Raw genomic sequence first — 72,089 nt, 5'->3', positions numbered from 1 at the left:
ACCGCCCAGAGGGTGACATACCAGTAGAAGAAACATGACATATTGACATGTGAAATCGCGTCTGAAGGGATGTTTGAAACACAGGTTGATATTATCTTGACTCAACTTGCTTAATATGGGCCATGTGAGATAGAACGTCTGGTTTTGATGTATATGAGATGACTCCTCAAGTCAGGTTTCCATAGAAACCTTGAAAGGAAAGACAGTAAATGTCAAAAGATGCAACTAAACATGGAGGGTAATATATTTTTCAAGTCTTTTTTGAATGTAGCAGGTATAGTTTGAAATATGATTGTATGTTGAAGGCATCAGAAAGTAGTCCAACACGTTCAGGATGATCATTTTCAAGGTTGATGTTGTTGTTGTGAATCCATCAGAGAGCCTCACCACTCATGCAGAATTTAACACCTTTCCACATGTATAAATGAAATTCACTTCAGTTAAAAATACATTTCCAAGGTCATTAAATATGCATTTTATGTTTAATTCCTCCTCAGATACAATGTGCTGCTGTTTGTGATGCTCTACTGCCTGCCAGTGACCTTTAACCTCACCATAGGCTTCCTAACCGGCAGACGACTTTGGGGAGGGAAGAAATCGACTTTCACCGATCTGGATCCTCGCAGCCATGCTCTTCATATCTCGCGCCTGAAAATGCGGCAGAAGATCGCCAAGATGGTGGTGTGCCTGGTGCTGCTGTTCGCAGTCTCGTGGCTGCCGTTCTACTTGGCCGACCTTTGGATCGATTGCGAGGAACGGCCGCCGTCTTGGCTCCTGCAGACGCGACCGTTCGCCCAATGGTTGGGCTTGACCAACTCCAGCCTCAACCCCATCTGCTACTGCTTCATAGGGGATCTGTACCGCTCGGCGAAGGTAATACGGACGCGATACTACCAGAAAGTCGCCGCGCTGTTTGGTACCTCCTCTTTTACCAGCTCCACGGCAGTGACAACTCCCGTGGCGATGATTACGGACGCTACGGCGTCGGCGGCTGAGCATCACCACCTCGCCGCAGCAGCCGCCGTGGCTGCGTCGGCCTCCATCGTGACGATCCCCAGGTTCTTAAAGTTGACCCGAGGACCAGGAATAGGGCAGAAGGTCGGGGACAGTTCGGACAGCCGGGCGGGATCCGACCACAGCATCTCAGACTGGTGTCGCTCCAGTCCAAGTGTGTGCGACAACTCGGTGTTCCCTTGCCAAGTCCACCCACTCCAGCGCCCCCCACATAGGGCGGAACTACTCCCCACGAGAAGACACTCTGTCGACGAGAACACCGAACCGTTCCCTTTACGAATCATGTCCGTGGAAATTGACACGCTGCCTTCGAGGAGGCATTCAGGGGACAGAATGTATGGTCTGTCAGCTGATAAGAGAGCCATTATTACCATCGGCAGAGACAGTCTGTGCTACGCCGGGCAGCACAGACAAAACCCATCACAAGCCTCCCTGGTGGGAGATACAGAGGGCGAGAGAATGGATATGACCAGTCTGTAAAACCTGCAGATAACCCGAATTACTGGGTAGAAATTTGACATAAAAAACCTCTCAATTCACAATTTAAGGACGGGCGTTTGCGAGTTAATCTCTCGGAAAAGCCTTTGTTTGTCTTGACCTGGTCTTCGCTATCTGCTTTTCTCTGTAATTATTCTCTGTTGTGATTGAAAGCGTGCGATCCAGGACCAACGGGTGAAAGGGTGAAAAAGAAAATCAGGCTTTCCGAGGCAGAAAGGAGGGAGCAGAGATGGAGCGAGTCCCTCAGGGTGGTGGTGGTGTTGGTGGTGGTGGGGGAAAGTGCTATTTAGCCGCGGGCTAGAAAGCCAGTTATCAGGAAGAGGTGCGGATTGCAGCAAAGAGCCTTCACCTGCAATTCATAATAGAAATAATTCGTTTGCGAGTGCATGAAAACCACGTAATGAAGATTCCCTAATGCTGAAACAGGGGTGCAGCGTTTTGCAAGTGTGTTTTGAACACTGGTGACATTACAGGGTTGGTGAATCGACTCGCACCGACGCAGCAGTCGTGCATGTGCGCGGTCACGTGAGTGATTCGCCGGGGAATGGAAGGTAAACTGTGTATGAAGCAGAAAATGAATAGTGTACAGAATCGCTCTGTGATGTTTCCATTAGGGGGAAAATTACTTTGTCAGGTCTGAAAGCTAGAAAACCAGGTCACCCGACCCTAAAGGAGCAGGGGGCACCTGGATCAAAGCGCCAGATGAATCATGGGATCTATGACGCCACCAACACGTATGCTCGGAGAATATAATTTCGTTTAGCGCGCTGGAAAGAATGTAATCATAATAATAATAATAAATTCTACTGCCAATGTTTTTTGCAACAGCTATTCTTTAGGAGTGACAGCAGCTATCCATCCTGCTATTGCTCTTCTGTTTGTAGAGGAGTACCTCATGTTTATAACGCTGATGGAAAAAAGAAAAAAGAAGCCAAATAACTTTTGGATTATCTTCCTTCGACGTCGCTCTTGTGTTGCAGCGCCGTGTTGATAGTGTTACTAACCTAAAGAGCGTCCTTGAAGCCTAACAAATGTGCATTCCTCTCCACAGGAAACATCTAGCGAGCCAATAGTTTTGAACTTTTTCTGTTACTTGATATCAGCCTTGAGCATTTCTGTCAGTATCAGGGGAATCGATGGCGTGTGTCACATGTGTGTGTGTGTGTGTGTGTGTGTGCGCACCGCTACCGCCCGAGCAGCAAGTCAATCATACCTAAAGAGCCTTTAAGAGCACCGATTCCACCCTAACGTCTCACGGAGGAAGACATTCCAATTCCTCACGCTCCACTTGGTAGCGTAAAAGAGCTGTTTGTGTCTAAAAGTTGTCTCAAATTTATCTTAACTTGTCAAGTGAAAATGAAATTAGATTGATACCAAGTGAGACAAATGAAGCCTCTAAAGGTCAGGGGGAAATACCGGTGATCTCCGGTGAGCTGATCTCACGGCCGAATCTCAAAATGATCGGATATCTGTGGGAGTTTTTGGGCTCTAGGTAAAGCGGTGCATCCTCGATGGCGCTAAGATGAATAAAGGTGAATAAAGAATGAAGTCAAAACACTCTCACTCGTGCACAGATGCTGAGAACAAACCCTGAAACGGCCCCGGGCCGCTTCCAGCTGTTTGCCAAAGCAGAGGTGATGGAGAGCAGGAACTGCTGTGACATCGAGCCGCTAATCACACACTCGCTCTTGCAAAAATGAAGCGGTGCAGCGTGCAAGGAATCAAACTGCGTCAAGACAGTCCTATTTATGTCACGGATAGAGTTGCTTTACAAAAGATCTCACCGCCGTTATGTCTCGATTTTGTTTTCCCCTTTTTATTTCATCCACTTCCTCCTCCTCGGTTTTTGCATTGTGCTGCTAAATAATGTGCATTTGGTGTTTCAATAAAGAAAGCAAAGACTCTGATTGTGTTGCCGTGTCTCAGAACCTCCACAGTTGCTCTTTTAAGGAACTCCAGATCGAGTATTTTTAAAGTTTGGGATGGAATGGGCGTTGGGAGGTCTGGAGCACAAAGATAAAATGTCTGCACAGTTCTGGGATCCTTTGTTTCAAACTCCTTTCCTCCCCTCAGGCGTGATTAAATGTTAATGAGATCTAAATTTAGTTATGAGTGGCTCTTGTTCCTTTTTTTAAGTGCGTCACAAGTGATGGAAGACAATCTCATCAAACTTCTGAGTCGGACATCCCAGCGCCACGAGTCTGATTAGTGACTGTAGAACAAGTCGGGAACGACAGTCCGTCTTCACGTCAGTTGTGCGTCGCTGCTTTTCTTCGCTCTTTACTTCGACCTTTTCGATCCGCGGTCGACAGTCCAGGAGGGTTTTGCGTCAGATTACCTGTGTTCTTAAAGCCAAACAGGAACCAGAGCATCTAATCCGTCGTGTAAGCAGAAGATTTACGAGGTACAAATTACAAACCGAACAAGGTGGACAAGACATTTTGTGTTGCTGCTCCCGTTCCATTATCACACACGGGGAAAGTCTGTAAATGCTAAGCGATTAGGGGTAAATTTGATTTTGCATCAGGTTGAAGATAGATATTGATTTTACAAGAGCGGCTGAGTTGTCCTCCAAATGAAAGACCAGAAGCTGAACGGGGTTTTGTGATTGGACGTCCCCGCTCTTCAGAGGGTGATGTCACGCGTCTGCGACTTTCACGACTGTGAGTCGTGAAAGCGGTGAGGATAAGGGCATTCGACCCCAAAAAACCCCCATAATTCCAATCATTTTTATGGTGTGTGTGTCGCCCTCTGCGCCGCTCTTACAATCATTAACTGATATTAGAGTGAGGTGGGATCATGTCATGCTTGTTGGTTCAAAATGTATTACACAACCTTGACACCGTCTGGGGAAGAGAATACAAATAAGCCTGGACGGTGGTTAAAAGTAAAGCGTCGTTAAAAAAAAAAAGCCTCGTTATGAAGATTGAATTAAAAGCTATAAAACTTTCTGAGGTCACGGAGAAAAAAAAAAAAGGAGTCAACAATGAATGAGAATATTTTGTTCGCTTCAACCTCCACCCTTGAATCTGAAAGTGCTGGCCTTAATTTGATTTTTAATGAAACTCGACAAAAACGTTGAATGGACTCATAAATTACATCACAATATTTGCTCTAATGATCTTTATTGAAGCCCTTGTGTAATATATTGGAGCTTTAATATATTGGTGAAGCTGCATTTTGACAGCTTCACCAATATACTTTGTACCTGAGTGGAACTTCCGTTTCAGGTCAAATCTATTCATGTATTTCATGAACGGGGTCTACCACGGCATCCTTCAAGGGCTTTGTCTTCCCGTTGTCTCCCACTGTCCCTTGTGGCGTCCAAACGGTGTGTTTTATACACATATAATGAAGTATTTTACTTTAAAAAATGATAGAATTGAATAATTAAAATGACAAATTCAATGAAATCTAATAGTTAATAACAATAATAATGGAAAAATAATACTAATCTATGAAGAAAACCATCACATGGACTGTGGCGTTCTTTAGCTTTGGGGCCTTATCGACGGCGGCGCCGCAGACGACCCTATTTCTGAATTGTTGTCTGGTTTCTCCAAGCATTCGGGCTGCGATGAGCGCGCAATATACGATACACACAATTTCATTTCACCATTTCAGATGTCCGCAGGTTTCCCGATGAGGCACTTCAGCCCCTGATTGCATTCATTCCTCCAGCCGTTTGGGTTTTCTGAGCTCTTTCCTCCCACATCTTCTCATCACTCTGTTTTTTCATTACACCTTCCATCCCTTCTCATCTCCACCCGCCCCCCCCCCCCAACTTTCATCTGCTTTCTCCTCGCGTCTTCACCGCCGCTGCGCCGGATTCAGAAACTTGTGCCGGCGTTTACCTGCGTCTCTCTTTCCTCCTCCTCCAGTAGCATCTTCTCATTTCCTTCTATGGCAACAAGACAAGGGTCATTTAACGGCGAAGAGCTTGACTGGAGGGGGGTCGATCGAGGCACGGAAAGAGGGGGCTGCAAATACTGTGAATTACTATCCACGATGGTGACGACTGAAAGACGCCACAGCCTTTTATAGACGAGGTTTGATTACAAGAAGGAACATTTTTTGCATAGAAACAACACAAAACAGCAGATTTGAGTTTTTTTAAACGCTGACTTCAAAAATCCAGACTAACCACCTCTTTTAAATTGCTTCGTTAGGAACGACTAAACGTCACGTCGCCGTTCATTTTAGAATCTCCTACAGCGTGAGGTGTCAAAATGTTCCAGCCAGCTGCAGATGTTCATCATCACCGCTGTCATGAAGGTGTGACTTGTTATTTGTCGCTCAGAGCGTTTTTGGAAAGGAAACAAGAGCGTGACGTCTAAAGGTGTCTCTCCTTCCTCATCCGAGGTGCTTCTTCTCTTCTAATTGGCTGGTTTCATGAGGTTGATTTGTTCCCACATGTCAACAGCTGATCCACGTGACGGTAACGGCGCTGATGGTCGTTGAGGAGGTTGAATACCTGATGCCTCTCAGAGGTAAGGAAACCTGAGGATGATTTTGACCCAGATGATCCAGAATCTGCACCACGATCCCCAAATTTTCTTTCAAATTACAGTTATTTTGAGTTGGGGATTGAACACTTTCAACAATTATGGGGGGAAAAAAAAGGTAAGGATGACGCTGGAATTTGATTTGATTTGTAATTCTTCTCTCAAATTACGCTGCTGACATCTTCATAAATCTTTTAGTCTAGCAAAAATCCTAAATTAAAGGGTTGTCGATGATTCCAGGTTCCAATTGATCACTTATGTGATTGTTTCCTCTCTGTACTTCATCATTGTATTAGGAAATGAGAGAATTCACGGATAATAAAGCATCAAATATTCATATATTTAAGTTTTGAACTAAAGCAGATGGATTTGCTTTCTAGAATCCAACTGTTTAAAACAAATCTTTCTTACTCAGGGTGCAGAATTCTGTTTGGTTCTGTTACTTTCAGGTTATTTCCTCATCAGTCTGACACAAGCGTTGACGTGATGTTGATGTATTTCAGTAAATCAAGCAAAATGGAAGCCGGCTGGACGGATACGACTGAAGCACCACATTTAAAAAAAATGCTTCAAGGCCAGAGGGGCTGAAAACTCTAAAGAGGTCATTTTAATACTTTCTCAAAAGCAAAAGAAAAACAAAGGATCCGGGATCTATCTTTATTGAATTACAGCATCTCTGCCTAATTCGATCAGACGCTGGAGATCCGAGGAGGGGGGCAGGAGGTTGCTGTTCCATCAAATGGAATTTGGTCGAACAAACAGCATCCTGCTAAATTTAGCACACAAACAGAGTGCCGCTCCGTCACAGATGAACTCACTTCCTTTTATTTAAAAAAAAAAAAAAGAAGATGCACAATATGTTTCATCAAGCTAATGTCGCTTCTTTTTCCCCCGACTGACAAACTGAATATTGGAAAAGCTGCAGTGGATTTGAAGTGAAAACAGGGATTCGTCTTGAGCTGTAATGAATCAGAAGCCGGCGCTTCAAGGTCGGTGGGAGTTGAGAGCAGGTATTTCATTGTAGCGTTTGAGTAAATCCGATGAGGAGACGCCACAATTCATCCCACGGTGATGTGAGAGCAAAGGACATCAGGATCCATCCTCTGGGTGTCACGATTAATTCAAGAGACGAGACCTCGAAAGCAAACGAGAAGACAAGATGAGGACAGAGAGGAGCCGCTCAGTGATTTAGTGACCAAAAACTAACAAGCCAAACCAATCGGACAAAATAAGACAGGAAGTAATCACACCATGCTTGTGTTAAGGAACACTAGAGCGAAGATAACCTTTACGAATCCATTAACACATCCTGTTAATCGATGAGACTCATTGACCCGTCTGAACACCTGACAGGGCTGACAGCGTTTCCTTTGCTTCGCTGAGTAAAATCATCCCAATTCTGCTTGAAAATGTGATGAGTCGCAACTTTTCCAGCCTCAATTCTCATTTACGTTTGGTTTGTCATGTTGTTGAACACGAGTAAGAGATGTGAACATTAAACGAACGACCCCTTCTCTCTGTTTCCCCCCTCTGGTCGATCTGTTCTTCGCTGCTCTTGTCTCACCACGAGTCGATTCGCTATCGAGCATTCCATGTCTTCACGTAAGCCTGAAGGTCTGAACCATTTCCAGGAAATCCAGAAGTTGTTTTGTGGGATTGGACAGACAGACTACATGTGTGTGAATGAGAGGGACCCAAGTGGAAGAGTGAGGTTACAGGGAGAAGAGATCAAGAAGGTGGAGGATTTTAAGTACTTAGGGTCAACAGTCCAGAGCAATGGAGAGTGTGGAAAAGAGGTGAAGAAGCGTGTCCAGGCAGGATGGAACGGGTGGAGGAAAGTGTCAGGTGTGATGTGTGATAGAAGAGTTTCAGCTAAAATGAAAGGAAAGGTGTACAAAACTATGGTGAGACCAGCGATGTTGTTTGGTCTAGAGACAGTGTCCCTGAAGAAAAGACAGGAGACAGAGCTGGAGGTAGCAGAGATGAAGATGCTGAGATTCTCTCTGGGAGTGACCAGGAAGGATAGGATCAGGAATGAGTACATCAGAGGGACAGCACATGTTAGAGGTTCTGGAGATAAAGTCAGAGAGGCCAGACTGAGATGGTTTGGACATGTCCAGAGGAGAGATAGTGAATATATTGGTAGAAGGATGCTGAGTTTTGAACTGCCAGGCAGGAGGCCTAGAGGAAGACCAGAGAGGAGGTTTATGGATGTAGTGAAAGAGGACATGAAGGTAGTTGGTGTGAGAGAAGAGGATGCAGAAGACAGGGTTAGCCTGATTTGCTGTGGCGACCCCTGAAGGGAAAAGCCGGAAAGGAAAAGAAGAAGTTTTGTGGGATTGGATGACATTGGCCCACCTACCCTCATTCCTTTACCCTTTGGCTGGTCCACTGGTTGCCGGTCCTCAGATTATTGGAAACACTCTCAGTCAAACGATTGTCATTGGCATCCGGTTTGTTGGCGCCTTTCTTGTCATCTGTCTCTTCCTCTGCTTGTTGGCAGGTGATGGACAACAAAAAGCAGATCAGACCTGCATTTGATCGGGTCCTCCGTCGCAATTCAACAGGTGTCAAACTCAATCAGATCCTGAGGTTTGACCATTTTTCCTGCGTGGGAGGAAAAATGGTCAAACCTCTACGCCTCAGTTGGCTGAAATTGGCTTTTGCAATGAAAAACAAGCTTTTTCTCAAGCTTTACTGACAAATGGTAAAAACCTGAGCCACAACAACCTGAAAGACTAAGAGTTTCTTTTTGAGCCGCGTTTGAAATCTGTGCCTTTTGGAGCGGGACAGAGTTTTATTCTGTGAATGTACTAACATGCATTAAAACAAGCCGCACTCTTCTGTCACGCTTTTCACACGTTTTACAAATCCGTCCGCTTTCCTTTCTCTCACTTCATTTTCTCTTCCACCCTTTGTTCCTCACACTGTCACACCTTCATCCGAAGCTGATATGAACGTCAGACGCTCACCACAGCCAGAAGTCGGTCTTCTCTTCTCGTGATCGAACCCTAACCCTTGACTCAACCTGTGTTTGACATCAGGTACTTCCTGCTGTCATTTGGAGGATAGTAGGTGGTCCTTTCATTAGACATCGATGACGGGAGTTCCTGCGCCTCCTTTCTTTAGCAGCTGCAATTAAAAAACCAGTCACGGCCATTAAAGACGCCCTGCTGTTTATTGACGGAGGCAGGAGTTGGATCTGCAGGAGGCAAACATGCACGCGTGAGCGTTGATGACGCAATGATGCAGTAATAAATTTCATTCAACCTTTTCATACTTGCTTAGACTTTTTTATCCTAAAAAAAGCGGTACAGGTTCCAGGAAACTTTTTTACTTGACTGGGACCTTTTTTTTTTTAAAAAAAAGGGGCGGCTCAGGTCGTTCGCTTTTAAGAAGGTTGACGGATCCATCGATTGCAGTCGGAGCATCCGTGAGCAAGATACTGAACCCCAAATTGACGTCTCTAGAAGGCCGCCCACCGCCTCGGCGATAGGTCATATGCAGAAAAGGAAGTTCTCCCATGAGGACGAGGAAATACTTCAAAAAAGGTTAAGAAGACTGTAGGACAGGGAGTAGACGTGGGGTTGTGTTTACGACCCACAACTGTTGGGAATCAATGCTAGCAGATCAAGACAAAATACAGATAAATTTTGGGAAACAGCGCAGGAATCCTGGCGCTCCGGCTGAGGGTGAAGTCAACCATCGTTTCACACCAAAGTGGTGCTCAACAAGTGGGACGGAAATTGCACCTTTGGTAGTTTTCATCTCTCTCCCAGTTAACTGACTCGCTGTAGCCTGACGTGAAGGGCATCGCCCCCTCGGTCACAACGCTGATGCTCCTTCAAAGATTTCTGTTACTACACAATCCAAAGTCAGGAAAGCAGAAAGTGATAGATTTTTCTGACTCGGCGCCAAAAGAAAGAGACGACCTGCTTTGATCGGTTCGGTCACAGGGCTGCAGACAATCCCCAGGATACAGTCATGGAGACAGATGAGCTCCCCAAACGGCTGTTTCCTGTTTTCCGGCTGAAAAGTGAATGAGGAACATTTTTCCTGCAACGGTGATTTCCTACCTGAGCAAAGATGTAAAGCAGGAAAAGCTAGAGATGCAGTTCACTGAGTTCATAGAGGTAAAATCCAAAAAAACAAGAAGTAGACGAGTCATCCAACAAATCCAAACTCAGAGGCTGAAGCGAAATCTGAAAGATGGGAAACAGTTGAAGCCAAAAAAGAGGAAAGTTTGAGAACTGCAGATATGAATATATCAGAAGAGAACTCCAAATGAAACAGGAAACGACAGACAAAAAGGACAAAAATGAAGTAAAGAACTTGATCCAATTGCGTTAGTGGACATAGTACATGTTGTCCACATTGGATTATCATTTATATACAAAGCACACGATGACTGGGATTATTAGCAAACAGCTTTTGTAAAATAAATACATTTAAATATCTTCCTGATTGTTCTAGGAGCTTTTGCTTCTCCCTTATCGCCGCTTTTGTGAAGGATGTACCAAAGACAACGTTAGACGACCTCTCATCGTTCCTGTCACCTTTCGCCTGCGTCATAGTGTCCATCAGCTCATTGTTTTGGTTTCTCAGGGAAATTATCTCATTGTTTTGACGAGATTAGGTTCATGTTTGGCCGAAAAGAATTTAAACTCAAGGAATAAATGTAAAATCTTGAGGTAACAATGTGTAAAAAGTGTTTTATGTGATTTAAAACCATTCTTCTTTCCTGCAGGCTATATAATATAGAGAATTAAAGTAGCAGTTTTTCAGTTTTACTGGCATAAATTAATTACAACTGATGTTCCCGGTGAGCCCTGAAAATGAATTATGGTGTGTCCGAGCAGCCATGCCGGGGTCTTTAACACAGTTTAACCCCACTCCAATCGATGCGGCTCGCAGATATGACATCATCGCTTCCAAATCATTCACCTCCATTTTTCAGCGGTGTCAGTTTGACCTCTGTTGAAGCCCTGGATGTCGGCACGCTAAAATAAAGAGCTTTCAGATGTCATTCAAGTTGACTTTGGGTCAAATAGAGATCCGATCCGATCATTTTTGGAAGTTTTTATGACCTTGAAAGCGACGGTAGAACACAAAGAGAAACTTTAAATGGATTTACGTGCAAAGTAAAAAATGTCGAAACGACACACCGTCGCGCGGGCGTGGGCGTGCTGCCGTCGGGGAGAAAATGAAACGCTGGTATAATTACTTCCTTCATCGTGACGCTTGTGAGGAAATCGACGGAAGTGATTGAAGATGGAACGCGACGACAACAAAGAGGAGGAAAGTTCAGCTCTTTTCACCTTGGACCTTTGTGTCCGGTGTCCTTTGTGCTGGGTTTTCAAAGGGCCGCTTTGTTACCAGCATTCAACTAAAAAGCGCCAAACACGATCCCGGAAATCAGATTTTAGCGATGCAGCAGCCGTGTTCCCTGCATGTATGCTGATAAAGGAAAGTAGTCAGCATATCAGCGCTGGTTCCCCGCGTCGCGCTAAAGATAAAGGATCCATATTGTGAGGAATATGTAAAAAAAAAGAATCCTTAGAATTTATATTACATATTACCACCATGTGCATACCCAACCACCTCCTCTTTGCTTCAGATATGAACCCTCCTATAAAATCTGTCCCATCATTTACAGACAGACTGCAACACAAACGCACATCAGATGAATGCTAAATAAGAACATCTGTATCGTGTGTGTGTGTGTGTGTGTGTGTGTGAGAGTGTGTGTGTGTGTGTATGTGTGGAGGTCACACCCCCACATGTGAAATCCGACCATCATCTTTCTCTGGAATCGCTGCTCATTGAATCCCGAGGATGTTTTTTTATCGTCTTCCTCCGCACACACAACATTTTCATCTTCCTGTTTCTCATCGCTGGTTATAATCTACCTCACTCTTGTTATAAGAAAATCTTTCATAATAAAAAACATATTATTTTCCTATTATACGCTCTAAATTATCCTCCTATTTATTCTTCTGTTTGATCCCTTTGTGTGGGGACAATATCTCACACAATAAAGCCAAACACACACGGATCACAAGAAATGACGTGGGTTATCGTATTTTGTCTGTGATTTTTTTGTTTTTTTTGTTTGTTTGTTTCCTCAAGCTGTTTGTTCGCTGATGGATGCTATAAAAATAAATAAATTAAAAAAATGACATGCCGTCTGAGCCCTGGAATAAATAGCAGACCATAATGACGCAGACCCCCCCCCCCCAACCAAAAAAACAAAAACCGGGCGGCGTGTTCCGTTCCTTTAGGGGTGACTGCCAGCCCGCCCTCCAGACGGCCCTCCAAAGTGACACCGAACGCAGGGAGTAGAAGAAAAATCCCAGCATGCTTTGCAAACAGATGAGGCATAAAAGAAAGATGGCTGCTATTCTGAAAAGAAGTGCATAGATGTTATATATCTTCACAAATAACCAGCAAAAAAATGTTAAAAGTGTTAAAAATTGAAGGAATGTAGATGCAAATGAATATTCATCTGCATCAGTGTAACGTGCGCCAGAAAAATCACTGTCAATATGTTTTTTATTATCTTTTATCAAAATTTTTGACAATAAATTTGAATTTTTCCCATGCAGTTTGGGTTATTTTTCTCTTTTTCTTTTAGTTCTGTCCTGTAAATGAGGTCAGATTTGCAACAAGTTGATAAATAACTAGCAATAACTAATCAATAATTAGTATAGAATTACAATAGTTTCATATTTTCCAAACCAGAAACCAGACCTGACGTCTGAGATAATTATCTGAACCAAATGGAACCCATCTACAGCTGACATGACGGGCGGCGTCCCATTTCCTGGATAAACTGACCCCTGTAACAGTTTTAGAGGGCAAATCAAGAGGGCAAAACAGGAAATGGGTGGGTTTGCCCTCACACACACACTCCTCAAAACTATTCTAATCTGAGGTGTTTTATTTTGGCGGGGTGAATGTGTACGCAAAAGGCTGAAGAAATGAGCAGAATTGTACGACGTTAGGAAAAAATATTTGAAATACTTGAAATACATGATGTGTTGAATCTCTTCAGACTCAATCCCCTGGAAGGCTTTTGTTAAAGAATACAATGACTATTAATGATTTTAATTTAATAATACGGAGGTTATTTCAAACTCCAGTAGGCATCACTATTAATCTTTTTTACGCGTTTCGCTTTTGGCATACTGATTTATTACAATCCTTCACTGGAATACGAAGCAGTTATTAGAGCAAATAATAAACAGGAAGGACAGTCAACAGAAAGCAGAACAAGTCTATTTAAAAAGTCGGTTCCATTCAGACAACATCTATCTCAATCAGGAAGGTCGATTGGGTGTAAATAGGATGTTAGGACTAAATAACGACAGGTGGCAAAATAAATCCCAAGGTCGGTCCAACTATTGAGCACTTTATGGTCATTTAATCCACATTAAATTAAAGTATAGGATGATCAGGATTTAAATCTCACATAAATACAAAGACATTGTTAGCTACTGGCTCCTGACAGCGCCGACATAACGCTCCGAGCTGCATTAGAATTTTTACCCCGGGCCACCAGATGAATATTATATTTACTGTTCACTCTTCTTTTTTTTTACATCCAGTGACGCATCATGTTCTGTAGCTCCACGCTCCACCCTGTTAAAAGCTATAGCTGCTGACTCCATCAAGAAACACCAAGATTTTAATGAGCTCTTCCTGGTAGGAAAAAAATCCCCTGTGATGTCATAAATATTTCATCCATTAAGGATATATGTTAATTCATAAAATCGTTTGCTGGAAACCGGCTTGCTTCCATTTGAATTAAAAAAAAAACAAACCCCAGCAGAGGCAGATCTAAGTGCAACCTGCTGAGATTTATATTTTTGCCTGGTAAATAAAGGTTTTTCTCGCTCCAGGCTGGCTGGGGGGTATTTTCAATAAACCTGAAATACAGAGAAAAGCGTCCTCACACAACCTCCATCCACAGTTCTACTTCAAAGAACTGGGTTTTGTGTTCGTGTTAGTGTTTGACTCCTCTGGGGGGGGGGGGGGACCCTCTATAATAGGGTCCCTGAACTCTTCTGTAATAAGGTGACCACAGCTCTTGACTCCAGCCCACCCCCAGAAATTGGGCTTACATGTGCAGTTTCAGAACTCCAGGATTATAACTGCTGCAGAATTCTGTTGAAAAAAAAGTTCCTCCATCCTCGATCTGATGGCGTTAGATCAACGGGACACACAATCCACGCTCTCTGTGACCTTTGAGTCCACTGTTGTAAAATATGATGGGAAATGAAAGCTGCATGTCGCACAGTTTTGGGTGAATGCAGTTAGATTTATTCTGTGGTTGTAGAGAAAGTGTTTTGAATAAGCTTTATTAGGACAAATAAAGACAAGAGGGAGAAACAGAATACACAATGAATTACACGTCAAAGGTTGTTTCGCTTGCGTTGAAATTTAAATTATTATTATTAAACATGATAATGTTTCCATGGTTGTAATTTTTTTAATCTATTTTGACCTCTTGAATATTTAATATCTGAAGTACAGAGTGCGACTTCTGACAGGGGCCACGGGGGATAGATTTCAAACGCTGGCATCTAGAAATAATCAGAGAAGAAAAGATCAGATGAACCTTTTGGACTGGGGCTGGATGTGAGTTCACCAGTGAATCAGTGTGTGTTTGATTAGCAGAGAGAGACCAATCAAACTGGGGGGGGGGGGGGGCAACCTGTCAGAACATTTAACGGGAGACATTTACAAGAGATAAAACCAGCATTTAGATCAAGACACACACACACACACACACACACACATGCACATCTCTGGTAATGTTAGAAGCCTTTTATGTGAGACAGGCCGAAGCTTTTTATACTTAGACGATTTATTTAAAGGTATAAAACAGGTTTTTCTGACACCAACTGGACAGATTTAGATTATTCTGTAATTACTGTTTCAAAAATAGACTGCAAATAAAGACGCAAACATAATCCATAATTACCTCCTGGATTATTTTATGAAAGTGTGATATTTTTGATCTATTTAAAGGTGGATATTGTTTTTTTGTTTTTTAAAATCTATTTGTGTTTCTCTTTGCAAGATTGCACAAAAAAGTACTTGATAGATTTTCAGGAAACCTGCGAGAAGAGTTGGGCGTATAGGAAGAAAATGATGACAGAACTTTGGAGTGGAGTTCGACGAAGGTTCTTTTTTAAAACATTTTTGAGCTACATCCTAACTATAAACGGAATGTCGTTCTTCTTGAATAGCGATCAAAATATGACGTGATTTCAAATTCTAAGGGCAGATTCTTGTGAATGAAATCTTATTTTTAACTCAAACTTTATGACTTTATCTCAGAGGCCAATGTGATAAAAGTGCAAAATGTGATGCCCCGGTGGGTTGGCTTAGAATTAGAATAATAATAGACGTGACTCTACCAGTGGGTTCATGGTGCTGGAGATGGAGGTGAGAAGATGTTAAACCTGGAGAATGAACACATTTTATGATAATTTAAAATTGTGAATAAAACTCTCAATGAAAAAAGTCAGAATTAAGCTTCAGATTAAAGTTCCTCACCTCAAGAGTCAGAAAAATAAGCTGCTCAGGGACGATTTCTCTTCACTGCGAGGACAGACGCTGAATTTAATGTGGACGACACTCACATGAATGAAGAGTACATTATTTGTAAGAGAACACAGCATCATGTGAGTAAATGAATTGATCCCAGGTCATTATGGTCTGGATTCAGACTCATTTTAACGTTCATTCTGCAAACAAACACGTTTGCAGATCCGCCATCTGCTCAGGCTGAATGAAGCTGTCCGTTAAAGACGATCAAACCAGAGAATTTTTGTCTGGGGGTGACAAATTCATCCACTGCATGTGTTGTGTGATCATCATGATGCAGGATCTCCATTATGTATTTAGATTTATTTCTGGGAAACTGTTTCTTTTTTCCAAAATGATGCACAGATTTTTTTTTGGGGGGGAATGGATTGAAGCAGGACAAATCAAATCTCCTGACGGCTCCTCTATGTTCACTCAGCATGGCTAAGACACATCGACATGTTCCCAGAGACAGAAAGAGAGAGAGAGAAAGACAATTCCTGAACAAGCCCATATTGGATGACTGGAAAAATATTAATTTAGGAGCACAGACTCGTATCGTGCTGGAACGTCTGACCCATTTGTTTTTAAATGAGCCTTCAGATGATGGAGAACTATCATCCCTTATCGTGGTCTTCAGTCTCTTCCTCCTCGCTGACAAGGGAGGTAATGAGAAAAGTCTGAAATGATCATCGGTGTGGAGAGAGGAGTGTGTGTGTGTGTGTGTGTGTCTGTGTGTGTGTGTGTGTGTCGGGGGGTACGGATGGCAAAAAGGGACATAATTCATTTGTTCAGGCTTTAGATAATATTCCCTGCTGACTTTGAATCTGCCGTCCACTGAGACTCCCATCACTTCTCAGCGCTGGGGAAGGCTGGTGATAGCTGAGACTATCACACACACACACACACACACACACACACACACACACACACACACACACACACACACACACACACACACATGCACACAAACATTATGGCAAATTAAAGCATCTTTTAAGTCAGCGCTTTTGTTTTATTGCCCATAACTTTTTAGAAAAGTCTCATCACTTTCATTAACACAGATCCCAGCTGAAGGCAGCAGTTTCACAGCTTTAATAAAATCCACACGGAACCAAACCCGCGTCAACATCACAGCTCCTAAAGCAGGAAGGTCCCAAATTAAAGTGGGGAGTTTTTTAAATTTATTATCTGTTTATACTGGTTGGACTATTCATTAATTCATGATTAATTAAAATGCTGCTGCCAGGCATGTACTGGAAAAAAAAAGAAAGAAAATCCCCCAGCGGTAATACTGATGTCAGGAGGAAGAACAATGACCTTTATCTCTCAGTTTGATTCATTCATCTGCATTTTATGAGCACTGATTTATGATGATTGTATTCCACAGACCCATTGATCTATGATTGACTCGGTATCTCTTTCAAACATCTGCTGGATGGTTGCGTTTTTTTTTTCTTCATATCCATCCAATTCCAGATGTTCTGTGGACCAGAGGAATATTATCTTTCTGAATTTGTCAGGATGGGACTGCGGCAGCTGTCTTTTCTCTCTCGAATGGCCACCCACATGTGAGAAGTAAGCACAAAGGCAACTGGTATCCTGAAGGCCTTCACCGAACGAGGGAGGAGTGGGGCGGGGGGGGAGAGAAAATCAATAGGGTAAAAGTGTTGATGGATGAACTAACTGCCTGAGGTACGAGGGATCTCACTTCTATTAAAATTGTTGCCTCCCATGTGAACAGACTTCTACTGTAGTCTCTGAGCCGTGGCGGCCTCCATCCCAGCCGCTAATCCAGTTGTGAAGGAAAGTGTCTTCTTTTTGTTTTTTTCTCCTATTGCGCCACACAGAGCACAAAAGAACGCCTTCACACCTTTTCCTTGTCTCTGGGTTTTAATGTCAGCGGAAGACTGCAAGCACAGATCGATATCCATCCGTTTGTTGGCCGTTTGGGGGGAGGGGGGGGGTATTCCTGTGAAATACCTCATATATACCACACATATTCACTACAGATGAACGTGTAGGGATTCTGCACGACTGTGAGCGAATCGCTGCTCGTGGTTGTGAATAACCGCCAACATTAACTTGTGACCCCGTGTCAAAGTCATGGCCCGGGGGCCGGATCTGGCCACTGAAAGAACTATCGATGGGCGCTTGGATGTTATTCAATTACTAGTAGAATTGGCGCGCAGGCCACAGCCACACTACATTCCCCACAATGCAACGCCAGCCCGCAAAGTCACTGCAGCAAGTCACGTTCCATTTACTGATAGAGTCATAAGGAAATATGCCTTTATTTGTTTAATCATTTAATAATATACACTGTTGGTTCAACAGGCTAGGTTCATTTCAATATGTTTTAATAAACATTAAACCAGTCCGGCCCCTGGCTTTGAAACAAATTTGTTTTTTGGCCATCAGTGTATTTGACTTTGACCTCCCTGTTGTAGATGAATGCTTATTTTTTATTTTATTTTATTTATTTTTATTTTTATTTTTATTTTTATTTTTATTTTTATTTTTATTTTTATTTTTATTTTTAATGATTTTTTTTATTATATTTGTTTGGCAAAGTTTTTTATGCTGCATGCCCTTCTTGCCACAACCGTATTACATTTGACGCTGGTTTGTGCTGTGTAGATGCTGTGGATTGAACCGGGGGCAGCGTATATGCGATGATGCACTCCACCACTGGCTAATAAGCCATAAATAAGTCGTGGTCATAAATAAGGAACTCGCCCAGAGGAGGTCAGGATTCTGTTCCTTTACCTTCACCAGAACTAAGAGACCCGGAAAAACAACCCCTCAAACATCATTACTCATATTCACTTTTTACATTACTCACACCAAACTTCGCAGCCGGAACGAAGCCCCCAATGCAGCCAAACCCACCAAAGCCAAACCCGTCCATCTGTCAGGGATGGTACGCGTGATCCATCACTCACACGGAGACGGTTTCCACGGCTGCAGACCCCAGTGGCGGCGTGCCTTACCATCCATCGCTGGGCTTAGTTTCTACCCTGATGTTAATGTTGGACCAATCCTGTCGTTGCAAAGTCAACAGGCGTCCCTCAGAGCTGACTCGGCACTCAGACTTTGTGGCTGAGTTGCAAAAATACAGCATAAATTACCATCAGAGCCTCATTCTTGTGCAACTTTTATGTTAGAAAATCCAAATTAATGTGTATATAGTGCGCCTATATATTAAATATATTCATCAACAACCCCCCGGGAAGCTGCTGCTCATGTCATTCGTCACTTTTTTTCCAGCGGATACCGACATTCGGGACAAGTTGAACAGCAGAACACGACATTCCCACGGCGCAGCAACACACACGTGGAATAAATCCTTCCCCGCTGAGGATCTGTGGGGGTTTTTTTTTCCACACCTTCCTCCATTTTCCCCCACTCCTCACCTTTCCTCCCTCCTCTGCGTATTCCCTTTCTCTCTTCATCCCCACGTTCACGGCGCCACCACCATCACACCTCCTCCCTCTCCACACCGCTGTGTTTGTCTGTTATTGTTATTCTGCTCCCATCCACCCACTTTCTTAGTTTTTTTGTTTTGCATGCCGATCCAGTCGTCTGTCGATGACCCCCATATTCCGGCTGACACTCGTAGTGGACATGCACTCTTATATTTTTGATGGAGCAGCGAGTGACTCCTGGGGAGAAGGCTAGAGGTTACTGATTGGAAAAAACAAGAACGTGACAGCATTTTGTGGAAAATGCAATGCAAGACCACATGAGAACAAACACACACACACACACACACACACACACACACACACACACACACACACACACACACACTTGTATATAATCCATACTGTCATAAAAACCACTGGGCTTCACATTGGGAGTCCTGCACAGGAAGACTCATTTATTTCTGATGTGTTCTGCATTGACGATTCTCCTGCTCTCTGGAGGGGCTCGCCTGTGGATAGCAGAAATGCTGCTGGGATGGAGAATACTTTATGGAATCATGTAACCGGCACACCTCCTCCACGTCACCACCGCTCTAATGAGTTTCCTTTTTTTAAAAAAAAATTAGTTAGTGCGATTTATTTTTAATGCCTCCTCGGATTGTCTTTTTTTTTTTTTTTTTTTTAATGCATCATTGCATATTTCTGCATGTGTGTGTGTGCTGTATGCGCATGTCAGCTAATATTATTAGAGTATTCCCCAAGGCTTTGGTACATAAGAAGACTGAATCAGCTATGGATGCTGTCCTTCCTCATTAGAAGAGCATAAAATCACTGCTTCATCGATTCCTTTTGTTAACCTTCGCCTCATTTCAGCTCACATGCTGCTTCCTGTCCTCTTTTGTCCCCAATTCCTCCCCTTTTTGTCTCCCTTCTTCTTTACACACCTTGTCCTTTCACGGACTTAATCTTTTCTTCCTCCTAATAGACCATAGCTCACCCCTGTCACCCTAGTATTGATTTAACATTAGGTGACCTTGACGTGACCTCTCTCTCTTTATGTATTATGAGTGAAGCATGACTTCATTTTTTCATTTCAGGTAATCTCCCCAGCACTTCCTGTGTGTCGTTTTATTTCTTGACTGCATAAAAACAGACGAGAGCGCTTGTATTACGTGTGATGGTTTGACACATGCTGAGCGTAGAAATGAAAAGAGCATTGAAAAGCTTTGAGGCAACGGAATAAGTATGCAAAAAGCCGAGATGTAATGATATGTTACGCCACTTTAATTAGCTTACTTGACCTTTTCAGATGACTGGTGATGTCAAAAGCTTTTTTTTTTCTTTTTTTTACATTTTATTTTACAGCTATTTGAATTACGTGCTCATTAGTTTTTAACAAATCTAGCAGTTAATTAAGATATTTTTTTTAAAAAGTCAAGATAACAGCATATAATGTAGAGTTTTTAAACTGTCAGCTGCCTGGCGGTACAAATGCTATAAACGTGGAGTATTTACCTCTGTGGTAATGTTTACATGATGAGGGTGAAAAAGCTACAGCCTGTAAAACACCTCTTTAAGAGCCACGCTCACGTTTTTCACAACAGATGGCCCTGAAGGGCACATCTGCAGGCACTTCTGCTGATTTACTTCTCGTGTGTGTTTGTATGTGTGTGTGTGTGTGTGTATGCGGTGCATCCACATCTATAAATGTGTGTGTTTTGTGCATTTACATCATCGTGAAGGGATCGGGATGACTTCAGGGAAGTGAGGACAGGTGGAGGCAGGGAGGAGGACGACTAAAGTACCCGAGAGAGAGAAAGGATGGACAGCCTGAGTCAGAATGTGATGGATAAAGCTAGACAGCAAAGGGGGGGAGGGAGTGTTTTTAGCCACCAAGTGAGGAAGAGATGGGGAGGGAGGGTCCAAAGAAAAGGAAGACAAGAGGGACAGGAGGGGAAAGGGGTGTGAGGACAGAGGACCAAAACAGGAAGAATTCTCTTGAGGTGAAAGGATGAGAAAGAAGGAGACAGTGACAGATAGAATGAGATCTGTGGTGTCACTCTGAAGACATGTCTATTGCCTGACCTTTTCAGATGAATTCACACCCCTCCATCCTCTCCCTCTCAGGGCTCACTCCACTTAACAGAAGAATCCGCCTCTAGGGCGCCCCCAGCGGCTATCTGGTGTACTGCACCTATGTTCTCACTGGTTCCTGACGTCCTCAGACGCTGATCTCCGTTCTGAACAGCTTCATCCTCCTCTTTCTCTTTTTTTGTTTGTTTTTTGGATGCGAACAATCAATTTGTTGCAATAACAGACTTTCATCTGGGCACGGATCTGAATCGAGCTTACGCCAGGTGCTCTTCCTGATTAAACCCTGACCAGCACTAAGAGAACACCGGATGACAAATTTTGTTTTTTTCCAGAATGAATGAGATGATGATTAGATTTATTTTGAAAAAAAGAAGAAGCAGGTTTTCGGTTTGTTTTTTGAACCTGAATGCATTTTTTTTTTTTTTTTTGGGATTGTATTCATTATCTCAAAATTCTGGGCAATATTTCCATATAAGATTTTAATTATGGTTTGTTTTTCTGAACTAATCCAATTAATTCAGACATAATTATCTCATTGATTCAGAAAAACAAGACAATCTTTTTTTTTCTCTCTCTCTCAAGTGAATGAAATATGCATCTGCACTGTTTAAACACCCAGTAGCTGAGCACTGCACTGGGAACATTTAGCGGTAATGTAGTAATTAACACTTTGGATTAAACCCCCAATTGTTTACCGTGATGAAAAAGTGCTGCTCCCTTGGACCCTTCTCCAGGCTTGTCATAGTCACTGAACTGGAAGCTAATTTCTCGGCTTATCCCTTTATTTTTGTGAATAGAAATCCTCTGGGCCTCCCCGTTTCCTCCACCTTCAATGTGTACACATGGTATAAATAATACTCTCAGACCACCCACAGCACTTGTCAAAGACTACTAGATCTGGGCCTTCGCGCAGCCTCGTGGCTGTCAAATGCGGGGGATGAATATCCTCGTGGGAATCAATGAAACATTTGTGTACAAGCAAACTTGATGCATGAGAATTCATGAGTTGCGGCTGCCTGTAATGTTGGCTGTTTGTTGACAAGTCAAGATCAGATCAGGAGTATTTGTGGAAGTTTGTTGTGATTTCTTTGAAATATGGATTCTAATGCTTCTGGCCAGACCATTGAAGCTCAAATGGTCCTGTCTTTTGCTACCCATGACATCGCCGCCATCGTTAAACAGCACATATGTTGTTTACCATATTTATGCCTGCAGCCACAGGGGACTAACAGGGATGCCTCAGACCACCCATCCCTGTGCATATAAAAGGGAATAATCTATCAAAATATACCCAAAAAAGCCCTGCATTGAATCCAATGAAATCCCACACATGCTTTTCTCAGAAATGGCTCTTAACATACATATTTTTACATTTTGGTGCAACAAATTATTGCAACAAATTAAAGTGCAACAGTGCAACAAATTAAAAAAAATTAAAAAAGAAAACTAAATTTAGACGACCAGTCTGTCTGTGGTGGTGCTGCCCTCTGTGGGACGCAGTGCGACACTACACGTTTAAATGTCAGCAAATACGTTTAACAGGGGTGTCAAAAATACAGTCCAGACCCAGATTTTAAAATTTCAAGCTTCTTCTTTGTGCTAATACAACCCCCCCCCAAAACAAAACAGTGGAGTTATTGTTAATTTTATGTCATTTCACTATGAATTTTTTGGCATGCCCCCATTGAGATTAGATTTAAACTGTATGTGGCCCCCTGACCAAAATTAGTTTGATACCCCTGGTTTAAAGGATCTAACCTAATGAAGCTTCTTAGTTGCCAAGACAGTTTAAACTTTAAGGAGTGTCCCAGCACGCATAAATGTCACCTCAGCACCCCTGTTAATAATAGGTCTGTGCATTAAATTAATAATGATTAATAAACATTTTTTTCTGAAATCCTTCCAGCCCTCTAAAACCGGGGTGTCAAACTCATTTTCACTGAGAGCCACATCAGCATAATGGTTGTGATCAAAGAGCCAGATGTAACTAATGTAATTCAATGTATTGTAAAACACCGGTCAATGTAACTAGTCTTAAATGTTAAATAACTCTTAATTTATCACTTATTCAAGGTACAGTTGCACAGAAAAAACATGTTTGTTTTGTTTCTCTGTCATAACATAAATCCTTTTAATTTATCAGGTTATTAAACCCACAGAACTCCATCAATCAAGGATCAAATGATCCAAGAGAATAAAGAAAAATAACATCAAGCACAAGTTAGGACATTAACTTAGTTCAAAACGTTTTAGTCAGTGCTAAAATGGGCTTAATTATTGCATTTGGGAAATGTAGTTTTGGTCAAAGCACACTTTTGACCTAATTATTTCTAGACACTGACCCTTCACGCTCTCCTGGGCCAAGTAAAATGATGTGGACGGGCACATTTCCCCCCCCAGGCCTTCAACAGATGTTTTTGACACATGTGCTCTAAAGTCTAAAGTAATTATTTTTTCTGGTAAAGTCAAGTTTATCATATTGAAAATGTTTTTTAAAAAAATCTAATATCAACAGAATAAAACTAGTGATTCAACATTGGGAATAAAACACTTCTGCAAAGCACCGCCTGCATCCATAATCTCGCGATACACACGGAAGTATCGCGAGAACTCCACGATCATTCGAGAGGAACTGGAGGGATTTCACTGAGCGTTAAAGTAAGCGGGGCTAACGGGCTAGCAGGGCAGAGAGAACCAATCTACGAGCAACTTGTTGACTCATTTGAGTCGCAGGTCAACTCTGAGGTGAGGTTATAAACTTGTCAGAACGTATAAACGTAGATATTTACGAATTACGATGTTAGCTATCTGCTTAAAAGCATTAGCTTTGTGCCTTCTCTATGAGTGTAAGCTAACACAGGAAGCACAAAACACGTATAACGAAGCCAAGCTAATAAATATTAGCTTATTTTCTGCTGCTATGTTAGCTTATGTTATGTGTTGTGGAGCTGTTTTTTCCCCTGGTATGAAGTTACAGAACTGTTGTTAAGTTGTTGACATTCAACTTGACAGACTGTTAACCTGTTCCTTCCTTCTGTGTGACTCCAGATGGATTTAGAAGACGACACCACGGTGTTAACCACCTTGAAGGCCTTCAATTCCTTCATCGGCTCCTCTGAACCTTCAAGGCAGCACTCAGGTCCCTCAGAAGGGGCTGGAAAACTGCAGACTCAGTACAAACGCAGCATGGAGGTGTGCAGAATTTGACAGCATCGCCCATGTGAAGTGTTGACATGCGTATTGACTGACCGATCTTCACCTCTAGTTGTTGGAAGCAGCAGAGAGGCTCCACTCGAAGAACCGCTACCTTCAGCTGGACCAGGAGAAGAAGCAGATGGAGCTGAGCCACAAGCGAGCTCGGTTTGAGCTCGAGAAAGCTGCTTCTGACAGCGCTCGACACCTGGAGGTGCGGCTGGCACTGCCTTCCACACTCATACACTACACATTAGTGGTGCAGGCTGGTTCTGACTCTGTTTATGTTACAGAATGAGGTTGAGCGCAAGCAGGAACTCCTGGACCGGATAAAAAAGTTGGAAGAGAGGGAAATGGGTGCGACTAATAACCTGTCGGAGCAGGTGGAAGCGAATCGTATAATCCGCAAGAACCTGGAGACTCTGAACAAGAAGCTGGAGGAGCGCGATGCTAAACTAAACACTTCTAACCAGGTACACACTGAAGCTCTTTCTGTGTTGGTGCTTTGGTCACGTATGTTGGCTGAATTCTGTTATCTGTTCCCAGACCATCATTTCTCTGAAGGATGAGATCAGAGAGCTGAAGCAGAAGATTAACAACCAAGACTCCACTATTTCTGCTCAGACGTTGGAAAACCAGGAACTGCAGGAACAGTTAGATTTGCAACGCAGGTACACACACACACACATACACAGATAGATGAACCACACTGCTTAAGATCAGCGCTGAAAACACTTGTATTAATTTCAGGAAGAATCAGGAAGTCTCTCAGCTTTGCCAGAGTCTCCAAATTGCCCAGTCCTCCTGCTCAGAGTACCTCCTCAAGATTAAGGTATGCTTCCTATCTTTTTCATTTCGGTTTGTGTTTACAGTCGTAATATTGTGGTTACGAGCAAATTAAGATCACAACATCCTTCTGTCCAGATGCACAAGTTGAAATAGCAGATAAAACAACACAGGATGGTGATTAAACACTGAATTGACTTGAAGAATAAGTAGAAAGTTTCTCTTGTTCCTGTTACCACCAGGTTGTTAGCTATAATTATACATAGAACAAGGCTTCAACATTAAACCAATTCACCCACCCTCTTGATATTTGTTTTGGTTGATTTTTGAACTGGCAGGAGTTGGAGCTGCGTCTTTCTCTCCAAGAGCAAGACAACGCCATTGTGAAGACGGTGAAGTCGGAGGTGGCAAAGGTTCCAGAACTGGAGAAGGAGGTGAAGCGTCTCAGAGAAGACAACGCCTTTCTCAGGTTAAATAGATTTTTAGATGTTTGGTACCTTTAAAATGTGGAAGACAGGCTCGGATTAATTTCAACGTGACGGTGTGATGGTGCTCAAAGTGTTCTGCTCCTTCCAGGGAGAACAGAGAGAATTGCAGCTTGTTGAAAGAGCAGGTGGAGGGTCTGACGAGGAAGCTGGAGAGGATGGCAAAGACGAAGGAAGAGCTGGTCAATCTGGAGCTGGAGAAGGAGGTAAACTGTGTAGCTTCTCAGTGTTGTCTTCACATTTTAATATTACGTACCTACAGAGCCAAAAGATAAACTATAGTGACTGGATATTACATGAACAGATTATGTTTCAGGCAGCATGTTTGAGTAATTATTAGAAGCTTTTCTTCGTTTTTAGCTTCACTATTTTGTTGTACTTTTTATTTTTGTAGATCGTTGTGAGGATTTTACTCCTTTGGCACTTGATTGCTGTCATAATAACAGTAGAATGCATGGCCTCTTTTGTTCTTTGAATCTTCAGAGATTAGCAGAGAAAATCCAAGCCTGGGAAAACCTGGGTAAATCTACAGGACTCAACATCGGGTAAGACGCTGTGTCAGAGCCAGAATACAGAAAATCAATCTTTGTGCAATGCGAGTAAACACCACTAGGTGGAGCTGTGGTCATATTCCAGATAAAGACGCCTCATCACTGTGGAAAGCTTTTGTGTGTGTGTGTGTATGTGTGTGTGTGTGTGTGTGTGTGTGTGTGTTGTATACCTGGTTGTGTGTGCGCGCCGAATTTGTCTCAATGCATCCAGTCAAAACTGGTAATGAGAGAATGATTGCATGTTTCCCTGTGAGCAGTGGAGCAGATCTGACTATAAATACCGCAGCCTTGTCGCACTGCATGCATGCTTACACAAACGCACACACACAAACACTGTTTTCCCTATGGTTAACTCTGGCTGTGATGTAAACAGAATGTTAAATGAAAACATCCCTACAACAACTCTGGTTTGTTTTATACTGCATCAGTGTGTTTGTGTGTGTGTCTGTATGTGTGTGTGTGTGTGTGTGTGTCTGTGTCTGTGTCTGTGTTACACTTTTCTACAGGGCGAGAAGAAAACGGTACCTCAAAAATGAAATGAAATCTTTGCTCATGTAATACAGAATTTTGGTGTTATGTAATATGTTTTGGAACTAGATTGCATTTATTAAATTTGCTGTTATCAAAAAAAAAACCTGGGAGGGTTGCAGGGCTGTAATACCAGTCTCAGCCTAATATACACAATTTATTGGTTGGCTGTCCATCATTTTTCAGAACATTTCTTTGCTGTCATCTCGAGTAAACTGTGCTGGAAATTTTGAAACCCTTTAAAATTCAGCCGTTCAGACCGCGGCGGCTCCCACTACGGCTGATGGAGCGCTGTTGCTGGGGGAACAAAGCTGCATTCATCTCAAGGCTTCTGAAGGGTTGCCATATGTGTTCGACTCACGCTGATCAGAAGTGAAGGTTAATGTAGCCGGAAAATCAACACGTAGGAACTCCTTCAAGCTGTTTTTGCTGTTTACTTAATGAGTTGTTGGCGTGCCGCGTTCCTCTCTGCAGTCTGGTCACCTTTATATCAGTCGGCGCCGCAGCGTCGCCTGAAAATTAGTATTGATTTGCATTTGCACATCAGTGGCATATTGTAATTGCCTCATAGGTCCATAAACAGTCATTATTTCATAATTAGCTTTTTGCCGAATCCTTTCAGACAATTTATTTGATATGAGGAAGTTAAAGACTTGATGAAAGAAGTGAAACACTTTTCCTCTGCTACCGTCTGATAACAGGTTTTTGCTTTTGTGCGATCAACCACCGAAAAATAAGAAGTGAAGGAAAGTATTTTCATCGTGGAAGACGGTGGAAATATGTGAGGAACTTTTTGTGGAGCTATTTGTTTTCCCCGGCTGAGGAAAGAACTGAGACCTTTTGGGTTCATGTTTGTTTCAGGGAATGAGAAAGAATAATGGATTCCATCCCGTGTTGTTTCTCTGAGGCTCGTCCGCAACTTAAAAAGTTTCACATTTGTGACAACAAAAAAAAACACCAAGGCAACAAGATTTTTTGCTCCGCTTTTTGTATCGTAATAACATCCAAATCCCAAGATGACGCCTTCAGATCGCGTCTTCTGTCCGAGCTGCAGGGGTTTTCTTCGCTTAACGTCGTAAATGACAGAAACTCAGGGCCGTTTCTCATTCGGGGAGGGGGGCAGGAGGGAGGGTTGTGCTTCCAAAATGAGTTTTCACATAGTTTTCCAACAAAAGTTTCTCCATACGACTAATTACTGAAGAGGTACCTTTCGCTCTTAAGGGATCTTCATTGTTTCTATGGTTACCAGTTGAACTTAAGCTCATTCCTTAAATGGGATTTGTGTCGGATGAGGTTTTCCAGGACGTAATGCAAAACCTATTTTATTTATTATTTACACACATCTCTAATCTATCTGTCTGTCTGTGAACAGCCTGCTATCCTGACTGTTTCCTGCCTGTTTAAATCACCTCACGCAGTTGCAGCACCGCTGTCTACAAATCTGATTTAATGGTCATGTTAACTGTTTTTATAGCCGTGGGTTTATACTTTATAAAGACAACACACAGATGCTTTATAGCAGGATCCAACATGACTGACAAAAACCACCTCTGGCGTTCATCTCTCCTCTCGTCTCGCTTCAGAACAAGAGTCACGTTCGGTTTTCACGCCTGTGCGCTTCATCGTCGTCACCTCAGCTTGTGATATGTTAACACGCTGTTAGAGGCGTGAACAGAGGCACGCAGGAAGGACATGAGCTCCAGTTAGAGATTTTCATACCTGTGGCTCCAAAACAGCAGAAATGGGGACGAATCGGTGGCGGCGCCGTGCCCGTTTGTCACGAGATGAAGTCGTAATTGCGTTAATTCTAGCTGACAAATCCATAGTTTCAGGATTTGGAGAGCGTGTGGTTCACGCCGACGGGAGTGTGTGACCTTCTCCGTTCGGCGCGTATGTGGTGTTATCTGTCCATCTCTCCCACGGACTGGGTGTGTTGTGTAGAACCGATTCCAGTATTTATCCCATCCCCTGATCTCTCTCTCTCCGCCGCTCGTGTCATTTTGTTTCACAGCTCCCCACAGACCCACCAACAAAAGAAAACGTTAAACCCGCCGTTTTTATCTGCTCTCTGTCCTTTCGGCTCGCTTTATGTTGATGTTTCCTCGTGTGTATGTGTGTGTGTGTGTGTGTGTGTGTGCACACACATAAATGCTAAGTGCTGTCTGTGTGTGTGTCTGTAGGAAACCAGAGGATCTGTCCAGGGAGGTGATTCAGATCCAGCAGAGAGAATTCGCTCTGAAAGAGCAGAACTACACACTCAGCAGCCGGTAACACACTTCCTGACTGAAACACAAAATCCCTCTCTCTGCCCCCCCCCCCCCCCAAAAAAAATCTACCAGTCTGCATGCACCCCCCCCAACCCGTGCATCTATTAGAGCGTATCTCTGAGAAGTGCTTAATTGTCACAAAGTTAATTAAACTGGTCCTGATTCTGATAGCACTCCTGACAGTAACCACTTGTGTGTGTGTGTGTGCGCGCGTGAGAGAGAGTGTGTATGTGTGTGAGCATGAGAGAGTGTGTGTGTGTGTGTGTGTGTGAGTGAGAGAGAGAGACTGAGATTGAGAGAGAGGGAATTCACTAATTAAACTTGTCCTGTTTGGGCAGAGGTGATGTCTGGAGGGGAGAGTTGACATCTGGGGGGGAGAAGTGACGTCTGGTGGGGGAGAGGTGACATCTGGGGGTGGGTTGATGTCTGCGGGGGAGAGCTGAAGTCTTGGGGGGGGGGGTGACCCCAGGCTCTGGTTCTCGTGCTGCGGCTCCGGCCAGCTAACGAAGCCTTCATGAGCTAACGGTTATCCCTGGGGCTCATTATAAAATATTACAAGCAGCAGAAGAGGAGCATTGTGGGTGTGGGAAAGAAAGGTGTGATATAATTATTGTCCTCTCGTACAGTTATTGGCCTATTGATCCGGCCTATTGATCAGAGACGACTTAGATCGCAGCCACAAATAATTTCCGGATGCTTGTTTAGGAATTATTTGGTTTCCGTCGGGTCTGAAGGGGAGTGTTCAGGTTCATTCCCACAAACTGGCTCATCCGTCAGCGCTATTTATTTATTTGTCTGGATCCTCCTCCCAGTTATTAACCTATGCCACGGTCCCTCGTGCTTTACACCTGTTCATTTGTCTCCGTCAGGGCGAGGAGCGCCGAGCGTTCGGCGTCTGAGATCCGTGCCGAGCTTTCCCAGCAGCGCAGCAAAGCCATGGAGGAGCAGAAAAAGAGGGAGACGCAGGACGCGCTGGTGCGACGGCTGCAGAGGAGAGTGCTGCTGCTGACCAAGGTGCTCTAAAGCAGTAATGCAATTGGGTTAACACACACCGTCAGTTAGGTTCAGTTCACACGCCAAAATTTTATCCTGATACAGGTCTTGAACCGGTGACCCTCCGGCCTCCAAACCAAGACTTAGTGGACTGAGCTTAGATTACCGCTAAACTGAAACTCCCAAGCTAGCAAAACCAACAATAAACTAACGTTAGCGTGATGTTACGAGGACGTTTATTTTGTTGGATTTATCCGCCACACCTTAAAAGATGTGAAAATATTGTCTGACATTAAACCCCTCCGTGTTGCCTTGGTAACGGGACGTCGCTCGCCTCGTCGTCAGTGAATCGGTTCCGTTGTGGGAACACAGTTCCGACATGAATCTGAATCACAGAACTCCTGATCTGTGTGTTTACCCCCTCGCTCCCTTTGGTTTGTTGATGAACATCATGACCCCCCCCCCCCCCGTCTCGCTCCACAGATCCGGACTAGACCTCCTCATGATATTGATTTTTCACTGTGTGTAATTCCCCAGGTCAACATTCTCAGTCTTTTGGTACACAACACACACACACACACACACACACACACACACACACACACACACACACACACACACAAACACACACACACTCTGTAGCACAGCAGTGATATGAAAATAGCCACTGATTCTTGCCTCAGTCTTTATCATAACCCTCTAACTGATCTAATACGTTCTTATTCTAACAGCTTTATTCTCCAGCCGTACATTTTTTATATGTTGTAAAAAAAAAAAAGTCGATATATCACTCGACCCTGGCGAGGAATTAACCAGAAGAAATCAACGAATCGGTTTAGGAAGCTGGAACCAGGGAAGCGTGTGGCGTTTTTTTCTTTTTCTTTTTTTAGTCGGGGGAACGACTTCAACTATTTATTGATTTATCAAAATTGCTGCCAGTTCATTTTGGTATCGATCAACTATTCATTTAAGCTCTTGATATATACGGATCTTTTCCCCCCACCATCACTTCAGCTGTGGTGGTGGTGGGGGGCGACTGTAGCCACATACCGGCGCACAAATCAATGATGATTAAGTGCCTTGCTCAGCTGCACCTTGACAGCAGTTATTAAAGAAGTGGGGAGTTCATCCCTCGCTCCGTGTTACATGGCCGGCTCCCAAACCCCCCACCCCCCCACTGCTGGCCGCCTCAGATGTTTGGTTCCTCATTCGTTTCATCTGCGGACGCATTAGAGACACGGCCGCATCCCTACACACCCGATAAAACACTAAAGCAATTTAAAAGAAATAGATGATAAAAAAAAAAAGTAATGAGGGTTTTATTTATCGTTCTTCCTGCTTCTTGTTTGTGTTTTTTTTTTAAATGAGGTGTTTTTTATCGCGGGAATGCCACGAGATTTTTGATTTAGATTCCAGTGAATTTCATTGCGGTTAATAGACATTAAATAGCCGAAGGGCTTGCGTGTTAGGTTTGAGACACACACACACACACACACACACACACACACACACACACACACACACACACACACACATACACTGTCCAGTCTGTGCTCTCATTGGTCCTCCTTTTCCTTCCGTCCTGACTTTATGATGGGATTGTGCAGCGATTCACGACAAATAGAACAAACAAAAAGTTCTGGATTCACACGTGGCGCTTCTAAACAAACCTCTCTTTTTGTAAACAAGCCTGGCTTTTTTTTTTAACAAGCCTAGCTTTTTTAAACCGATCACGATGGTGTCGCTCAGGTTTGGAGTAACTGTGGTTTGTTCTTCAAAAACTAGCACATGTGCTAATCCGACAGGGCAGTTGCAGCCCACTATTCATTTACACGCAGGAATTACATGGTGCTTTTAAGCTTCTCCGAAAACACAGCGCTTAGCAAATGATCACACACAACATGCGGTAATCTCAGCTCACGCCTGGTGTTTATGACGCGACCTCAACCTGAACTAATGATGGACCCTCAGAGCGTTCAGCGACCCACGGAATTCAAGGGCGATCCTAAGCAGTCTGGCTTTTTGCAAGATGTTCATTAAAAGCTTGACTGCCACAAAATACGGCCCACTGCACTTTGAATACATCAGTTCAGTCAAAGGAGGGGAGGAGGCGCTTCATTTTAAAAGTCTTGACTGGCAATAAATTAGCATTAATAAACAGGCTGTTTGCCAGGTTTAAACAGATCAGACTGTTCCCATTCATCACGTCGCTCAGCCGCCTGCACAGATTTACTATGTTAATGCATTCATTTGATGCAGTAATCAGTCATTACTTTTACACGCTAAAGTAATCTGTCAAGTAAAGTTTCCTCATATGTTTTTTTTTAAACGAGTCTGTATTAAATCTTTTAGCATCACACACCTCACCGTCGGCTAAGGATGAAATATTAATACTGGAAAATGTCCACTTGTTGTATTTTGGTCAAGGATGCTGCGTCTTCCTTTTTTTTTTTTTTTTTGTTGAGCGTGACTCCGGTGTGTTAACTACGTTTTTTTCTAAAGATCACATCAGACTTGAAGCAGAAATCCGAAAAAGATCCAGAACTCCTGGATCGCCAGAGGAATGAAGGGTTTGTCAGACGCTGATGCGTTTGTTCTTCAGTCCTTCACAGGCTTCAGAATGACGCGTCCTCTTCAGATGACTTTCCTCTGACTGGTTTTTAAGAGTCGTGTTCCTGAGCTTTATTATTTATTCATGACTGGTTTAATCAGTTTAAGGACAGTTTGCGGTTGTGTTGTCTTTTACACACTCTTTTTAGTTTCTAACGTGTCCTTCAGATGATCTGGTTCTCTTTCCACACCTTTTTGCTTGTTTTCTTGACAATCAAGCCTCAACTTCTTCCTGTTCTAATGTGTAAGACTGAACACACACACACACACACACACTAAAACTAACAGCGAGCATTCAGGATTTGGAGACATGGTGTCATTCTGACTGACACTTGAGAAGACGGCGACTCAGAGGATTTTATCCTCTCTTCTCTGAGAGAGGTGCTCAGTGCGTTGATGTGCTGGACGGAGTACAATGGAGGACACGTCTATTCCAGCATTAAAGAATAAGGAAAAAAAAAAAATCTTGTCAAATTTAAATCATCTCATTACACGTCAGATAAGTGAGAAAAGGCAGCACAGGAGGATAGGCTTCATTTACAAAGACTCTTCTCTGTCACGCGTCTTTGATTGCGTTTTTTTTGTATTTTTTCTTTATCCTTGGTCCACAGAGACGTTTGTCTTTGATTCGATTATTACCTGAGGAGAAATACTGATGAGTACGACCGTAACCTTAAGCTTCTCATGTCACCGTTTGGATGAGAAAGGCTTGGATGCCTCGTACTTTGTTCCTCTTTTACAAAGACATTTCCTGTAATATTAAGGCGGCGCACAGTCCTGGACAAATGCGAAACAGATGTGAGAGCTTTGATATTCTCGGTTCGTTCAGTCGTGCACACAGATATTACACATCCAATCGCACGAAGGTCTGTGGGGTCAAGACTCTCCTCTTTCCATGACGACGTGGAACACATTTTTCATCTTACCTGTGGTAAAAATACACTTGAAATATTCCACAGTAACATTTCCAGAAATCACTGCCTTGTTAGCTGAAGATAATCCACAGACGTGGGATTTGTTTTCTTCCGACCAAACAAAGCAGGAAGCTGCATCTACTCGTTTCTCGGCTGAGCTTAGATGTTAGCCACCTTAGCTAGCCACTTATCCACGAGTAGCTGCACGCTTCTATTTGCACGGTGCTACCCTAAGAAAATACAGGTCTATTTTTGTTGTAGGGCATGCTGTCCTTTTGATTGTGCATCAGGATGAGGTTTTTGTGCCGTGAAGTTGATGTGCATGCGTGTGTCCTGCAGGAGCGTGACGGGATGCGAGCCATTCTCGAGTCGTACGACAGCGAGTTGGCGCCCGATGAATACTCTCCTCAACTCAGCAAACGGCTCAAGGAGACGGAGGACATCCTGCAGAAGATCCAGGCCCACAACGCAGAGATGGAGGTGCAGCGCTTAAATAGAATACACCACACTCGCGTTTGATAATATATTGATTTGCTTTAATAATCCAAAATATTATTTTCACATTGGTTTAAAGTTCAAATGTAAGAAGTGCTTCTTAAAGCTCTTGTTTGTTTGCTGGCCAATTTGTCGTGCATATTGATGAGTGACCCTGTTCTCACAGCTGAAGGCGCTCTCTAAATGCGTTCTGCTCTGCCCCCATTCGTCAATAGGCTCAGCGCCGGGGCTTAGTGGAGAAATTGGTAGATAAAACTGATTAAACCGCGTTTGTTGGAGACCGGGGCATCGTGAGCAACAGCGGAACGATATTGGAGAACGAACCGCAACCGTCGGATGATAGATGACGGCTCCCGCTTCTGTTTCGCTCACATGCTCTCTTTGTGTCAAAACTGTAGATCAGCAGGATCCGGACATGAAGTCATTTCATTTTTTAAATTTTTTTTATTCTTCATCGTTTCTGTCTTTCTTTCTGTTTTACGTTTTATATTTCCCTGTTTTATTCAGACTCAGCTGAGCAAAGCCCAGGAAGAGGCCGGGACCCTGAAGCTGCAGCTGCAGACGGTGAATATTCACCTACACAAGTTATTTAACTTATTTCACCTAACCAGGTTCAGATTTCTACCGCAATTCAGGCGTGAGCGACTGCAGACTGATTATTTAAATTGAATATTCATGATGAGTGAATGATCACGTGCTGTAACTTGTGCTCATTAGCATTAAAGCTGCTTCAGGTTACTATTTCAGTCCCGTCAATCATTACTGACATTCTAATACGTCTGTGACACAGGAAGCTTCTCCCAGTGTGCAGAACAATGACGTTATTCCTGAAGGCCTCTTTAAAGGAGCTGTGTCATTTAACAATATCTTCCTGGTGTTATTATAAATGTCTCCCCCTCTGCTACATCCTGACAGAAGTGGTGCCAATTCTTACAAATGTTGCTCACATAAAAATCTAATTCATGCTTAACTTGATTGTTTGGGTTTACGGGGATTACGTTGTTGGCCGTCAACGACGTAGAAACAGTCTAACGTGTGAATTTTGACAGATAACCTTATTAGGAAATAGCAGACAAATGAATCAAACCAGAATCAAGAGGACTCTTGTAAACTCTGTGCTCCTGTCTTCGCCAGTTCATTGATCTGCCTTCTTTTCACGACTCCTTGTTACAGACAAGACATCAACATAGCCATGGCAATGAGTATTGACGCGTGAAATCCACCTGTCTGGTATCGCTGTAATTACTTATCTGTCTTGGGAAGCCTGAGAGTGAAGATGAGTTGCGAGGAAGACAGATGCTGTCAGAAAACGAGGGGAAATGGGTGTGTGAATGGAAATGAGGGATAATTGCAGACAGGAGAGCGAGATCAGAGAGGACGTAACTAAGATGCAGGCAGACAAAAATTACTAGGGGGGAAAAACATTGAAATGTAAAACAGGCCTGTTGACTAATGGAGTATGAAGTGTATCTGTTTGTCTGGATGTCTGTCTTAAAATGATAGCAACAGAATGGAATAGAGTGCTCAGGATTTATCTGCAGCCAAAAGGTTCCTCCCTGGCGTACGGCCAGAGGAGGTGTGATGTCGGAGCTCCAGGCTCATTTTCTCCTCTGTTTGTCCCAGGCGGAGCTGGAGCTGGAGTGTGTAAAGAAGCAGCAGGCCTCCGCTGCTGACAGCGCTGCTTTAGTGACCAAAGAAGAGGTCAGCATACTCAGGTATTTACACACAGACACACTAAACCTGTTGCAAAGACAGAAATCCGAAAACCCGTGGAGGTGGAAGATTTCTTTATGCAGGAAGGGAGTGTTAGCTCTGAGGTGTACCTGTGGGATTCATCCATCACAGGGGTGTCAGACTCATCTTCACCGAGGGCCACATCAGTATAATGTCTGTCCTCAGAGGGCCAGATGTAACTAATAAATATAACTAAATGTAACTCAGTGTAACGTAAAATAAATGTAACTACTCCTTTATGTTAAATAACTCTGAATTTATTACTTATTCAAGTTACAGACATTAAAGTTACACAGAAAAATGTTTGTTTCTCTGTTATAATATAAATCCTTTTAATTTGTCACGTAATGAAAGAAGCCCTACAGAACTCCATAAATCAAGGATCAAACTATCCAAATGAATAACATTGTTGTCAGAGTTAAAATGGGCTTAATTACTGCATTGTGGGAAATGTGGGAAATGGTCAAAGCACACTTTTGACCTATGTGGCTCTGGCGGGCCACATTTGGCCCCCGGGCCTTGAGTTTGTTACATCTATCCAGTCAATGATGTGCGCAGCTAAAATGCAAGGTTAACATTACTAAAGTGAGTGTGTGTCTGTTTCCAGACAGAAAATTGAAGAGTTGGAGGCAGAGCGTCATGGTTTGGAAGAGCAGAAGAACATTCTGGAGATGCGACTGGAGAGAAACAACCTTCAGGTAGGCAGAGAGATGAATTTGTTTTTCGTTGATGGATTTACTCGACTGGCACAAAGGAACCAATTTAATAACCCCGGTGGCAGCGGTCCGACCCGTGCGACGCCACAGATTGATTCGCACAAACGCTTCCCATATCTGACAGTTATTCAAGCACAATTGGACCCAGGTGTCACTCCAGCAGCGTCCAGTGGGAAGAAAGTTGTAGAACCTGTGGCTGATTCAAAGTCTTCCTGTTATTGTTTGGAGGGATTATAAGAGGCAGAATGGCGGCGGTTAATAAAGGACGGGGTCAACCAGGAATGATGCCGGCTGAAATGAATTGAAGCCATTTTAATAACGCTCACACACACACACAGTCACACATGGATGAGTGTGTGCATCTAATCCATCAACTTTCATCTTCCAGATTTAAAGAACTCCTTGTTTTATTACTCCTCCCTTCACCTTTTTAAATTGGCTGTCTCTGTGTGAGTGTGTGTGGGTGTGTGTGTGTGTGATCTCCGTCGGGTCGTCTTACTTCCCCACCACAGACTCATCCTGTGCCAAACTAAGCTTGGACACTTTAATGAAACGTGTGTGGGTAAGCTTGTTGCTTCCATTTATGGCTTCTCAAGCATGACCACCACTTTTAAAGCAACTGACAACCGCACGTGTGTGTGTGTGTGTGTGTTCGTGTGTGTGTGTGTGTGTGTGTGTGTGTGCACACCTTCAAGGTTGCAATGGATCAGTTCTTAGGAGTTAATTCTCACGACTCCTTCACGGTCTAACGCACAGCGGGAGACTTCTACGTCGGAACGAAGAGACGAGTAACCGAATGGAGAAACGAGGGAAAAGAAGTGAAGCTAAATTAACGGTGTGGTGTTTAAGTCTAGTTTAATGGTCAGGTAGTTATCAAAGCAAGAGAAATCCCACACTGAGATCGAGGCCCCTCCCCCCCATGTTTGACAGGTAGAATGTTTCTACACTATGGGTAATCATAATGAAGCTGCTGTGCTGCGTTCAGGGTGCCCTCCAAATAAATGACACCAGTCAAGATATATGCAGCCATTTTTTAGTTTTTATTTTTTTACTGTAATTTATTTCCGTGCCTTCTGGCTTGATTAAATGTTTGTGCTGCCGGATCTCAGCTTTCAAGTACCACCTATCAGGTTCTAATGGGCTTTAGAATCTTTTGTGTACTTTATAACCGTATTGGTTCAGAGGGACGATCGTTGAGTCACAACACGGGCCTGTAATTGAGTTCATCCCTTTGTTCGGCACATTTATCACCTTAAAGACACTACTTGTCTGTTTAATACTCTATAGAAAAGACATCCTGGTGACACATTTTGACAACATTCTAATTTCAACAAATTGCAGTTAATGGCATCCATAGTCATATTTACTAGCATTCAAGTCATATTTATAGACCAGGGGTGTCACACTCATTTCCACGGAAGGCCACATCAGTCTCATGTCTGTCCTCAGAGGGCCAGATGTAACTAATAAATGTAACTCAATGTTACTCAATGTAATGTAAAATAAATGTAACTACTGCTTAATGTTAAATAACTCTGAATTTATTACTTATTCAAGTTACAAACAATACAGTTTCTCAGAAAAACTTTGTTTCTGTTATAAAATAACTCCTTTAAATTTGTCAGGTTATTAAACCCACAGAACTCCATCAATCAAGGATCAAACTATCCAAGAGAATAAAGAAAAATAACATCAAACACAAGTTAGGACATTAACTTTGTTCAAAATGTTGTTGTCAGTGTTAAATGGGCTGAAGTACTGCATTGTGGGAAATGTAGTTTTTGGTCAAAGCACACTTTTTGACCTATTTATTTTACTGTCCTTTTAATACTCTTGTGGGCCACATAAAATGATATGGCGGGCCACATGTGGCCCCCGGGCCTTGAGTTTGACACAAGTGTTATAGACTTGGTGTCCAGGATGGTCAGTTTTTATGGGTGGTTTTAAGGATATTTGTTCCTCACAGTACTGTCAGTATTGAATTTTGTCTCATTGTGAAGAACAATGAAGTTATTTACAGACGTGTCTTCAGCTGTTCATCTCTCCGCGGTTCAGACCCTCCTGTGTTTGAGCGTCGGGTGAACGCTTTCAATATGTGCGTCAGAAGTCTAACAAAACATCTTTAATGTTATTGGTCCGTTCCTACAGACCGCAGCAGCGATAATGATGGATTTAATAGTTCTCTGCTTTGGGATTTTGTTGTTTTTTTGCTCTCGCTGTCATGCCAGTGTCTAGACAGAGATAATTATTGCTGTTGCAAGAAGTTGCATCAACATAGTTTCTCTGTTGTGACGTGCTCACATGGCCGTGCCCAGTTGCATAACGCTCAGATGGAGCAGCAGAATGCTTGACGTTATTTTCAGATAGAAAGAGACAAGAGATGAAAGGGCTCTTGATAATTTTTTGATATTTTTATTTGACTACATAAGTAGCCCAGACAAGTTGAGGCCTTCAGCTGCACCCCTGTTGCTACGGCAATGATTCCATCTAAATGTTGAGCGTTCACAGGAACGAGTAAATTTACCTGCATCATTTTTTGGTCATCATCTTTCCATGTGCAGCCTTCCTTTCTGAATCAGATCCACCAATCAGAGCTTGGAGGAGTGGCTAATGCAGTCTGAAGTCCCTCCCCCAGAGGAAGCTGTTGTGCTGGATCAAGTGAGAGCATCCTTTTAGGTAGAAAATAGTAACAAGCAACTAATAAGGCAAGATTTTTTTTTTTTTCAGCTCAGAGTGTTAGCATGAAACATTCCCAGTGGGGATAGAAGGATCGGCAGAGCGGTAATTAAAACGGTGAATAAATCCAGTTCATAAAGGTGAATCGATGCAGCTCAGCTTTTCTCAAGATTAGGACGTCCTCTGATTAAGAGTGTTCTAGTTACATAGCTTCAGTCAAAATTACCGACAGGTTCACAGGGATGCTTATAAGGGGGGGAAAAAGAAGCTGTTTTTATTATGCAGAAGAATGCAGTGAATTAAGGTGATAAATCACAGACGAGAGAGAGAGAAAACAGTGAACCGATCGCCACAGGAGTCGTGCAGTAATCGGGCCAGAGATGCAGGAAAGGTCGCTGCAGCACTTGTCTGCCTGACAAGGTAGAGAATGAAATATTGCACACCTTTTTAAAAAATGTATACTGGTTCGTGGGTTTTCGAGGCCCTTCAGTTGCGTTATCAAAGCTTTTTAGATCTGACTCCGCTGTCGAAGTTTATTCTTTGCTGGTGTGAATTGTTTCAACTCAACAGGTGTCCAGATAACAATTTATATGCTGATAACTGAAGTACATCAGGTGATGATGATGATGAGGGATGGAGACCTCTGTGTTAGAGCGTAGTAGACGCAAATACTACAACTCCAACTGGCTCGTGTTTACCGTCCATCAGGGACCTGGACGGCCATCTGTTCTGCAGCTAGGTTGTTTTCATGAAGGAAAAAAAAAACCCCCACTCGAGTGGAACCTCCACTAAAATGAATACATGGTTCTCTGGTTGCCCGTGGGACGGTTCCAGCTCGCCAGCTGGTTTGTGGTTATCATATTCAGCCTCTCTCGTGAAAATTCACAGCAGCGTAATATAAGTGATACAGTATACAGCACTAGAGTGCAGTAATGCAGTAAGTGTTAAGGGCTGCATCATTATGATGATGAGGATGAAGTCAGCCTGACCTGGGACGCCACAAACCACTGAACACAATTGTCCCTAAACGCCACACCGGTTTAGTCGGGCCACAGAGTAAAAGGAGAAACACATCGGCAGCAGATTTGCTGTGTTGTTCAGTTCAAGGATGTGTGTGTGTGTGTGTGTGTGTGTGTGTGTGTGTGTGTGTGTGTGTGTGTGTGTGTGTGTGTGTGTGTGTGTGTGTGTGTGTGTGTGTGTGTGATTGGTTTGTTGTTATTTTTTTTGAAGGTCCTCCTTTGCCGTCGCTCCTCTCACCATTAGCGTGTCACCGTCAGGGGGGTCGTGTTCCCCGGCAGGTCGGTGTCGGTTCAGCATTGAAGTGGGTGTTTGAGGACAATTTGTTCATTTGTTAAAAACATCATTCCACTGACTCTGAAGCCCCCCCCCCCCCCATCCTATACTGTACTCTCTCTCTCTGTTCCTGCCTCCTGCTCTGACTTGACTCCCTGGTATTAGACATGTTGTTATTGTTGTTCTATGAATAAGATATACGTAACCTGAGGCGCTCACAATGGAGCTCCACCTTGCTCCTCTATAAAAAGCAGGCTGTGTATACAGTATAAGCATGCAAAAAAGATATATATATATATATATATATATGTATATATATATATATATGTATGTGTATATATATATATATATATATATATATATATATATATATTTATTTATTTTTTTCTCAACATTGAATCTGGGACAGCAGCTTCTAATTGATCTGTTATTGCAGTGCTTTCTAAACAGGAAGGTTAATTATGTTTTATAGATGATCCATGTTGGAATTCCCAGATTCCGTGTTTTGCTTTCGTTCCATGGATTCTTCTTTCAGGTCTGATTGATAGAAACATCTTCAGCGTGATATACGAGTATTAAACTTTTTTCTCAGCATCCTCGGTGCGTTTTGATGCCAAAGAAAAAACATTTCATTTGTCTTTGCTGTCAATTAAAACTTCTGCCTCGTCCAGACATCCAAAAGGTCAAATGCGACCAGCGTGGCATAATCGTTCCAATTTTCTTTAACTTGACCCAATTTTGATGACACGGAACTGAAAGAGTTTACGCTTTTGGACAGGATGTGGTTAATCTCTGCTGTTTACCGCTCTGATCTACATATCGTCTCGCTCTCTCTGGCTTCACCTCCTGTTTTCTCCTGCGCACATTTACAGACGGATCCTCAAATAAATTCTCCATATATAGATGTAGAAGTTCAAAAGAAGATATGTGCGGCCTTTATTTGGCTGCAGCGCCACTTCAGTTGAAAATGTTTTGATGTACATGGACGCGTTCTTCGTTCCCCGTTTGGACTCGGTCCTTCAGTTCCTTTTAAAATGATGCAAATCTTTATTTCTAAGCATCAGAGGGTTTTCTTCTTCCTCACGCTGCTCCTACCCCAAAGATGCTTTCACTGTGTTCTCCTTAATGTCATTCATCACTCTCATTCTCATCCCTTTTGTCCTTGTCTGCCCCCCCACCCCCCACCCCCCAAACCCATCCACCCCCACCCATCCACCCACTTGTAGTTTATTTGGGAACCATCGCTTGGGGCCACATGGAATCTAATTTAACCAGTAATCAAGAGCTCAGATAGGTGTGTGTGTGTGTGTGTGTGTGTCCCTACATTGGCATTAAGCTAAGACAACCTCTTGTCATTCATCAAAACCTCATCAGGAGAACACAATAAAACGTCTTCCGGTAGCGACGTTCCCATTTGTTCTTCTGGTTTGTGCTTCCTGTTTTCTGTTGGCGCCAGCGTCTTCATCTTCATCTTCACTACACACTTTTACTGACTGCAGACGAACCGTTCTCTATTTACTCCAACACATATGGAGCTTATAGCAAACTGTGTGAAATGATGTCTTCTTGTTATACAACTTCTGGTAGGTATGTTCACAACAAAGCGGCGTTCTCAGGCGTATCGGATGACCTCGGTTCGATGTCGGTGCAGGTTTTCCGCTACGGTGGCCTGTGTGGCTCAGCTTTGAGGGCAAAGGGCGGCACACAGGGAAATAAAGCAGGCAGCTTGGCGCTCATAAGTTCTGTCTAAAAGCCTCTGTAGACAAGATCTTGGCAGACAAGGTAAAGCAAAGCGTTCAAAGTTCACACAAAACAAATATCTTGAAACGGAAAGTTTGAAATAAAGCTTCTTGTTTCAGCTCGACGTCTCCTACACGAGCTTTTAATAGCAGCCCTCCTTCACCTGCACCACGCTGGCGTCACCTTTTATAGCATGTTTGAACATCGGCTGCGATTTACGAGGAGACGCATGCTTTTCAGCACACGTGGTGAAGCATTTTTGCTTTTTGATAAGCATCAATGTTTGCTAATGCAGTTCTGAACCTGCTTATTAAGTAGATGAGCTGTGTGTGCTTCACCAGACAATCCAGATACCAAACACTTAAGTATTGTAAGCTATAGCTGCAACAAAAGCCGTCAGTGAGGTTTTATTGACTCGCCTTTAGAGCGAATTTAGCCATAGAATTTAAGAAGGAACCATTTTTGAAATATGTTTTCATCCAGCTTTTGGACCCTGCTGTGTAAATGTAGGCTTTAGTGGTGCGGTAATGGCTGACGATGCCACACAGCGTGTCACATCTGTCACATCTGATAAAAGGTCAGTTAAACAGCACAGCTCTTCCATTCAAGAAACGCCATACAACCGCTGGACGTCTGATCTTTTTGTCTCTGTGCCTCTTTTCCTCCTCAGGGAGATTATGATCCAGTGAAAACCCGAGTTCTGCACTTCAAAATGAACCCTACCACTGTTGCCAAGCAACAGCGGCAGCAGGAAGTCGAGGCGCTTCGAGAGGAAGTCACGCGTCTCGGGGAACTGGTGCGCTCGTTGCAGGACGGAGGCGCTCGGGTCCATTCGCGCGACGACCCCGACGCGCACGCCTCCGGCCTCGGCTTGCTGCCGTCCAAAGAGGTGCTGGGTAAGATCCACCAGACACACTCCTAATAAATTAGCTTGTTAGCTTGCACTCGTCCAGCAATAAATACATTCTGATTTTCCACCTCGCTGCTATTACCTTCAGATTTTACGGCACTGAACAAAGGTGCCAAAACTGAGATTAGGGCCAGAGAAAACAACAGAGAAATAAATCTTCACCAAACGCAGGACTCATAAAGGGCTGAGCCGTGTAATCATTTATCGCCAGTTATTGAAAAGCGTTCTGGCATCTCTCACAGAACCTGTTTGATCACTACGTGATTTCTTCGTCCGATCTAACAAACATTCCCACGACGGACTTTCCACCCCAGATCAAGTTGCGGTTTCTTCTGAGCTCCGTTACCCGGGGCGACGGTGCGTGACGCCAGTGACATCTTCTCTGTGGTTTTACTCCTGTGCAACGAAGCAGTTTGAGACTCTTGCTGCTTCTTGACAGGTTTTCTTGTTCTTTAGTCTTTGGAGTTAATGAATGGAAAAATAAATGAGAGAAAGCGTTAACCCACGCCCTCTACCGGCCGCGTCCCAAACCAAAAGCGGGAACGGATTTGTTGTTATGTATTCCTGGCGACCGGAGCTTCGCTCCTCTCAGGTCTAAGTGTGTGACAGACGGTTGGAGGGGGAGGTGTAGCGATGACAGGGTTAAATATTTAATTGGAGTTCAGGGCAGTGCAGCGCTGGAAGTCTGTTGGCTAATTTGTCTTCTGGGGACCACGTTTCTCTCTCTCCACCTCTTCTTATTCATTTATCTCTCACCCCCCCCTCGACTCCCCTACTCACCCCTCGTATCTTCTCTTTTTACAATTTCCAACATTTTGCATTTCCTTTCAAGCTTGTATTCCCCCCCCCGTCATTTCCTCATGTTTTTTCCTTTCAGTGTCTTTTTTTTTTCATGTAAAATCATAATCGTCCTTTTCGCTGTTATGCATCATTGAAAACTACTGAAACGAAATAGAAAATATCAGATATCAGGTATCAAATATTTTTCACACCTCTGAATTTGGTATTTAAAAATTTAAAAAAAACATTTCAGGACTAAGCGTTTAATTTGGTTCATTTTTACGCTATAATTGAACGGTTTCTATTATTCTCTTCAAATATGATTAAATATTAAGTTGAATGAAAACTGTGATGAAGAATAATTCTTATTTTTAATCATAGAATTGTTTCATGTGAAGAAGAAGCGGCTTCATTTGACAGGACAGCGGTTCACACAGAGTTGAAGGTGTACGCGTGTAGAGATAGATGTAATCCTAACGTCTGTCATAAAGCACACAGGGGAACTGTTTAACCATTTAGAGGCGCGTAGAGGCCGATTTGTTGAAGGTCAACCTGTGTGGCGGTGTGTGTGGAAGTGGAAGGGCGTCTTCGAGTGCGATTTGTCGTGTTTTCTCCGTTTGAAAATGCGTAGAAAGCCCTAAACCAGGTCGCCTTCATCACTAAGGCTGATGATGATGCTTCAACCCGCCGTAGAGGCTTGTGTTGCATCCTGGGAGTGTTGTCCCACCATTTAGTCCATACCTCATTCTTATCACAGCCAGTTACTGGTGTCATTACCTGTTTGTGATGATGTTCCCAGTCCCATATTAAGCATTAATGTGTGCTTTCTCAGTCGTATGGGTTTATAAATAAGCAGACAAAAACTTGTATAAATAAGAAGCTTCCTCTGCAGAGTTTTTCTTGACAGGTTTCAACAGACATCACGCCCCGACTTGTTGAGAACAATTAAGGGCAGAAGTCAGCGCTCACTCGGGTTGTCAAAAAGCACGACAGCTGGAGAAGAATAATCTCATTTAATTCAATCTAAACACACATGAGCGTATTTGTGTGTGTGCATTAATTGCTTGCGATGGCTGAGGCGTCGTCGTGCCCTCGCGTCGGCGCTCTTTACCTTCGTGCCTCGCCGTGAACCGAAATCGTGTCTTACTTCCTGCCGCCATTCCCAGGGCTGTTTGATAGCTGTCACACGGTGACAGTCGTGTCACAATGCTTAAGTCTAGAAACTGTATTTATCGGCTCTGACTGACACGCAAGAGGAACCCAATCACCTGGGAGACTGACAGGCGCGCAGGAAGACACTCGCGCCCGACTGTTGAATTTATACTCGCTCACCATTAAGTTGTGTAATAATGACAGATAAAAATGTAATAGGGAAAGATTTATGAAAAGAGGAGTGATGGGTAGAAATAATTATCAATCACAGCAGACTTGGAAGTCGGTGCTATTAAAACTCCCCGCTGTCACCGTTAACTGCTTGTGCAGAAATGTATAATACATTTGTGAGAGGAAGGAGAACCGTCGAACGGCTGGCGGTGAACGGCGAGGAAGAAGATGCAATTCTAATTTTACTCATACTTCTTTTTCTTTCTTTTTTTTTGGTTTAACTTTAACTTTTCTGTTTATGCGGTGCAGAGAACAAGATCAAAATTGAGGACAATTATCTTTGATATATTGAAGTCTAAATTTGCCCAGTGATACTCAGCTCTACTCAAACAGAGCGCTCCGTCCTTTAGTCGTCTTTCTTGTGGAGCTTTTGAAAAAGAAAAGTGGCGCGCAGAATTTCCCCTGAAGATGTCTGGGTTCAGATAAAAGCTTCAAAACAGCCACATGTGTGGCAGCAGCAATAGAAAAACGCGGACAGATGACACCGACTGGCGGTCGCCGCGGGTTACGCCACGATCCAGCTGCCTGCGGATCACGTTTCAAAAGTGCGTAAACATATTAAAATATCTCATTAAAATTCTGTTGTAATTTCACACTATATTCACACATAATCAAACACACTGGCTTCTAACATTGTAAATAATTCCCTCCATGATGACACTTTTTTTCCCCCACACAAAGTAATTTCACCGCCTCCACAAATCAAGTTCTCAAATTAAAGCAATTATTCCAAATTGATTTTTTTTGACAAATTCTCGCCTCTCCTCCTCGTTGGATCCTGCAGCTCTCTGCTTGGAGACTCCACGCTACTCTTTCCGCATCCTATTGTTTTTGTGTGGAGCAGATGGAGTTCCTCAGGGAGTGTGTATGTGTTTGTGTGTGATAGGAGTCGACTTGTTCTTCCAAGCTGCTCCAGCAAAAATAAGTACGTTTTAGCGGCGCTTCATGGAGAAGACACCTCCCATACGTGGATTAGTCCTACAATGACGTGCCTGAGTTGCTTGTTTCCTTAAAAATACAACTACCAACCATCTTTATTTACCCTACAGATTAGTGTCGGCTTGTGCGGCAGACGTATTCTCGCCGTATTTTCATTTTTTGTGTGTGTGTGTGTGGCAGATTTACGTAAGCAGATGGAGAGCTCAGAGCTCAGGAACCAGAGACTGAAGGAGGTGTTTCAGAGGAAGATCCAGGAGTTCCGCACCGTCTGCTACGTCTTGACCGGCTATCAGATCGACATCACCACGGAGAACCAGTACCGGCTCACCTCGGTCTACGCCGAGCACATGGATGACTCCTTACTGTTCAGAAAGGTACGGAATAATGAGGTCATGTGACGCGGTGACTGTCGCGTTATTTACACGCACGAAAATCAGATCGATTCCAACGTCGACCCAGCTTGACGTACATCCGTTCTCGCTGCGATCGCATGTGTCGTTTGTGTGTTTAACAGGAAACCCATGCGAGCTCTCAGACGCCTTTATCACTTTTTTTCCACAGTTATTCACCAAGTGCAAATTTGACCCCGGTGTTTATTTCCCTCTCTTTTGAACTATCAGCGTTTATGCACCATTACGCCACATTCCAGCTCGGCGCCCTGGGGGGAGAGCAGAGCTGTGCCACCGAGACTCTTTTGCTAAGCGTGTATTGAATGTGTATGCACCTCCTGAGAAGAGAGATGATGGTGTGTGTGTGTGTGTGTGTGTGTGTGTGTGTGTGTGAGTGTGTGAGAGAGTGTGTGATGACTGGGCAATGTCGCTGCATTAATCGATCAGCGTTCCCCAGGGGGGGGAAAATAAAAACTACGTGTGTCCGCTACTTTTTCCTCTCTTTATCTCTCCCTTGTTGCTTACCCCCCCCCCCCTCTGTTCCTCTGTGGTCTGAGTGTGTAACAGGAGCTAATCGCCGTTTGGTTGTGTGATGCTGGCAAAGTCGAAGGTAGTCTTATTTTCGCTGCGGGGTAATTATCGTTCTCCAGCGCGGGGTAGTTACATTGAGGCAGCGCTGCTTGGCTCAAGGACTCACTCCAATGAGAAAAGAAGAGAAGAGCGTGAGAATGGGAAAACATGGGGGGCGGGGGGTTTGGGGGGGTGGATGTCTGGTGTTTTTTTTCTTTCTAACTTGCCGCTGTGTCAAATCTTCTCTTTCCGAACGCACCTGCGACCCTGCCAAAAGAGATAATTCACTGTCAATAGTGATTAACCTCAGACGTCGACCATTAGACAGACACACACACACACACACACACCAGCGCGCCTGCGCACACACACCAGCGAGGTCATAATGCCCTCGTGGCGCTCGCTGTCACACTCAAATGCACACATTCTCACTCCAATCTCGACACTCTTTGTCACAGCGCACTTCACCCCCCCCTCCCCTTCCTCTTCCTCCTCCAATCTCTGCATACAGATGTAGAGAGACAAACACACACCAAACAGCTGCTAACACCTCCCTGGATTAGCATTCGGGGTGTTCTGCGCTGCTTGAGCGTGTGTATGACACACTCCTGGTGGCCTGTGGGAGCAGAGAGGCCTGTACGACGAATGGAACATTCACACCGCACACACGTTTAAAAGTACACCCACAGGAACGGAACACACACATACACACACACATGAATAAAATATACACAACATGCATTACCGACTGGTAACGTGTGTAAGTATAATCTGGGTTATGAGAATATGAATATAAATTACAGGATGAAGCGGCAGAAGACGGATATCGGACAGGAAGCGCAGACGTCTTTACAAATGGGATTCTGATGTTATTCACCTCAGCAACGGGGTTGCCAGATAATCCTGCTAAAATCCCCCTCTAGCAGAAGCACACAAATCTCCCCCCAACACCCCCATGGTGTAAGATGTTTAACCTGCAAATGTGGCGTTCCCCCTCCCTCTCTCTCTTTTTGCATTCATTTTGTCTCATTCAGAGGTTTTCTTTACCCTTTATCCAGGTTTCCGTTTCAGCCTTTTACCGTTGATTTAATTTGCCAATTGAAACATTAATTTGCCAAATCAGAGGCTATTCTGACTCATTCAGTCCCCACACGGGAGTCAGCAGAGGGGAGGGGGCGGCACGGTGATGTCAGCGGTAACCATGGTTTTGTTTGTACATCTGAGTTTCTAACTTTTCTCTGATGCGTGCCGAAGTCGCTCGCTGTCCTCGATCCACCGCAGCCCGAAATCAAATGTAACGGGGGGGGGGGGGGCGTGCAGCCTTTTAACCGCATTTATTAATCAATTCATTATATTAAAAGCAAATTTAACTTCCTCCAATCGCTTTTATACTAAATGAGGGCGGGGTGGAGCACCTTAGCGGAGCAGTTAGCACCTTTTAGCTCCGCGGCTGGCGAACGCCGTCCGAGGTGCTCAAGGGGGGGTTTGTGTGTGTGTGTGTGTGTGTGTGTTAGGGTCGCGTCGGTTCGCCAAAGTCTGCTGAAGATTCTGGATTGAGAAGGTCAAAGGTCACTATCGCATCTATAAATCAAAACGCCCCAGATAGAGCTAGCAAAGTGAAGGATGGCTCGCGTGGAAACATGGTTTATCAATGAATAATGGATTAATCCAACGCTTTGTTAGGACTCCAGAATTTAATATTATTATAATTCAAATTAATTTTGATAGCTAATGCGAGCTTAACATGTTTGTGTATTAGCATAGCTTGAGGATGCGAGCGGTTTGTATTTTTAGCTCACCCCTAGGTGAGACGGCTGATTAGCATCGATGATTAAGGTATTTATGAGGCCCCCGCTAATCAGCGAGATAAACACGTTAGCGGCGCGAGCGAGTTTATGTCAAATTTACTTCCAAAACTTCCAAGGAAGCCATCATCATCATCATCGTCATCATCACAGGAGTTTGGGAGCAGCTTTGTCCCACAGATTTCAGGGGTAGCCCTTCTTTTTAATTGAAGTTAAATGTCCTCTGAGGTGTGAGCAGACCTGCTGCTTCATTTCCACCCTGCAGGTTGGTCAAAAATATAGAAGTATTTGTCAGAGAAGCACTTAAAACTGACCGGCGTTGCTCCCCTTGTACCAATTTGTAGCTTAAGTTGACACAGAGCAATTAAAAAGGAAACCGAGAGGAACCGGGCAGACAAACAACTCTCACCACATCCATGCATCTCCTCAACTAATCTCCAGCAGCAGACCCCCCGCCCCCCCCCCAGCCCCCCGCTGGGCTCACACACCTCTGCTATTGATTAGCTCATTAACAGCTAAACAAACATACACACAGGGCTGCGCTTTTCACAGCAGTGTCTGAAAGTTTTCGACCTTTTTTCCCTTTCTGTCTTTTCCCTCCCCACCTCTGCCTTGACGCTCTTTCCCCAGGCCTTCCGTCCCTCTAATGGAAGGAGATGGAATCGCTCATTAAAACCTACTCCCAATTAACTGTCAGCCCTCTCACCAGAGGGATTGAAGGGTGGATGGGTGGGGTGGGGGTGGGGTGAAGTAGGTAATGCATAGACGAGGCAGAAGACTTTAAAAAAATGTCAGCGTTCCAGGGAAGCGATAAAATAAGACCGGTTTTCTGGAAACCCCAAATAATACGTGTCAGCGTGTTTTTGTGTGACGGCAGTTATTAAAGCAGAGTTTACGAACGCTGTCGGACCCTAATGACCTGTCTCTGTTTTATCAGCCACTTGGGAATGATTAACACCACGCAAATGTGTGTTTGCTTGCATATGTGTGAGTGTGTGTATGTGAGACAGATTGTAAGCCATCGCTGCTTCAACGCTTCAGTCATTCGTGCGTTAAAAGCTTCATTTTTAAAAATAACCTTCCGGGCGCGGCTGTCGGGAAGCTGTCGGCGAAGATTCCGATGAGGCCCGAGTCGTGACAGTGGTCAGGAGCGGATGTGCTGGGATCCTCCCCCCGATCGAGAACTGGTGACACCCCAACCCCCCTTTACAACAGGGATGAGATGCGTTTGAGTCTTTTTTTATTTTTTAATCCGGGTTTAACTGCATCTAATTGTTTCTCCACATGTTTAAAATGAGAAGAACAAACATTAACTGTGTTCTTGTTAACACCGTCGTATTGATTAAGAAGAGCGGGGTCGTTACTCACATTAGCACAGGGGAGGGTAATCAATAGAGTTATAAATATCAATACGGTTGATTTGTTTAAAAGGAGTACAGCTAGAGATCCATCTGGAGTATAATCAGTATTATGTCGATGTTTTTTCCGTCCATCACTTGTCTGTCGCCGCTTAGTTCGTTGGCGGGTGAGGGGGGGCTATCCGAGCTGATGAGGTGTGGAAGGGTTCACCCTGGACCCGTATGCCACTGAATTCTCCCCCTCAGGCCCTTTGAATAATAAAAGTATCAGCATGTTTTCCTCACCAGGCTTCATCCGTGTTTGTGTGCAAGTTGGAAATGGGAAATAGCATGTGGAACCAATAAGAAGTATTTTAAAGTGTGTGTGTGTGTGTGTGGGGGGGGGGGGGGGGGGTTGTGTTAGGAATTAGAATGCTAACCGGGACTGAATTCTGCTTTGCTCACTGACTGAAACAAAACATGTAGCGATGTATCGCTGATAGCTATGAAGATAAACACGAGCGAGGCGCTAATAAACAGTAAACACAAAGGCTGATGGGAATACGGCGGGCGAATAAATGAGCTGCCTTTTCACTGGATGTGACTTCACCCATTCAACACCCCACAGAGAGAAGCTTTTGAGTCCAGATCCCAGAGAACCCACAGAATGTTGACTGTGATTCCTCCTGACAGTTTCCTGTCCAGCATGCCCTCAGGGTGTGTGTGCATGTGTGTGTGTGTGTGTGTGTACTCGTTGGCGTCACTAGCTCCTCTTGTCGATGTCGGGAACATATGTCTGCTGTCTCCATGGTAACATGATACATCAAGAACCCGGATCCACCTGAGGTCATGAATATTCCTGTCTGGGAGGAGGGCCTCGGCGGTTCCTTTAAAGGACGCCTGACGGTAGATCTTCTGTCGCCATCGAGGGTGAAGAGGATTTTTATTTCCTTCAAAAATAAATAAATAAACCCGCAGTCGGTGAAAAACCGAACGAGAGCGAAGTGATGCAGAAGTGTCAGGGAAAAGACTCGTCATCTCTGGCTCCGGTGCAGCCGGCAGAGATCAGAATTAAATGTCAGGACGTGGCCTTGGGCGGGGAGGAAGAGGAGGAGGAGGAGGACTAGTTTTATGGAGCGCCGTCGCGTCTTTTTCTACAAACCAGAGTATCTCACATCAGGACTTCTCACCGGAGTGACTCAGAATTGTTGACCAGGAGTTGTTTGTCTATCCGTTTGTGTGAGTCAGTCCAGGCTCAGGTTTCCCACTCACGCTAAGTTGCATCTTCATCTGTGCAGGCATGCAAACGGGTCGCTAAATGCTAAGCTATACGTTTTAAACCAGGTGAGACTTTGCTGATCTCACTAATACTAATACTAATAACTAATACTAATACTAATAAGTCATAGCTGTCGTAACCAGTGCATGCTGGGATTTGTGTTGAAGTCGGCGCATGTAAATGTACATATTTATGGAATTATGATGGAGAGGAGTGGAGCCCAGCGGACCTGCTGCTCCTGTAATGAACGCCGCGCAGAGGTTATCACACTGATTAACGTCAATCACATATCAAAATCCAGCAGAGCGGGGTTTATCTCTCACAGGATATCCAAAAAAAAAAAACCACAACCAAGAGAAGATGGAGTTAAGAACTGAGGAGGGGGAGCAGGAAGCGATGTTGTTTCTCTGACGTCATCACAGCAAACGCCTGTTGGGACACCAAGGTGGGAATCTAGAGTTCCTTCTATCTTTGAAATGCAGGGATCGTTCCCACGGAGACACAAAGTTTCCCGTAATCGATCCAGCGAGCTGCAGGTTTCTTAGCGCACAGACGCACCAACAGCTCCTTTTTAAAACGGAAACAAGAAGCTGATTAGTGTATAAATATGGAAAGCGTCGCTGCTGATTTAATTATTTCGCTGGTCTCTCGTTCGTTCTCCGTTCCCTCGCTCTAACATCCTCCTCCCGACCGCAGAAAAATGCCAAAATCTGCATTTAAATTGAAAGCTATTCATCTGCATATCTTTGATTATTCAATTAATTTGCCTTGTGTTTTTTTTTTTTTCTCGCCCCCAACCAATCAGGCGCAACGCACACGGGTGGAATTGTTTAGTGTTGATGTTGATGCGACTGTTTATATATATATATATATATATATATATATATATATATATATATATAAATATGTGGCATGCTTGTGAACGCGATTGTCTGTGTGTTGATCACAGGCGAACGAAGGTTGAATCTGAAACGAGACGAGGTGTGAATGAAGCTTTCGTTTCATCCGTGTCGCAGAGACTCGACAGACGTCCTCTCATTAGAGGCGGAGAACGCCGCCAGGAGTCAGCTGACCTGGGATCTGAGTCGAACGACGCCGTAGAACCCTAAATTCTACTTCTGACAGGCGCCAACGCCTGAGAGGGACGTGATGTGAGCTATGGGTAGGGCCGATCGGTCGTTACGTTGAACGTACATGAAATTGGAACACAGGGAGCTGTGAAAGAACAAGAGAGTGTCAGAAAGAATATAAGAACAGCAGATGGTTTAACTCTGAAACAGACCTGATGATCCTGTAGATGTCAGGTTGTCTGTGAGGATGAGAGCTGCTTAAATGGGAGGATTTCCTGCTTTTTTCTTCATTTTTTTTTAGTCGTGTTTTTCCATTCAGTGGGATGTTCCTCTGAAGATTTACATTTAATTTACGTCAGACGAAACAGACGGCCGGTTTTAATTGAATTCTTCTTAGATTCTTTGAGAGATATTGTTGTTAATCGTTCTTGACTTAGCTCTCGGTTTGTGCCCCGCCCGTCCATAACGGTTGGTTGGATCCACACGAAGGTGAGGGAATAAAACCATCGTCTCTCCATCGACGTTGGTTTCATGTGGGCGAGCGACTAACTGTCTGAGGGCGTGGAAGCACACCTCCGGTCCGACCTCGTCTGCTCTCGCAGAGGAGGATGATTGCCATTCAGGCAGCATGCAGCTCCTCGGGGTGGATGAGGTCACCATAAAGCCCCGCCATGCATTTCAAGCTAGCGCCTATCGATTTCCTTTAATTGGGTAGACAAATGAAAAGAGAGGGGGATGAATGCTCCTCACCAGCGTTCAGGTACGTCCTTCTGAGGGCGACTTTGTCTTTTTTTTGGTTCTTAACACTCATCTTGAGGGGGAAACAAATAGTTTTCTTTCATCTCTGGTTTGGAATTTCTTTGTGGGACGAGGTCGATGTCGTTCCGTCGGCGCCGATTATTAGCCCGGCGTCGCTCTCCATCAAACTGAACGGAAACGCACTTGTTTCAAACATAAAAAAGTTTTTCCAGAAAGGTCAGATTGTCGGAGACGCTCGCATGAAGCGTGAATATGTAAATACACATTGATAAGGTCGCTATTTGAATAAAGTTTTCTTTTAAATGTTTGCTTTTAAAGAGACAAACTTCAGGATAAATCTGCCAGTTCTTTTGGTTCTAAGAACCCTCATGGTGTTACATGATATTTGATGTTAACGGTGACCTGAATGGTGACCAGAAGAAGAAATGATTCAAAAACTCCATCTGTTCTCTCATACAAGATGTTTAACCACTTCGCGAGGAGAATCACATAAAATAAATGCCAAGCGGTTCATCGGGGAGATTAGCTGCAGCCAAATGTTCCCGTCTGGAACGGGAACGCTCACGCTAATCATCTTTAATTCAGACGCTCGTGCAGCGACTGTCCGACAATTCAAGAACGCTTTACGGAACATCTTTTATATCTTCAGAGCAATCTGTTTTGTATTTAAGGACAAGGACCTCATAATAAAAGGAAATATTAAATAATTTATGCTCGCTGGACAGAGAGAAACACAGATAATGAAACTATTTTATTGCTTTCTGTTTGTTTTCTTCAGCTTGACGCCCTCCTTGTGTTTTAGATGTTATCCCTGCAGTCTGAAACGATCTGGATCTGCTGTTGTGGGAAAGAACACAGTACTCATAATACTTAAAATCCAGCGGCGTTTCCCATCGACCCCACCTGGACTTTCATGTTGGTGCTAATTAGGGAACCTCAGAGCGCAGCTAGCGTGTCTGCGGACTACTGGTGTGTGAATGAACACACAAACCGGAACAAAAGCTGAACAACTGTCTTGTTACTGGACCACATTTACAAATTCCAGCTGCCGAGTCAGCGTTTCAGACATGCTAGGAGCTGAAGTTGTTTTACGGCTCAAACCTTTTGTCTGTGTTAATCTGTGTAGCTTCTGTGTGTGTGTGTGTGTTTGTTTTGTCCTTTTCCCCTTGCGTCTGACTGGAACCGGCCTCCACATCCTCGGCCTCCATCCACTCGTCTCGAACACAAACTTGGGCAGAAGGTGTTTCAGACACCGAGATCTCCATGGTAACCACTGGCAAGTGTTTTCCTTTTGATGTGTGTGTCTCACGTTCCTAGAGTCCCAGCGGTTTCTGAAAACACACCCACACGTGTGAGTGAGTGTGTGTGTGTGTGTGCACATGTTTTACGAAAAAGCCGCACAGGGAGACGAGACGCCAGGGACCGTCAGGAAGACGGACGGACGGAAGCACGCTGAGGCGGCGAGACGGAAGTCACGAGAAAGCTGTCGTGACGAGACGAACACCGCGAGGTGTTATCGGAAGGGTGCGCACGCGATCGACGTATCGCCATCAGAAGCGTGACGTTCCGCCTGCCGTGACGGTGCAGGAGTCGGTTTGATTGTGTTGGGATTTGGTGTCTCAGTTCTCCTTTAAAAAAAATAAAAATAACGACGGCCTCATTTCAGATTTCTCACCACCTATTCATGCATAAACCCAGAGGAACTTCCCTCTTTGATAATTCTCCTTTCCTGATGTGTGTGTGTGTGTGTGTGATGGCTTTTTGATGTTGACCCAATTAAAGACAGGAGCGCACGCTTTAACGGCGGCGTGGCCGGATATCAGAGCGGCGTGGCGCTCTAAGACGCTTAGCGCGCAGCCGTGACCAATCCGGCTGGAGACCTCATCTTCCATCGCTCCCTAATTTCCAGACAGCTTCTGAGATGTACCACCTCTTAAAAAAAAAAAGAAGAAGAGGAGGCTAATAGACCTTTTTGGAAATGAAGCCGACACGAGAAAAAAAAAGTCCCATCTGTCATGAAGTAGCATGTTAACACAGGTTTAATAATTCATGAAATTAATTACGGCTACATCCTGTTTAAATGAGCAGAACCTTTACAAGGAGCTGAAAATGCAAAACTTGCAGCCGCCTGTCTGTGTTGGAACTGAACCTTTAATTATTAGAAGCAGAAACCCTTTTGTTTCTATTATTCTCGACGAAACATTGAGCGAACCTGTTCCCGACCGAATTCCACGATCTCATCGTGTGAATCAAACAAAACCGGCGGTTTAGCATTGCAGCCGGCTAGCAGACGTGATTAGTTGGGTTACCCCACCTCCTCCTCTCACGCCTCGCAGCTCATTCCGCCCCCATCGTGTGGAAGGAAGCACACTAATTGGTTTATCAAGTGGGATTTATTTTATTTGTTTGCCTCGGATCCACTTCTTCCACTAAAAGTCCATTAAAATTTCAGATGCTACGCCGAAGTCTAACCATATTGTGTCATATTTTTTCTGAGAAGTTATTTAGCTCCCAAACACACTTAACGGCTGAACATTTACTGAGTGTTCATCTGGGAAATAACGAGGTGCCGCGTTAAATCTTTCCCTCCATTCATACTTTGGAGTCTTCTCCTTAACTTTCTTTGATTTACTTCCACTCTGCCATCTGTTGGATTGGGGTTTTCTTTGGGATACAAATAAGAATGTGTCTCTTAGTCACATAAACGTAGGAGTTGTTTTATCATTTTATTTTACTTTTTTCAGGTTTCTCCATATCTTCCCATGATGCCACGGGACTCTGCTCCTCATACCTTCCTCCCCTCCCTGCGTTGCTTTAATTACTTCATTCTCCGTCTCTCTCCTCATCCCTTTCTCCTTCCCTTCATTGCCCCGAGCTGCTCATTCCTTTTAATTAATCCACACAGAATTAGACACCTTCGCCCCACTGTGAAGACACGCACACACACACATGCTCACACACACGCACACACACAATACACACACACATACTTTGACAATCCCCTACAGACGATACAAAAAGTGATGTTATTTCACTTTGAATGTATTTTTTCTGCAGATGGATGTCGTGGAAAGGCCAGGTTTCATTGTGTGTGTGTGTGTCTCTGTGTGTGTGTGTGTGTGTGTGTGTGTGCGCTCACACAGGGCTCCAACGGAAGCATGCAGCTCATGGAGACGGAGTTCTCCAAAACCCTGGGGGAGATGATGTCCCTTCATCTGCATCACCAGAAGAGCATCCCGGTGTTCCTGTCCGCCGTGACCCTCGACCTCTTCAGCCGACAAACTGCAGTCAGCAGTAATTAGGCTTCGCCCCCACTTTTTTTTTTCCCACATAGGTTTTTTTTTAAAATATTTCCTTTCTTCATCTGATATTCACAAAGTCTTCAAACACTGATGGTTTTTCTGCGACATGCGAGCAGCTGTTGAAGCTGTTTGTACGCTAAATATTTCATCAGTCGAGCGACACACAGAGGACGCCGATATTTGGAGACGAACGTTCGCACCGCGGGGATTTAAAAACGCACGTCTCAACGTGTTCAACCGAACGCCTGTGCGGTCGTTTCTTTGTGTCCTCTCTGCTGGGGCCTTCAGACGACAGCTTACAACAAGGACAACCTAAATAAACTGTTGAACCGATCTGATTTTATCACGTTATTGTTTTTATTTCTACGCTCATCTATTATGAAAATATCAAATTTGTCTCCATCGGCGCCTAATTTGGTTATCAATAAATGTGTTCTCGGAGTCTAAACTGGTGATTCTTTATCTTGCTTGACGTTCGGAGGTGAAATGCAGAGACGTGCGTTTATGTTCTCACTTGTTTCATTCAGATCATTAATAGGTGGTATTGACACACACACACACACACACACACACGATAATTAAATATACATATTAATATTTCCCAAACAGGTGCAGCGACTGAAGGAATTAAGCTCACGCTCCTGTGACCTTTGGAGTCGAGCTCATGATTGTTGCGTCGATGCGATTTTCAAACACAAAATAAGAAGAGGGGAATTTTTTCTCGCCGGCTGAAGTGGATGCAGGGGGGGGCGGGGGGTAAAGATGGGATGCTGGTGAGGAAGCGATCCAAAAAGACTGAGAGACAAAAGGAAGTGAACTGAGAATGAAGCGGCTTAATCGCAGCAGCGATACGGGAACTCCAGCTGGTGCTGCCATATGTCTCCAGAGAGAACGTGTTCTCCTGTTCCCAACATGCCACATACTGTCCTTGTTTTTTTTCACACCCTCTTTCTTTTTTCACAACGCAGCACATCTTCACCCCCCCGCCCCCCCACCTGTATCTCCACGCCCACGCCTGGAGGTGCCGTTTTTACTGCATTGAATGCAGGTGAGACTCCGGGCGTCTCCACGTGATGCATCCGCTGCTGGTTGTTGTGTTGGATGTAACATCCGTGTGTGTGTGTGTGTGTGGAGGGGGGGGTTGGTGAGTCAGACACCTGTGTCAGACACACCTCTCACTTCCTGTTGCAGCACAGAAACGCATCCTCTTACATTTTAGTCGCATCCCGTTTTCTGAAAAATACAAAATTCAATTCCTTTTTTAAATTTAAAAAAAAAAAAAAATCGCTCCCACGAAGCGGAGTGTTTTTTTAATGGCGTGTGGAAAAGGTATCCGTCGATGTGTGTGAGCGTTGGCCAGAGCGAGTTTTGATGTCATCAAACGCCACGTGAGAAGGATGTTGTTGTTGTTGTTGTTGTTGTTGCGATGGAACGCACACCCCCACTCAGCCGCCTCCGTATCCGTACATCACAGCCTTGGAAACAGCTGCGCTCCCCGCGCCTCACGAGCGCCGCGTCTGCGACCAACTTAATTAGAAAAAGAAGCGCGGCGATGCTTTTTGTGGAATTCCGTGGATAAATAATCATTAAGTTGGTGTGAAGGTTTGATTTATGCAGACATGTAGTTGTCAGGAAAGTAAACTAATTATCTCCTGCGTAAGAGGACTGCACCTTTAAGCCGTTTCCATGGACACAAGGGGTAAACAAGATGCACAGATGCTGTGGAAATATATAATCGTTCGTCTTTCTGTTAAATGTTTACTTCTCGAATCAGCAAACATATTAATTGTCCTATAAGTCTATATTTATTCCTTATATTCCGATATCTTGGTTTGGGAAGAGCATCTTTGCTGCCTGCGAACGTGAATTTGTGCAAACGTCTTCCAACACGAGACAGTGTCAGGCTCACACCACATCCCATAATAAACGCACATCCGGTCTGGACAATCCATCACGAATCCGGAAGAGGATGGTCTCCTGGACGTCTTCATCACAATTCCTGCTTTATTCATTTTTCCATCAACAGTTTCTTCCTTGTCAACATGCTGACAGTGCAGTTTCTCCTACATCTGATAAAAGCTGGGCCTCGCCTCTCCGTTACACCAACTAGACATCCATCATATTTCACCCCCCCCCCCACAACAGAACCTGGAAACACCTCCTGGAATGCTGCCTGTTGCTGGCTGTCTGGACGCCCACTAAGTGTGGAACAAAGGCTGCATCTGTGTTGACTGGGACACTGAGTCACCCCCTCTGAGTGGAGCTGGGAGCCAACTGTCTGAGTCTGGATCCACTTCCTGCTTGAAGAATTGAGGACGGATGCTCTCCTTGTAGTAATATCTGCTCCTGGTGGAGGCTGGGATGTGGTCCTGATGCTTCAGTTGTGCAAGAACTTTCATCTTTCAGGCTCAAGACATCATCCAACTCAACGCTGGGCCTATTATTCCTGATTACACATTGACGACTGCATTGAAACAGTCGTCTGTGTTTTAAAAGTAGGTTTTTTTTGTTTGTTTTTTTGGTCGCAGTCAATTTAACCCACGGATGGCTCCATTCCACCAGTGAGAATTAACTGATGCGCAAGTCGTAAAAAGTAAATAAGAAACAGGCATTTCCTTCCACCTGATGGAGCTGTTAGTTCCATAATGGCTAGAAAAGTAAATGCAAAGTCGTTAATGTGAGGTTACAACCTAGAAGGGCGTCTAAACGGCGGGATTGTTCCCCGTTCGCTCCGATCTGCCTTAATACCCTTCCTGTCGTTATCTCTACCTTTTCTTTTCTTACCCCCTCATCCTCTGCGGCTCCTGCTTCCTTCTATTTTATTCATTCCTTTATCTTTATTTCATCAGCCCATCATCTCTCAGTCGAAAACAATTAGTAGCCCCCACCCACCTCTCACCCCCCCCCCCAGCCCCAATATCTCATTAACTATAAATGAGGAGGTACAGTGAAGTCGAAAATGGCAAAGCTCCACTTGATAGCTCCGCGGCGTCCGATGGATGCAGCGATAAACAATCAGTTTTTGAAAAGTTTTGAGTTTAAAAATCATTTCCAGGCACAACTAAATCCTTTAAAGTCATTCTCATGCATATTTAATGCAGTGAAAGTATACGTCTGAGTGGAGTTTCAGCTTCATCCCTTCAATATATATTTTGGTTGCACATAAAATACTGATAAGCAAGAGGAGAGCCCAAAGAAAGAGGAGTTCTCAGGGATAAACCAGAGGATTCTGGGATGTGAAGGGAGGACAGTGGAGGACCTGTCACTTCTTTCTTATCTCTCATTCTTCCTGTCTTTAAACGCTCCGTCTGCCTTTTTCTGCTCACACAGGATGCTCAGGATCATTTTCTCTGAAGACTCTTCCTCCCTCCTCATCCTCCTCCAGGCTCCCTCCCTCCCCCCTCGCTAAAATCCCAACGCAGAAACCAGCAGCTGTGCTTTATTTCTGATCCAAGTTTCTTGTCCTTGGCTTTTCCCTGAGAATGGAAGCAGCGGATTCGTGTTTTCATTCAGCTTGTGAATCTACGTTGATTTATTGATTGATTTAATCCTCACACACAGCGTGTGTTTATAGATGACTTGCCAGTAGAAATGCAGGCAAGTCTCCGGGCGACCTCCAATATGGCTGCCGGAGCGGCGGAGTGACAGGTCAGCTAATTAGCCCGCTTTTAATTTGCGCTGCCTTGATCTCTCGTCTTGGCCTCTTTCAATCTGGTAGTGCTGCCGCAGGAATGCATGCAGGTGTGTGTGTGTATGTTAAACACACACACACACACACACACACACACACACACACACACACACACACACACACACACACACATATTCCAGGTCATGTGAGGAAGGCCAAGGGACAAAATAACTCCGTTAGCCTCCATCCAAGTCTGTCCAACCTTTATTTTTCTTTCATTATTTGGCTTTTAAAAGTGTATTTTCTTCACAGATGACATCCTGCTCTGCATGTGGCTACACACACACACACACACACACACACACACACACACACACACTCAGACATGCTGGTAATGGCGGGGGAAGCAGAGTTTCGGGTCAACAAATCCTGCTCCTCCGCCGCTACTCGTTCAGCAGGTGTCCTCGTCTGGAAGCTAATTACAATTAGCATCTTTGAAAGATTTCAGACGGGAGATTTTTTTTTTTGGTGCCTCTGATGATTTTACGCCCCGGCCTGGTGAGATATTCAGATGAGAGGAAATTGGGTACGCTGGCGCAGTCAGAGAAAGACTAACCAGTGTCGCCACTGTCCTCATAATAACTCATAAGTTGTGTTGTTTGCCCCTGAGCTAGCTCCGACCTTTCCACAGCGTTCTCTCACTTTCACTGTACATTATTAATGTAGCTTGGTTGTGTGTGTGTGTGTGTTGTGGTAACGTGCAGGCCCCTCCCTTCAGAGGGTTTATTTTAATATGTATTAATACAGCGGTGAGAATGTTTCCCATTATCAGTCCTAACATCATCCTCCTTCTACAGGCTGGCCCGCGTTAGGCTGTGATCTTTAATAAAGACAGCGAGTCTAATTCCCATTTTTAAAAGAATGTTATTTCACAAAGACAACCCCAGGGGCTACGAGGGAAATCAAAACTCTGAAAACGAGCAAAGAATCCCTTCTTTCTGTCCTCTTTTATCTTCCTTAGCCACTTATACGTAATTCAGTTTCTTTTTCTTATTTTTCCTCTCCGTCCTCATATCTCTGCTATCCTGCGTCCCCGCCGGAGGTGTCATTGTAAATGCCAATTTGGAGAATAAAATAAGGAGGTTATTGTTTGTGCCTGGGGAGGCCTCTTTGTGCCCAGACGGGCATTAAGGGTGGACAGCCATTGGAGAGACAGGCGCATAAAAGACGGATATTTTGGTCACTGCCGGCCCGGGTTTGACAAGTCTTGACGTCTGCTTGTGTTCCAGGATCCGACGGCGAGGAGCGACGGAGGCTCCTCCCGCCGCTCCGCGTCGGATCGTCTTGATAACATCGCGTCTAGAAAGGCCAGCGCTGCAGATCCAGACTTAATTCAGCTTCTCTTCCAGTACTAGAACCGCACGCCGTTTGTCTGCCCTTTTCAAACAGACCACCGACTACAGGATGGAAACCTTTCCTTCAGCTGTGCTCTTTAATAAACCGCCCCGCTTCCTGCCTGCCTGGTGTGGGTTTCTGTAAATATCAGAGGTCCAGTTTGTCGGATCTGTGCCCAGAATTAAAAAAATGTTGTTTTCAAAGATTCGTTGTGTTTTGTCCCCTAAAAATGAACCATATCCAGAACAACATGTTTGGTTTTATTTACTGATGCACGACCAGAAAGTAGAAGGTTCTGATCCACTGAGCCACTATTTTTTTTAGAATAATCCAAACACAGGCTGTTTGCGTAGCGATTGCTTGGTGTCGTTTCCAAAGATGACACTTTGGTGCCTATTTTCAGACTCTCCTAAAACACCACTGTCAGGAAACAAGTGGCCATAATGCAGCCCGTTTAACCGTTAAAGAGTCTCATAGTCTCAGTTTCCTACCATGTGATCGGCGCTCACAGCTGGAGTACTCGTCTTTTTCTCTGTGAGTTGGAGAGTCGGTTTTGAGGCCTGACACGGGAGAAGGAAATGATGTAACACCAGAGACATACCAACTTTGCCCTCCCTGGGTTAGAAACCACACTGGACAATGCAAGCTTGGGAGGATGATGAACAGATGATGAGTTCTGCACCGTGGCGACACGAGCCGCCCACTGCCGGGGCTCCAGAGCCACTTTTACCGGCAGCGGTTTAAAGATAAGGCGTAATGAACCTCTCCGGTCCGGCTCTCCAGTTGTCATTTTCAGTCATTCACTTCAGGAGGGAATGGGATTGGGCTCCTGAACAGAAATTACACCACCTTTATGAATCTAAAGGGTTATTTCAACTTGAGAAGATAAGCCCCCCCCCCCCCCTGTCCACGCTTATTGCACCACGACAGTTCCTGCACGCTTGGCTGAACGGTGACATGACTATCGGAGGGGGTGTAGACGTATTGAAATTGGTTTGTTTCTTTCTCGGTTTAAGGTGTTTGCTTGATGGCTTCGGTCAGACTTGTTCTAGCTGGGGGGCCGTTACTCTAAGGTGAGGTAACGTCTCTTTAGGTGAGGCTGTCGACGGGGTCAAAACTCTGTTCCAGAATCCAATTAGCTTTACTGTGGAGACAGCGCCTCAGCTGAGAGAAATGGCTACATCTCCCATCATGCCTAGTGCTGGATTGAGTATATTTTAGATGTCTGTTTATAACACACTGTTACAATATTGAGTTGTTTTATATCCTGTGTGACTCTCCAGTTCGATTGGTTGCCCTACCCGGAACACTCACCTGTGTCTCATTAGTCCTTCCTCCATGCACCTGTGTCCCAAATCAGGCACAGGCACTTCACCTTTGGAAGGACCTTTCATTCTAAGGGACGTTTAACTGTTCTGTGGAGAAGTTATCCCAAAGTGTCAGCCTGTCTCTCGACAAACAGCAGATGATTTGTTGTAATAAAAGTGGTCGAAAAAGTTCTGGAGCTCGAGTGCATTTCCAAAAAAAAAAAGAAAAGAGGTAAGACTATTTAAAATGTGAATAGAAACAGATTGTTATAATTTGAATGTATTTAATTGAACAAAACACCGAGACAACACGTTACATGTTGCAACTAGAAAATTCTGCTGATTTTGGAAACGATATAACCCTTTTTTAAAATTTAATGCCAGCAACATGTCATAAATAAAAGTTTACCACCGGGTTGCATCACCTCTTTTAACAACAACAATCTGAAAGCGTTTGGGAGCTGTGGGGGAACAACTTCTGGCATTTTGAATGAGGAATGTTTTCCCTTTCCTCAAAACCTGTTTCCACCAGAAAAAATCTGAATTACACATTGAACACCATCCATCTGCAGGACTAGTTTGGGTTTTTTTTGTCATATCACCCGCTTCTGGTTGAATTTATAGACAAATGAAGATTTAATTAGTGAGTTTACTGAGTTCCGTGGTGTGACTGTTTCAGCACGGTGCTGGTGTTTGCCCTGGAGTCTGCACAGGCTGACTGGAAATCTCAAGGCGACAAGACCAGCTGTTTCCTCCTGCCTCCACTCTGGAGCTAGGCTAGGCTCGTCAGCTGCTGGCGCTTTTTCTGAATGGGACAGATCTTCTCAAACGACTGTCAACAAGAAAGTGAGTCTGCATAACTCGAACAAAAGTCAAGTATATCATGGCCAGGAAACTTATCTTGTGTAAAATAACCGCAGCAGAAGGAGTTGTCCACCGCTGACTATAACATAACCATCCCTGTTGTGTAAAAGCACCAGAAAAGCACACGTCTGTGAGTCATTCATTCATTCAGGACACTTGGGTTTCTTTTGTGAGGATGCTGTCAGACAGCAAGGAGGCTGATGCCTCGCGTCAGAATGCACATGGTTCTCAGAGAAAAGCACTTAGCTGTTCCACGTGTAACAAAGCTCTAAACGAACGGTTTCTTTCTCTCTGACGTCTCCATTATTCAGGACAATAAACCAGAATACCAAAGAAACTCGAGCTAGATGGTGGAAACGTAATATCGAGCCTTATGGATAAATTCAGCTGAGTGTTGAGACGGAAGCACAAGAAAAGTCCAAAACCGAGTTCTAGCTAAACCCAACTGAGGACGTGTGCTTCCTGTTTGTTTCACTTGCCCCAAGGAAAAGTAATCAATGAAGTGATTCCTGAGTGTTTTTTAAACGTCGGCCCATATGTGTGGTTTTCTCCAGGAAAAGAGACGGTGAAAGAAAGGGTATTTTATTGTGCTCATATAAATTTTTTTTTTGACAAGAAAATAAAGAAAGAAAGCCTCTGAGAGATCCTATGGCAGAGCGTTTTCTCTCTCACTCGCTCCTGAGTCGTTCGCTAGAATAATACAACACAAGCCTCCACTGAAGACTCCCTTACAGCATGCTCCATTGTTATTTGTCTCTCGTCTGTAGGACCTCTATTTACTTCCACTTTCTAAACATTTGCTGTTTCAAAAAACACAGTTTCTCTTCGTCACGCTTCAGAGAATAGCAGCTCTGATTGGGGTCACCATTGACCGGTCGTCTCGACCGTCGGCTCGCCGTTGTCCCGTTGCAGGCGCTAGTCTCCGACTCGTGGTAAAGTCAGGCCATTATTGTTAATAACAGAACAGAGACAAAAAAAAACAGTAGTTTAATACACCGCTACATTGATAGTACTTTTTCTTAAAAGAATGCTCAAGTGAGGCTTAAGAATCGAGCAATTATAAAAATTGCATTCAGGAAAGTATACGTTTAGAAACCAGGAAATTGTTCAAGTTTAAAAATGAACAAAAATGGATGTTTTAAGGCTATTGTTCAGTTAAAGTCACAATCAGGGGGACGTTTAATGCAGAAACAACCGCAGGTCGTTGGGTTCTCTTTTGGATCAGCGATAGAACGATGTAGCCGCCACCGTCGCTGCTAAACAACAGAAGGAAAAACCGTCTCTTTGTTTTGTCCAATGTGTTGTGCATCACTACAAACTGATTTCACTCGCCCACGATTGTGCCTTTAAATGGATTTAATGACTTGAGCATTCTGAAGTAATTATACCAGAGGGGAGGAAAAAAAAAAGGTTTTATACAATATTTCCATTCAGCGGTAAACTTTCCATAGTCTCACAGCTCTGTTTCTATTGTGTGGTTTGTCATCACTTCCAGGAGTGAAGTCCGCTTCAATTCAGAAAGCAAAGTCTACGCAACTCGGTCGGTTTGAAAAACAAGTAGTTTGTAGAGCTGAGAATACTACAAGCTTGTTTCAGGTTCTAAATCCACTGAATTGAGATGTTCTTGAGCTCAGCAGTATTTTCATGACCGCATCTTCTCGTCTTTTCAGCCTCCAGATGTAGATCCACACATAGTCTCTTTTTTTTACCAAGCTAGCTCTACTAATCACATTTTACAGTAAGTTATATGAGAAACCAGTTCAGTTCATAACCTTTGATAAGGCAAATCCCTATTGCTGTGTCTTCGATATACATCTGAATTGGTGACGCCGGGCTTCTTCATCGTAAGGTTTGATTTGATTTTGTGACAAACTGACGTGAACAAAGTCGTCCTTCCGAACAAAGTTTCCTATCAGAGAGATGAGGACACTGTTTGAACGCAGCCTTTTCCATCTGAAATGAAAATCCAGCCGCTAAACACTACAAATTTCTCAAAGAATACATTCATTTGTGTGTGTGTGTGTGTGTTGTGGTTCAATGTGTGTAACTGTAAGGGTAAAGGCCAGTTTATGCTCCGTCTACATGGGTAAATGGTTCGTTCATCTGTGCCTACACACTTCCTGGTGTCTTTTACTTCGACGTTGAAGATGGGCACCAAATACGGCGACAAGGAGGTTGTGTTTCTAGTCAATACAAAGCAGTTATCTTCTACACGTTTGTCGTACCTTGGTCGATTTCCAGCTGCAATGACCCTTGACTGTTTCCCGCAGTATTGCTTTGTTCCGTCCGTCTTACCAGTATTCGTACAATCGCTGAAAACGTGCCCAGATTCATAAAAATTGAAAGACACGCATTAGGTTCCGCCCAAATACGGATCCACGTTTGACACGGAGCATAAACTGGCCTTTGAGGGCGGAGGTGGGACATTGGCTTTAATCGGGTTCAATAAGTAAGGTTCAATTTACTACCACAGTACTTTGGTCTTAGAAATGATTGGGAGATCGAAGGGGAGCAGTGAGCCAATGAGGGTGTGCAAATAGTTTTTCCGTTTGTATGTGTCATCGTGAAGGAAGTCTGTAAATAGTATTTAAAATAAGTTTCAAATACTTCTTTGTAATTTATCAAGTTGGCACAGTGGCACCACAGTGGAACCAGAGGAGTAAAAACAATTAACGGTAAAAACTCGGCAGATGGGAGGAGACAAAAGAAATGACTTATTGATAAAACACAGTGGATCTACAGTGTTTCGGGAAGGAAGCTGAGAGTTTTAGGTCTTTTCCTAAGAGTCGTTTTTTGATTTTGAACAGTGCAGATATGTTTCCCCGTGGGAAATGAAGACATTCATTTTGAAGATTAGAATTTTTTTTTTTGTTTTTCTTTGTTCGATTTCAAAATCAAAAACGTACCATTGTAAGTGAGCAGGTAGGTATCTAACTCGGGATTCTGGTTTCTGAAATGTCTGAAAGATTTCAAAACCGCGTCGTACAAACAAAACAGTCACTTCTGTTGCAAATATAGAACTTCTCTCTCTCATCTGTACAGCGATGCCTCTTCGGGAGGATGAGGAGCAGATGAAGCAGTTCACCAAGAGAAAAAGACGACCTTGTTTTTTTTTGGCTCGGCAGAGAGCACATTCCTCTCGGTAGGGGGAAAGAAAAAAAAAAGTCACATGTCTTGTCCATCATAACGTTGTCTCTTGTTTGTTCGCGCTTCTCAGCTGAGAGGGTCAAAAGAGTCAAAACACAGTCACACGACAGAGCCATGCCATATTCAAATAATAGAATATTAATGATGAGGAGCATAGGAATACTAAGACCAGTAATGTATTAAGAATAATTAATAGTAATAACATATCATTCTAGGTTTTTTTTAAATTCTGGATATAAAAACAGTGGCGAGGAGAAGTCGGTACACAGTAGGGCTCAATGATCCCTTGGTTCATTTGGCACATGATACTCACTCCCTGTCGAGAGCTACCTACTCGTTCTGAACACAGTTTAATACTACTGTTGCCTGGCGACCCATCCAGAATGTTCTTATTTAGTTGTTTTAAATCTTCCAAATGTTTTTAGTCTTTTTTTTTTTTTAAATGCAGCACAAGGCTTATCGCTGGGCATAATACAAAAAAAAAACTACCACCCTAGCAAAGCTAAATCCGGACCGATCCGCCGCCGTAATGTGACGAGTGGATGAAGGTCGGTCTTAAGGTAGATTAAAAGCGTAGCCGGGCTGTTCTGGATGGGTTGTCCGGCAACTTTTAAGGGTTCTGTTTATTTAGGTTTTTTTTCTTCATTTAAAACAGTACAAATAGCTACATAAGTCTGAGCTATAATTTTCATTACATTACAAAAAGTAACTCAGTCTCTATAGGTTATGATTTCTGTTGTTCAGTATAATATATCAGCTTGGTCCTCCCTCGTGTTCTCAGAAGCAAAGGCTTTGTGTCGAGTGTGTGTGTTTGTAGATGTGTGTGTGCACGCTGACGATGTAAGTTTGTGTGTATTTACAGGTCGGTTTTTCTTTACTGTATCGACATGTTTCGTGTGCCGTGTCGTTATTTTTCATCGTCTATATATCGGAGGTGTCCGGGTGTGGGATCAGGTCTTCTGCTGGGCGGACACCCCCTTCCAGTAGTCCAGTATGTCATGAAGATCTTCGTCCTTGGCAAACTGAACCTTTCGCCTCAGGGCGTGCCCGGCCGCCACGTATCCTTCGTCCTCCATGGATGCCTGCCGGTGTCTCTTACGGTGTAGTTTGAACCTCTCCCACAGCCCCAGGGTAGGGGTGCAGAGGAGGCCTTCCTCCTCCTCGCCTTCCTCCGGACTGGAGCAGTAGCTAAGATTGTGGTACTGGGGCGAGAGTGGGTAGTGCGGTGAGAGCTGGGAGTATGCCAGCTCCCGCTGCTTGGCCTGCCTGCTGAGGGTGAGCGGATCTAACATAGAGGGCTTACGGACTCCTGGGTGGTGGTGGAGCTCCTGTAGAATCTGGGGGTGGTGCTGCAGGTCCTGGAGGTGCTGTTGAGAGCCAGGATAGGAGTGGCGGTGTTCGTTGTACTGGCGAATTCTCTGGGCTTCTGCTCGTAGGATAGCCGCTGCAGGAGTGACTGTACGGATGGCTTCTCCACCTCCACCTCCCCTCTCTCCTCTGTCTCCTCTCTCTCCGGGTGAGGTCCTCTCGATGTAGCGGGTCTCTGATGAATGGTAACCTCCTTCTGAGCGGAACGAGCGAGGGCTCCGGGCGGACCCTGGGGACGAGGAGGTGCTTGGCCTTTTTGAGGTCGGAGGAGCTTCCATGCTGTGGTGCCGCTGCAGCGAGTGGTGATAACTTCTACCCCTTTCGTCTCTTCCTCCTCTCCCTCCTTTATACACCGGTGAAAGAAATTCACCTCCTCTTTCTCCTCTCTCTACTTGTTCAGAGAGAAGTACGAGCTGTGGCTCGGCGGTGGAAACGGCGCCTCCGCCGGCAGAGGAGGGGGACTTCATGCCTTGTTGGAAGGAGGTGGACTCAGACTTGAGGGCATCTATGCAGTTATTGATGATCTGGTTCACTTTATCAACTTCTTTAGCGATGGTTGAGATCTCAGCGACTGAGCCCTGGGGATTTGTTTGCGGAGACATCTCTCTTTCTCGCTCTCGTTCTCTTTCCCTTTCTATGCCAGAACCTCTCACCTCCATGTAGTTAATCTTAGCGGGTTTGTGTGGTGGAGTTTCTATTACCTCCTGGAGCTTGTATGGATCTATGTCACCACCTTGAGGGAGGTAAGGCATTCTGGGAAGACTATCCCCAGCAGCAAGCTTCTGGGAAACGGATCCTCCACTACCTCCCTCTATATCTCCTTCTCCGCCATATTTGAGCTCAATCAAAGTCCTCTGGATCCTGCTCATCTTCCTCTCCTTCTCCTCCATGATCCTCCTCTTTCTCAGGCAGTGAACAACTAGGCCAAGGAACAGCAGCATGCCAAACAAACAGCCCAAAATAGTCATGATGTAGTGGGTGGCTGACGACTGATTGTCTGCCCTCTCGTCCTCCGCCCAGCGGCCAGTGGAGATGGTCAGACAGGTGTGGTTGACACGCAGAGAGTTTCTAACAGAAGCCACACAGTATGTGTAGTCTGTGTTTGGTTTTAAGTTGTTCAGCTTGATATCATGTCTGTGATGTCTTAGAACCTCAATGTCCGTGAAGAAACTATTGTTATACAGCACCAGGATGTACATTTTCCTGTACGGATGAGGAATCTGAACCGTTACCACAGCGCTTGAATGTAGCAACTCCTTTAGCATCATGATCGGATTGCCATCAGAGAAAATTGGACTGAGGTTGATCACCTCATCAGGCGGTGTCCCTGAGGAACAATCGTCCAGTCCACAGGGAGAGGCAAAATCTGGGGGAAATGTGGTGGAATCGGCCATGCCGATGCCGTAAAAGGGCGTAACGCTGCCGTCGATTGTGCATGATAGGCTGAGTTGATGCAGAACATTGCGTTGGGTAGGCATGCGAGGGTTCTGGCTCAGGAGGTTATAGCCAAAGTATCTCGGAGGGGAGTCGCACACCATCCTTTCACTGGTCCTGTTGGGGAAGGCTGAGAGCCAGCGAAGAAAGTCCAACAGTTCACAAGAGCAGTTGAAGGGGTTGGTGTAAAGTTCGCATGTAGTTAGCTTGGAGAGTCCAGTAAACAAACTGCCATCCAACACCTGGATCCTGGAAAGAGACAAAGACAAAATGTCAATGTTATGGTCAGTTAACATAGATGTTCCCAAACCCCGGGCCGTGGACCGGTAGCAGTCCGTGCGTCAAATGGTGCTGGGCTGCACAGAAAGAATTCATAACTTGCATAATTTCAACAAAAAAAACAAACTTCTTTGGGAAAATAGAGAAGGACCTACGAAAATACCAGTTTTTACACTGGTCATATCATTTGATTTAGTTGTATTTATCTGCCTCATCTTAAAGATCAGTTGGTGAAAATACTGTCTGACGTCAAACCGGTCAGTAGCGCAATAAAGGTTGAGGACTGCTAAGCTAACGCATCCAACAAATGTCAAACAGCACTCTAAACGCCTTTGCTCAGTTTCACTGCAGTTTTCTTTATCCTGGTATGTCCTGCCCAACATCCTGAATTGAATCAGTCTTTGGAGTGACGATACCATGCATCACATTCATCATCAATGGTTTGGCCATGGTTAAGAAACTTAAATTCTTCCATGTAATTCCACTGGGGCTGTGCTAGAAATGTTTAAACTAGTTTGCTCCATTATTTATGCACCAATGAGTCACAAACTGTGGTTCATTTATTATTATTATTTTGTTAAATGCCACTTTCAAATCACTATTAAGGAACAAAACAGCTGCAGGGCTGCCATGATTGTGATCAATTAACTGTTAAATTGTACAATTTCTCAGACCCCAGGGTAGCATTTTGAAATTGGTTGTTTTGTCCAACTAACATCTCAAATATCAACAAATGATGATGGAACCAGAGAAGGTTTTGTGAGTTTTTTTGAAACGATTCATCAGTAATGTCATCAATCGCTGCAAGATATTTAGCTATCTGAAAAATCGACCAATTACACCAGTTGATACCTGTTCATGGAGAGGTCTATGTTCTCTATGTTTGGACATTCCCAGAAGGTGTTGGGTGTAACAGTCTCGATAAGGTTGGCCTGCAGGTAGAGATACTGGAGTTTGCCCAGGCCTCGCAGCATCCCCTCAGTTAGGTTCCTCAACTTGTTAAAACCCATCTGGAGAACCTGGGGAGACAAAGACAAGTGGGATTATTGTAATCTCCAAGGAGCCGGCCGGCGCCAGGAAGCACTCACCGCAAGATGGGAACAGAGAACAAACAAGACAGTTCTGTACAATTCATGTTTCACATGGGGGATACTAAACCTCTATGGTGTGCTGACTTAACAAAGATCCTGTTCGCATGTTACCTCCTTGGCACATTTCCAGCAGCCAGGAGAGATGTGAAAGCCTGCCAGCTCATTATGGCCACGATCTGCTCGTTTTGGTGAAAACTCTTTTTGTCTCAGCATCTCTGGGAGCCATAATGAGCCGGTGCTGTCTGTCTTGTTTGTCCGTGTCCATCTGTGTGCGGAATGCCGGAACAATTTAAGACCCTTTTACTTGAGTAACTGTCGCCGGGTAATATCACAGTATGAAAATACTCCCTGTGATTTCAGCAAGGAGTCCTTCATCCGAAGCTTTACTCGAGTAAATGTCCAGTGTTATCATCAAAGTATTGAAAGTATTTTCATTATAAAGACTTTAAAGGGTGTTTGATTGCCAACACGAAAACATGTTGTGAAAAGTATTGCCTTTACTGAAACATTCTGATCTTTACTGAAAGATGTTACTGTTGGTGCTGGGTTTGAATTCACCTGAGGACTTCCCTGTGGGGAGTTTGCATGTTCTCTTCTTGTCTGCATGAGTTCCTGCTGGGTTCCCCGGCTTCCTTCCACCACCACAAACACTTAGTATAGGCAACTCTACCCTCACTGTTTTTGTCTCTCTATACTTTCCATTTTTTGATGAGCTGGTAACTTGTCCACAGTGATAATGAAGACAGTTTAATACGATCAAAACTACCAGCAATTTCCACAGACGGTGCACCATTCATGTTGGGACCTTCAAATGGTCTTGTAGGGATGGAATCTTGGACATTTCATGGCGTTACCATGATTCCTATTTCCTGTATCGTATTGTAGGACTGTCCAGAGCCATTCCTCTCAAATAAATGGAGTGCAGTGTGATACACGT

The 72,089-nt window shown here is 44.0% G+C and overlaps 3 protein-coding genes across 3 annotated transcripts in view; 2 read left to right on the top strand and 1 right to left on the bottom strand.

The window, feature by feature from the left end:
* The window catches only part of LOC137600509 (neuropeptide Y receptor type 2-like), a 6,292-nt gene extending 2,914 nt beyond the window's left edge, over positions 1-3,378 (top strand). The window contains exon 2 of the mRNA XM_068322177.1: positions 498-3,378. Coding sequence (XP_068178278.1) covers positions 498-1,494 — 997 coding nt within the window. The 3' untranslated portion in view covers positions 1,495-3,378. The remainder of the gene's footprint in view (positions 1-497) is intronic.
* Positions 3,379-23,759: 20,381 nt separating this feature from the next.
* On the top strand, positions 23,760-57,078 carry mad1l1 (mitotic arrest deficient 1 like 1). The gene is made up of 18 exons (XM_068322607.1): positions 23,760-23,878; positions 24,182-24,325; positions 24,399-24,539; positions 24,619-24,798; positions 24,872-24,996; positions 25,076-25,157; positions 25,450-25,580; positions 25,688-25,802; positions 26,080-26,141; positions 28,856-28,942; positions 29,812-29,956; positions 33,799-33,939; positions 34,462-34,518; positions 35,578-35,669; positions 36,296-36,386; positions 42,784-43,009; positions 46,306-46,499; positions 56,478-57,078. Exons 2-18 carry the CDS (start codon positions 24,182-24,184, stop codon positions 56,634-56,636), a joined length of 2,172 nt encoding a protein of 723 aa, XP_068178708.1. The 5' UTR covers positions 23,760-23,878; the 3' UTR covers positions 56,637-57,078.
* Positions 57,079-64,418: 7,340 nt separating this feature from the next.
* LOC137600171 (protein ELFN1-like) overlaps positions 64,419-72,089 on the bottom strand; it is an 8,323-nt gene continuing 652 nt past the window's right edge. The window contains exons 3-4 of the mRNA XM_068321624.1: positions 70,914-71,080; positions 64,419-70,031 (exon numbers count right to left, since the gene is read on the bottom strand). Coding sequence (XP_068177725.1) covers positions 67,931-70,031; positions 70,914-71,080 — 2,268 coding nt within the window. The 3' untranslated portion in view covers positions 64,419-67,930. The remainder of the gene's footprint in view (positions 70,032-70,913; positions 71,081-72,089) is intronic.

This window comes from Antennarius striatus, chromosome 8, assembly GCF_040054535.1.
Source record: "Antennarius striatus isolate MH-2024 chromosome 8, ASM4005453v1, whole genome shotgun sequence".
Classification (NCBI taxonomy): Eukaryota; Metazoa; Chordata; class Actinopteri; order Lophiiformes; family Antennariidae; genus Antennarius; species Antennarius striatus.
This window is presented reverse-complemented; position numbering and strand designations above follow the sequence as displayed.

What these genes read in the sequence shown, in the direction of transcription:
- mad1l1 (XM_068322607.1), top strand. Translation starts at nt 24,182, where the DNA reads ATGGATTTAGAAGACGACACCACGGTGTTAACCACCTTGAAGGCCTTC. An exon ending in CAGTTAGATTTGCAACGCAG is followed by an intron (nt 24,997 to 25,075) that starts GTACACACACAC and finishes TATTAATTTCAG; the next exon opens with GAAGAATCAGGAAGTCTCTC. An exon ending in GAAGAGGTCAGCATACTCAG is followed by an intron (nt 35,670 to 36,295) that starts GTATTTACACAC and finishes GTCTGTTTCCAG; the next exon opens with ACAGAAAATTGAAGAGTTGG.